The 60,948-nt window shown below is 45.4% G+C and overlaps 2 protein-coding genes across 2 annotated transcripts in view; both read right to left on the reverse strand.

The window, feature by feature from the left end:
* RhoGEF3 (Rho guanine nucleotide exchange factor 3) overlaps positions 1-24,538 on the reverse strand; it is a 435,033-nt gene extending 410,495 nt beyond the window's left edge. Inside the window, exon 1 of the mRNA XM_050186860.3 lies at positions 24,299-24,538. The gene's annotated coding sequence lies outside the window, so the exon portion shown is untranslated. The remainder of the gene's footprint in view (positions 1-24,298) is intronic.
* A 3,560-nt stretch (positions 24,539-28,098) lies between these two features.
* viaf (viral IAP-associated factor) lies at positions 28,099-57,471 on the reverse strand. The gene is made up of 6 exons (XM_055076215.1): positions 57,295-57,471; positions 56,593-56,731; positions 55,786-55,873; positions 51,006-51,149; positions 36,691-36,899; positions 28,099-32,152 (listed from the first exon to the last, which is right to left on the reverse strand). Exons 1-6 carry the CDS (start codon positions 57,298-57,300, stop codon positions 32,025-32,027), a joined length of 714 nt encoding a protein of 237 aa, XP_054932190.1. The 5' UTR covers positions 57,301-57,471; the 3' UTR covers positions 28,099-32,024.
* Between the last annotated feature and the right edge of the window lie 3,477 nt (positions 57,472-60,948).

The following is a 60,948-nucleotide window of genomic DNA, read 5'->3' on the forward strand; positions in this document are numbered from 1 at the left end:
TGCATCCATGTTTCTTTTCTGAGGTTTGGAAGTCCCGGACCTTCATTTAATGAAGAAATGAAGAGTGGAAAATACCGTGTCAATAGGCATTTAATGTCGCTTCAAAGGCCTGTACACGAGCGTTTGCTGCCTCATTCTTCCCCCATACATCTCAATGCGGCCATACATCGAACCCGCGACCTCTTGCAGGGAGAACGCCATATATCCACTAACCCATGTGCGACGAATTTCCTAGTACAGAGCGTTGCAAACGCTGCAAGCCAGAAAAGAAAATTCGGCAGCACGTTACACTCCTGTAACACGTGAAGGTTTGCTGCACACGTGGTAATGCATCAAGTTACACGATCGGAGGGGTCAGTCTTCTTGCAAGACAAAACGAATCGCAGTGCGATTTCTATGGCGCTCTAGGTCGACCTCCTCAGCGACACATGCGAGAACTGTTGCGGCTTAGAGTGGCGTTAGAGCAAGCAATCCCCCAAGCCCATTGGTGAATACGTCCGGTAGTAGGAATGAAGGAAAAAGGGTTTATCGGCTTAGTTAGACGGCTCCAGTCACGGAAGCCCACTCCATGCGGATGCCCGTTAAACGTCCGAGTTCACATCAGAACCCTCTGTCCCACTACTCGAAAAGTCTCCGCTTTTCATACCGCCGTCTTCCCTAAGGCGAGTCGACTAGGGAATCTGAAGACTGTCCAGCAGCAAGTCACAATCGTCGAATCCGTTGCGATACCACGTCCATGCTGTCGCAACCCTCCGCAGTAACCCCGCCTCCGAAGCCCGATGGTATGGGATATGCGGCAGGATATAGCAACCTGCGAATCCAAGGTCGCCGTCGTTGTTCGGTACCATTTGATGTTAGCCCCCCTCATAATTAGCTCAGGCTGTCGGGTAATGGTGGGGGTATTGGCCTTTTGTGGACCCGTCAACAGTCGATGCCCACGCTGAGTTGACGTCTGGATAGGCGCTGATGGATGGGTGGGTGTTTGCCTTGTGGCAAACTTCTAATTGACACTTTTGTGGTGTTGAGACGTAACAGCACCTAATGCAGTACCTCAAGGTTCTTTCGTTCTTTCTTTCTTTCGTTTCTTCGTTCACATTCAGTCGTTGCACCTTTGCTCGCTTACGGGGGGATTAGCCGTTAGTGATAACGATATTTCTTTGCTTCGCTGGACTAGACACCGTTTTTTTCGGTTACTGAGAATGCAATGAGTCACTTGAGGCTTTCCCCTAAATAAGCGCATGCCGGTGCGTACTTCTGTCACACCCTCCCTAAAACAGCGGAATCATTGGTCCCTCAGTTCGAGAGCTTCATTTCCAGCTTTCCTATACCGCTCAAGCTCGAATGTTTTCATAACAATTACGTCACCCCATTAAGAAACTACTGTTACACAGATGCATATTTCTTCCTTTGTTTGCATTCTCTCACGCTCAAACCCAATTCGCGCGAGTGCTCTCCACTGATTGAAGACGTCGCAAACGTATCCGTACAGCTGGCGAAATAGCGAGGAGCAGAATGAGTTACATAACCCGCCGCTATGCCGCGTCGCCAAAGCACGGTCGGTACGTCCGCAATTTTTTTTTTTTTTTCAGCTCCCCATTCTTGGTCGCAACATAGCCTTCTGTAAGCGGGGTCCAAATACGTGCTCGCCAGGTTAGCAGACATGGTCGAAGTGATGGGAAGGCTCCGCGATGTGGCGTTACGCGCTATATACGTGTTGCGTAACCACCTATAGAGCACTCATATAAGTCAAATGCTACGTCCTCATGCTCCTCCTCGAAATGCTGGTTACACTCGCGAGCGAGCGCCGCAATGGCTGGAGCATTACGCGTAGCACGTGGGCATGCGCAACTCCGCAGCTACCGCGCGAGTACCACCCACGAGCAAGATCAAACACACACACAAAAAAAAGAGAACAAAAACCATTAGCAGGACGGAGCGCATGAGCCGTGGCAAATGTAATAGGACGCGCGTCCGGCACGCCGCTCGCTTATATACCTCTACTCTATACACTCGCACGAAGGCCGTGTCGTAAGATAAATAAATCTGCGCTCGACTGAGCAGATGGGGCCGCGCGGAAGGTCACGATATATACAGTGCGTTGCATGCCGAAAACGCCACACATGCGCACACGCGCTCCCACGCAGTCTCTCAGGACGCGACCGTCTCAAACTACAGGACGACGCACGGTTGCTCCTTGCGGTATACGGTATATAGGTGCAATTACACTTACGCGTTCCGTTTCTGCATGCACTCTCTACAAAACGCACGCATACGCACGCGTACGCGCGCGCGTCAGTGATGACTCGAACACTCGTACACACACACTCTCGGGCTTTTCCTGCGCGCCGACGCCAACGCTGCGAGAGCGCAGCGGAATGCGGCGGCAGCCACCGGCCACGCGCGTGTTGGGACACTGCGTTGCAATAACCGGAAACGCGCATCTCGCGGGGCGGAGGCCAGCCCGGATCGCCGCCGGCTTCAGGCGCGCCCGAACGCCGGCTAATTCGAGGGCCATCGATCAGCGAGCGAAGGGAAGGGAACGAACGGACGGCCGCGGCGAAGCCAGTTTCTCCCTCCACGACGTGCCAGAGAAAAAAAAACGTGCACGCCGTCCCGTAGCTGAAACGCTGGTGAATCGCCGTAACACGCCACGCCACGCCGCGCACCACTTCGCGAAATTCACCTACGACGCGGGCGGCTGCTACGGCGTGCGCTGGCACGCGCCAAGAGTCACGCTCGTAATGGACTGCGCAGCTGCTGCCGCCACAGGGAGAATGCGAGCGGGCAGCTCGGGCAGCAGGACGGGGAGGAAGAGGCGGAGGAATGTGGACAGTCAGACGCTCATATCGACAGGATGGGGCGGGGAGGGGGGGGGGGGGGGAAACCCGTCGAGAATTCCATACAGCCGGGACATTTATATGCGCAGCGCAGGAACAGAACAGCCTCCACCGGCGGCGTGCAAGGCATACTGCCCGCACATGCATGCAAGTACGCACGCGAGCGCGCCGCTCGAGCCAAAGAGACGGCGGAAGGTCGCGAAAATGCTGCAGGCTGGCGCGACGGACGAGTCAATGCGCCAACAAATCTCTCCCCGCCGAGCTAATCCACGCACACGCATTTCCTCGCGCTTCCCCGAAAAGTCGTGCGGTATAGCTTCTCCGCCAAAAAAAAAAAAAAAACACTACACACACACACTACACACACACACACACACACACACACACACACACACACACACACACACACACACACACACACACACACACACACACACACACACACACACACACACACACACACAGTTTTTCTTTTCCTCCTGGGGAAAGCTACTGCCCAGTGGGCGCGACGTACGGCCTGTATGTCGACGTGCCGATGGGGTGGTCCGCCTAAGCGTCGCATTTTCCCAGCCCTTGGCCATTTCTTTTCGTCTTTATTCTGCGTGTGTGTGAGAGAAAGTGAGACTTCTTTATGTTGCCCAAGTCGGTGAGCTTTAACTTCCGATAACAGCGAGTCCATGGTGCACCGAGCGCCGCGTTTCGTGCATCTGTCACTTAGCGCCCCCCCCCCTCAACCCTCCCCGTCCTTCACCCTGTCACCTAAGCCATTGGGAAGATTTCTCCAGGTGGCGTTGGACAAAGCCAAAACAATCCAGGAATAGGAGGCCGTAAATTATATATATATATATATATATATATATATATATATATATATATATATATATATATATATATATATATATATACGCAGATCTTCGCGCTCACGTTGGGCCCGCAGTACAGGAGAAAACACAAAAGGAAAGCAACTACCGCGCCGGCAGCAGCGAAAGGAAAACCGTGTCCGTACACGAACACGTGCCGTGTTTTTCTCTCTCATTCTCATTCGTTCTTTCCCGCTACCGCGAGACAGAAACGCGAGCGTGAAACGGAGGCACTGAGCGTGTAGACACGCTGGAACTAAAGCCGGCGCAGAAAGAACGGAAAGCCGCGCGACAGGCGGTATAGGAAAGGTGCAGCAAACGGCAGCAGCAAGCAGAGAGAAACGAACTCTGGCTTCACGGCAAAGCACAGGCTTCCGGTGGCACGAACGGTCACACCTTTTTTACGGGCGAGCTCCCAGACACGGCCACACACACGAGCGGGAGCGCCGAAACGACACAGCCTGGCTGCCGACTTTTCTTTTTTTTTTTTTTTCCTTCCGGGTTTCCGCTCGGGCAGCTCGTGCACTTTACTTCAGAGAGGTGGATATCAAGACGGCGATCGAGCAGCGCACTTCACTGCGTAGACGCCACGATACGAGAGTAGTCGGTCAGTGCGTCGTATCGGTCAGCCTCTGTCGGTTCACGCTCGTTAGGCCGGATAAATTGCCCCGCCAGTATCTCGGATCGTTTATCCGCGTCCGCACCGCCAGAAATGACAGCAGCACTCCATCGTACGTCGAGCGCGTGAACGCGGGTGGGAAGTACTGGCTGTTACTTGTTTTGCTCGTACGTTCCGAAAGAACGCGGGAGAACAATCCCATCTCTATTAACTATAGCACAGCAATGGACCTGCGGCGAGGCGTCACAGCCAGGTCGACGACGACGACAAAGTCACGCCTCTGCACGCTACCCGAGCTCGAGACAGGGAGGCCACTAACTCCAAGGCTCTACATCCACGTCGACAGGCGGCACTCATTAGATTAGGGCATCTCGGCAGAAGTGCACCGGCTTATGGGTCCCAGCCCGTTCGTTCGAACGGCGGCTTAAGGAAACACGAGGGGACTAAGTTCGCCTCGCGCCTTTCCACAGACCTACGTATAGCTAGCTGCACAGCTTCCGTACAGCGCGTGCTCGGATGCGAGGCATCCAGCACTGCAGTGCTTATCATGAAGCCGTGGGTATCAACAGTGCAGCGTTCAGGAGCGCTCTGGCGAGGCGATAAGAGACCGTGCGATACTCGACCTCGACATGCATACGCGTCGAGAAACGACAACACGGAGACGCGATGCTGCTGCTGTCGGCATACGGTTGTGGGCGCGTCGTCTGCCGCGCGCCCTGTCCTTGCGGGGGTGCTTGCGACGCGAGACACAAGGTGCGACGGATGATTCAGCGCGGGCAACGCCGCGACGGCACCCAAGGTTAGATCGCTGGATTTCCTGGTGTAGAGGGAGGGCGCGTAGATGTGCGCGCTCAGAGACCGGTTGGCGGGGCGAGTTACTAAACACGAGCGAACAAGCTTGCATGCGCTACAGGTGCATACACAAGCACGGCTACCAAACAGTCCTGCGCAGAAACAGCGAGGAGGGCTCGCGTGACACAAGGAGTCCATTACTCATACCTTAGGGGGTCGTTGCAACTCCTTCAGAGAGAAAAGAGAGAGAGAGAGATACAAACAAAACCAACGAAAAAAAAAGGAGTAGGGGAATCAACGCGACATCACTACTTGGCGACAATGAGTCCTCAAATCTATAGCGTTCGTGCACGTAAATGAGGAGTGAAAAATCTCTGCGGGTCGCAAACAAGTACGCATAATGTGAGCGAATAAGAGAGAGTCGTTAAATGATTACTATTGGAGAGGTCTACCCGGCGCCACGCCTAGCACGCTACTCCGGATGAGTACGGTGAAAAATGAAGTAATATACAGGACAGATACACAACCTACACAAAGCATAACACAATTGACACTCAACAAACTAGAGCGTAACTGCGTGATGAAGACAGCAGATAACACGGGCTGTTTAAACCAGTTAGGACAGCACAGTAAAGAAAAACAAAACAAAAAATAAACACGTGTGACCCTGCAGCCTGTAATAGTTCCCTCCCCTTCCAAGAGTACGTCCAACGTTTGGACTATCTCCGACAGGCAGAACGAAAGAAGAAAAAAAAGGCGTTATCCAGACAGCGGTTATCGCGTGGTATTTATGTTCCGATAACTCGCACCTAACGGTCGCTGCACGGAAAACTGAGCGCAACGATGTCACATGACCATGGCCTTGAACAGTCAGTGGCGGCGCATACTATACGTTGGCGAAGTGCACGTAAGCACAGAACTTCCAAAGCACACGCACCACCGGCCTCATATGCGAAACAAAGAGCCATAAACATGGCGGCCCCAATGACTTCACCCTCAAGTCGCAAGGTTGCCACCGCTACATGATATAGACGCCGTCGGTTACTCACCGGTCCCGTACTGACGTCATCGACCAACAACAACCTGTCAAGAAAAACGATATGCCCCAAGCCTGCAAAAAATATAAAAACAAATAAAAAAGGAACTCTTAAGTTCTCCTCCACGTCAGCCAGACCTCCTTGTTAGACGGCCGTTACGCACGGCGGAAGCGTCCGACCGTACAACGCCAGGGTCCTATCTTTGTGTGCCATCGACTGCAGCGCCGGCAATGCCTATACGCGCTCCTCAATAAGACGTTCGATTCGCAATAAAAAGCGCACGACCAGTGAAATCCCCGTCCGCTCACCCCCATCCGGGGCACTGGGGGGGAAACGAGCAAATGAACCGTTTTCGATTGTACACCGAAAGGAGCCCAGAAACCTTCCGAGTGGTCTTATAATAGAGATACAAACGCCGGAAACGGCGCGCCAGGAATAAAAGAGAGGCGATCGGGGCATTGGAAACGCGACTCGAGAAGAAGAAGCGTGGGCACGGACGAGACAACGAAGGTTCGTTACCAACGAGGGAGGCTTTAGTTTAGACGTCGCCTCGAGAAAGTCAATGAGGATTCGCAGCAGGTCGTTGCGCGACACCGCGAAACGAGCTTAGCTTCCAACCAGATATACGGGACTGACGTGCGCGGATCGACGTAAGAGAATCTGGCAGACGTGTTATAGATTCGCGGCGAGGAGCTTTTGTTTCAGTTTGCGCAACAGAGACGACATTCGTGAGGCGCCGACCGACAGGCAGGCAGGCAGGCAGGCAGGCAGGCAGGCAGGCAGGCAGGCAGGCAGGCAGGCAGGCAATCTGACCGCAAGTCGAACGGCGTATACACAGGCTCAGAAGATGGCGTCGTCGAAACGGGAGTCAACGTCGCTCACAAAGCACGAGCCCAGAACGCCGAGTTTTGCAATGACAGGTCCTGCTCCACGAATACCTGCTCGCGGAGCATCGGTTGTAAAATTCAGCCAGAGTCTTCCTTCCTTCTTTGGAATAAAAAAAAAATGCCTAGACAAAAGTTTGTTGTCAACGTGTAGACACGCAACGTCGCAAACTGTGTGCGCGACTGGGACGCTCCGAGAACACACGTTCATCAAGTAATGACAGCGTGAAGAAGCACGCACCTTAGAAGGGACAAAGGATGGTAGACACAATACATGACTACATGATCCTGTCTTGAGCGTGCGCTTCTCAAACCGACCAGCATGCACCAACCAGCCCAGCATCACGTTCTATTCCATCGAGTGATTGATTTGTATACGTATTACGCTCTAAAACGCCGCACATAGTGACCTACGAGAGGAACCGCAGAGGAAGGGCTCTAAAATGACTTTGACCACCAGGTCTCTAAGTGCACGAGTGCTTTTGCATTATGCCTAAATATGAATCCGCACGCAGCGGTTAGGAATCGCACCCGCGACCTCGTATTCGGCAACAGGTGCGCTAAAGCAAGCGAGCCACAGCAGTGGGGGTATAACGAGAGCGAGAGAGTCGCAACCTCCAACGCCCATCAGCAGTTCGAAAGGCATTTCCTGTCGTCGGGTGCCTAGCCTGTCAGCGTGTACCTGTAATAGATGGTATCGCTGAAAAAAAAAGGCGAAAACAATGAACGCAGTACACTTCGAAGAAATCCTTCCTCGTTTAAAGAATGGCCCTGCTCCGAAAAATTGCGGCAGGCGGATGCACCGACGGCCTCGTTCCGGCATCTTTGGGATCTCCCCGAACGGCATGCCCTCCTCCTCCTCCGGCTCGTCGAGATGACGCGCGCGAAACCCGCATTCTTGAAGGCAGTGAAAAATTCCTCGCTGCCACGGACAGAATGGCCTGCGAAGCTACGCAGGGGTGAGGCCGACCAGCGCCCAGCCAGCGACCTCTCGCCACTGTTTTGTGTTCGCACGGAGCCTATCCCTCAACTCGCGACTGTAATTGCCGAGCTGCCGCTGAGACCAGCGTCGTCCACGGAGAGAGAGAAGCTCCGTCGTGCCGGAAAATATTTAATTTTTCGCGAGCGGCGGCACTTGGAGTGAACGTGGAAGCCTTGAGGCAATCTTTTCCGAGCCCCACCAACTATCAAGCGCCAAGATTTAAAAACATGCGAATGCCACGTATAGCTGGACAGAACCAAGATAACGTTGTTTGCCGTCGCTGGGAGACAAACATTTTTTTGTATTACGCCTAATTACATAATTAGTCTTATTAATTCTCAAATATTATCATTGGATTAGAAGTGTCCAGGAGAAAATTGAATCGCAACACGAAAAAACTCCCGATACAGGGTTGTGTTGCTCAATACATGCTACTTAAAAGCTTTTCCCGAGCGTGGAAGTAGCCGGCGAATACACGCAATGTGCCTCGAGCGACCAGTCGCACGGCAATTTTCACCTTCATGGCGCTATAGAAATGTACAAGGGTCATAGATCTCTTTTTAACGCGATAGCCTTTAGGAGCTCGTATCGCAGAAAAGGCGGTGTCGGCGGCGTTGGCCGTGAGCGAAAAAATCCCGGAAAGCAATTCATATTGAAGCAAATACCGAACCACGCATACCCAACCAATTTTCTACCACCAAAGTTGCACATACCTTGTCTTTCATTCTTTACAAAGTTATTCCTCGGAATTTTGGGAAGGGCAGCCCACAAACAAATTTAATGGGAAAAACATCGACAGTGCATGTCCTTTATGTTAGCTCTTCTCAGACTGAAATATGAAAAGTGCGAAACAATAACAGGAGATCGATCCACGCAAGAGGCCGCGTTTCTACCAGAAAGCTCGCCTTCGTGCATAGCGTTCGCAGCCAGCGTTTCCCGATAAACGTTACGGTTACATAACCTGCAGTTGCCGGGAAACATTAAAAGCAGTAAATGGTCTTTGAACGCTGTCGCGTTCCGCCCTCAAAGGCGAAGCTTAAGCGTCCTCCAATTTTTTTTTTCTAAACACATTCAATAAAAAAAAAAAGAATTACTCTACTGCTGCCAAGCTACTACTGCATTCCTTCTTCTCAAACCAATACAACTACTACTACCCCCGCCGATGAGACGGCTCGCGAATGCAAGCGATTCTAGAATAGCTAGTGCGCACAATCAATGCTGCTGCATCACAGCCATTATTTGGTGCTTTAAAATGAAAATGATATTTACAGTTCCAATAAAAACAAAGAAAACGCTGCAATGCGATAGCGCATGGGCGCAGTCACGTGGTTTCATTTCATATTTCGCAGGTTTTCTCTAAACGCCGAAAAATGTAACCACGCAACATGTACGTTGTCACACACACACACACACACACACACAAAAAAAAAATTGGATCGGTCGTTTCCTAATTCTCTCTACAATGCAACAAAACACACTTGGCCTTGAATATTAAATATATTGCATAATTAATCTTATAGTTAATTAACTAAAAGGTGTCCCGCATGACGGCAAATCATATGCCGTTAGTTTCATTGAGCTGCGGCTAAAAAACTTTTTTTCCTTATCCTCGGTTCAAATTATGTGAAAGAGGGTACCTTGTCCAAGGAAACGACAGCGCCGGCGACACTGTGATGCGTTCAAGCAGCAACTCATTACAAACGCTCTGTTGTACGAGCGTTAATTCAGAAATACCACGCATCCAAAAGTACAATCGCGATGATTAACCTCACAGCGTTTACGTCCGAATGTGCCACCTGAAACGCGTACTCGCCCACCGCAATTAAAGGGACACTAAAGGTTACTATGAAGTCAAGTTAAAGTGATAAAGCAATGCTCTAGAACGTCTAAGGCGTCAATATAATCGCGAACAGAGCTTTAGTAACCGAGAAATTGAGGTAAATGCATGACACGATTTGAGACCCCCCAGCGACATTCCGGTACTATAGCCCGATGACGAAAGCACTCCTCATCATAATTCATGTCACTAGTACTCAACTACTCGTATTAAAAAGTTCATTTCATTAGATTATAAGACAGAAGAAAATGCTACTTGTCTACTTCTATTCGATTCTAAGAAAAAATAACATTTTGACGTTACCCTTGAGTAGTATGGGTGATCGAAAGGTTTCGTTTTCGCTCGACTCTGCGCGCTCGACTTTGCGCCGCGCGCGCTTTGGAGTTTCAGTTGTTTCTTTATCGCGTCGTGCTGCGGTTGTCCTGCTGGCTCGCGAAACTTGCATTTGGAACAAGCAGCGAGAATGCCACGTCCATGTGATGTCGTGGGATGCGCGAACGGTCCGCGGAACTTGGCCAAGGGCAGTTGCAGCGGCGAATCGAACGTTACTTATCACTGTGTGCCAACGAGTGAACCTCTCCGTTCGAAGTGGTTAAGTGCCGGACCTCTGCCACAGCGCGCTGGCAAAGAGCCGACAAATCACGTAGTGTGCTCGCTGCACTTTCGTCCAGAGGATTACGAGTTCAACGCCGACTTACTGAAGTCGCGTGAAGTGCCTTTCAAAGCAGGCCGTCGTCGTAGCAGTACGCAACGACGCCGGCAGCGCGAGCCCTCAACAGCAGGTGACGTTCATCAGTGCTTAAATCGCTGAACTCGAGCCCAGCATCGCGAGCTAATGTGTCGTTGTCAGGGTCATCCATTGCAACGAGCGTCGAAGTTGGCGTCATAAAATAAAGAACCAGCTTATCGTCGTGCGCTTTCCCTTCCGCTAGCCACCATATAGTTCCGCTTTCGCGCTGCTGTCGGCTGTCTTGGCTCTTTCGGGCCGCGCGTTTGCGTTTCGTGCAGAAAAGCCGTAGCGCCGTCTGCGGGAGCCGTTTTACTCACCGACGGCGCAACGTCACTATGAGACCATGACGTCAATACTCCTCGATCGGAGGGCGGGTGATTTGAACTGCGCTAGAGGTACGCGGACGCTTCAGAACGCATTTTCTCCTAAAATAAGTCTCTTCGCACGAAACAAGCGTTTCGAGGTTTCTGGGATGGTATTTTAACAGTCCACGTTGACTTAATGTTAACCTTTAGTGTCCCTTTAAGATCGATCCGTATGGGCACACGGCCTGAAAACAACACCCCAAGATGTCGCTGCCACCGCTGACGTTTCCATTTGCTTCTGCCGTCTTTCTGCGTATGCCTGCGTGCTTCCGCTGTGACGAAAAGCTCCGACCTAAGCGCCGAACAAACCTCACGCAGGATTGTGCTTTGTTTCGTCATAACCGACCACTATCACGCGGGCGTGCATGCGTCCTTTAATCAGACGCGGGAGAGACGCCTCTCTTAGTGCGCGCATCCAGCACAAGCACGCAGAGGGATCCGACTCGCGTCGCAACGCGCAGCCGGTGGATGCATGCACACAGTGTTAGCTTTACGCAGCAAAACGAGCCGTTTACGAGACCGCTTTCGATGAAGGTCGCGGCAGATCTCTCTCTCTCTCCCGCGGTCTCGAAGCGACGTGCGTTATATACCGGCGGGGCGCGGCATGCCCGGTGTGGGGGTTTGTTCTCCGACGAGAGCTAATGCCTCCGCAAACACGAAAGCGAAGAGCGGCAGGAAATGTGACAAAACAATAGCCTCCTATGGCGTAAGTATTATGCGACTCGCCCCCTCTTGCCCGCTACCATCACCGCCTATGTGCTCCTCATCGTCCCACTTCGCAAGTCGCGATTGCGAAGTGAATCTTTCACGTTTCAGTGGCTGTATCCAACTGGAGGGGCAAAATATAACGCTGCGAAGAAGGTCACTCCACCACGTGCCGGCTGCTCCTTAGGCCTAACTGGTTCGCGTGATGACAACCGACAGACAAGTCGGCCGCTCACATAAGAAGCCAACAAACACTGACACCAAGGACAACATAGGGGAAATTACTTGCGCTTAATAAATGAAAGAAAGAAACGATAAGAAGAAACAACTTGCCGCAGGTGGGAACCGAACCCACAACTTTCGCATTTTGCGGGTTCGGTTCCCACCTGCAGCAATTGTTTTTTCATCCACTTTAATTCCCATTAATTTATCATTTCTTTATTTCGTTTACTAAGCATAAGTAATTTCCCCTATGTTGTCCTTGGTGTCAGTGTTTGTTGGCTTCTTATGATATGACTAATAAAAATCGGGCCCCTCGGTTAACCGCCTGTCCAGCCCTATATATTAGCGCTCTTATTGGAGTCTCCTTATATTTTGGGGAACCAAGGTGTGACAAAACTCTGTTGCACCGGCTGTGGCTGGATGTCACGTTTACCGAGTCATTGTCATTCCCGTGACACCTGCGAATGTCAGAGCAACAAATAGCTGGATTGTGGTCGCAACAGACGTGTGCTCTAAAACAGACCAGAGCACTCGCTTGCTTCCTGCGGTCTACGCGCCTGCGAGCAGAGTGATTTCTTCGTCTCAATTAGGGAACTAGGGGAGTTAGGCTATGGTGGTGACGTGTGCCGCTTCAACATTGTACGCCGACTCCCTTACTATCTCTTTAAATCCATTTTCCCTAGCGCAGGGTAGCAAATCGGATTGTTTTCAAGTTGACGTCCATGCTTTTTTCTTCCCTCCCCTTTTCTCTCTGTCTCTCCCTCTACATCTCTCTCATCTTGAAAAAAAAATGTCGCTTGTAACGAGGTAGATGTCCCAGCCCATTCACTTCGTTATAAGGAATGTTTACTTTAGTTTGAATCATTTTTCTTTTTAGTTTGAATTTCTTGTGAAGGCCGCAAACAGATCGTGCTCAATAAGCTGGTAGCGTTCACTACCCCGCGATGTTATACCCGTTTTGGTCGTTATACCAGAAAATATTATGTTCCTAACGTTTTTAATTCTTTACCCAATGAACTGTACTTTATCTCATCAAAACGGACACTCAAACTGTACCTCAAAACCAATTATTCTTCTGTTTAGTTGTCATTAGAGCCCGTCCTAAACAAACAAGGATACACACCAATCTAGACCAAACGAAACTAATGGAAACTAGTGTGTATCCTTGTTTGTTTCACTTTATCTTTTTTTAGCTGGCAATGCGTTTGCTCGTACCTCACGTTTTGTTTGTGGTACTTTGCTTTTGTGTTGTAGCCTGCTTTTTCGTTGTAGTTTGCTTTTTGTAAATTGCTTCAGTTTATAGCTTGCTAACCCTGCTTTATTATTATTATTTTTTTGAGTACTTGTCGCTGACTGCTGGGTATAGCCCGACAAGCCTTCATGGCTTGGGCGGCCGGTTTTTTGAATGTGTAATATTTTAATGAAATAAAGGATATTATTATTATTATTATTATTATTATTAAGGATATGTAGCCTTCTTCTTCCTTTCGCCGCTTCAAACATACAGAGATAACAAATAAAATAGGTACCCTGAGCAAATGGAGACATTTCTTGCACTACGCATGTTTGAGCTCAAAGCGAAATACAGTTCCACATACTAAAGCACGTACTGAACACACAAACTTTCCTACTTACTCCTTCTCGGAGTGGCAAATCAGAAAAAAAAGTTACATTATATATGTTCCTTATTTCGCAATCAAATGTGTCCACGCTGAGATCTATGTTCAATGGAGACAAAAAAAAAAAAAAATTAATACGTTATGCGCATCGTACCTATTATTTCTTTTATCTTGCCAGTTGCAGTCTTTAACAGATACTATACAGAGAGACATCAACATTGAGTAGACGAGCAAGCTATTCTTTCAAAACTCTATCAGTCATTCTGTGGCGCAGAAGGCTTGCCAATTAGCGCTGAAAATGAAAGCCACAAATTCCCGTTCTGAGCTTTGCGCGTCATCTGTGTATGGCCGATGACGTCAGTGAGTTGTTACAAAATCACATTGTATTCTCTGGTATTCCCACCGTTTTCCGACAGGAGAAACAAATGACACGCAAATATTTACTATTTGTGTATAACTTAGAAAGTAGTACAATCATTCTTCGTTTATAAGCACTAAGCGTCGATCACACGTTGTCGAAATTCCATGCATTCCATGCGGTTGCTGCTTAGGAGAACAATGCCTACCGTACCTGTAAAAAAACAGGTACGGTAGCCAATTAGCTGGTCATTGCAATAAATGCGCATGTACTCCAGCGTTCAGTGTTACAGGTTTCTAAAGAACGCAAAAATAAAAATAGAGAATTGCAGAAGCTTATTGCATTGTTAAAGCAGAAGATAAATGTGTCAACGCAGCGTCACAAACAAAGCTTGAGATAAACATTGTGGATAAGCCCTTCCTTTACTTGTAGGCAGTATGCATGCCTTCCAGCCTTTTGGTTATTGCTGGTGTGTGTGTTTTGACATCTTATAAAGCTGGTTGTTCCTACAATGAATTTTTCAGTTGGCTGTACAGCGCCTGTCCTCTTGTGTTTGCTTTCAACTTCTGTCCTAGTCTTCCAGCTACTTCAAGTTATACTCAATACGAAAACGTTTATTTGTGCTGTCCAGAGATACACCTCTTTAAGAGTAACGCCAAACTAGCTAGGTTGAGTCAGGCTCCTTTAGAATCAAATGCAGTCTTTCTTTACCGATAAACAATTACCTCAACTCGATTAGACGCTGTCAAAATTCATTAGGTCGCGGCAGAGGTGGTACGGACACATCGGGAGGAGGAGGATTCACAAACTGTATTTCGTTTTTGCGTCTTTTATTAACTTACAACGTCCCCTGTGAAGTTAGTAGCGGAAGCGCTTCGCTACTGCAGAAGCATAACTTGAAGTGCAGCCTAATTTAATACTGCGATTCCGCGGCTTTTCAGAAACCGTCAATAACGATGCGACTATGCTGGAATTGAGAGAATATATTTGATACCCGAGCACAGATAGAATGACGCTTTATTTGCAACGTTCTGTGGGTACACACAGCTCCACCACGCTCCAAACTGTCCAAAAGGCGGACTCGAGTCACGTGATAGAGGCGCGCCGGGCCGGTGATCCCGGCTGCACAAGGGGGGGGGGGGGGGGGCTTTGTGCAGCGCCGAACAGCATTTTATTTTTATTTTTTATTTCTTCTTTTTTTTTCTGCGAGAAGACCGAATAAAATAGAAATTCTGCTGTCAACCCCGCAACTGTCTCGCCGACGGCTGACACCTGAACATCAGCCAGCAGGTGGATGGTGTAAGGGTGCGAAAAGTGCACAGCGTAGTAGCAGAGAACGGAGTGTACAGCACGAAAAAGAGAAGTACAAAGGAGCGAAGTCTATAGTTATAGTCGCCAAACCATTGTGGAACGGACAGCGGAGAATAGCGCGCTACACAAAAGGACGAGAACCGAACAGCACAGACGGCTGAACTAGGAACGCATAAGCTCGTTTGCGCTAACCTAGTTCGCCCTAACTGCTTGCACAAAGCTGGGTCCCCTTGTCGCTACGTTGTGAGGACGAAGGAAGCGCGCGAGTCTACGTAAATTAGTAGGACACCGTTGCTCTAGACGTTTTTCAGAAAACTATAGGGTTTCAGAAACGCGCTGTTTTCTAAGCAACTTGTAACGATACACAGCACAGCAGTATGTATTTTGCAACGCTCAGAATGCGTGCACGAGGATCTTAACTGGAGATTACGAGGGTGTCAATAGTGTTCAAAAAGAAAAAAGACGGTGCGACACAAGGCAACTCGTTATCGTCTACTTGATAAAAAAAGAAAATCTAAAAATAGAGAGGAGGGGGGACGCGTGCAAAGATTTTATCCGTAAGACCTTGACCGGCAAATTCGCCTCGTGCAGCTAAATTATGATTCGAGTTCAGCGTTCTCAGTTTGTATTCTGTTTTCCTATTCTATTCTCTTTCTACATTAATTTTCTCCGGCGCTTTCCTTTCTTTTTCGGTTGATCGTTTTTTCGGCGTAGACAGCTTACCGTTTTCTTTTTTTTTTCCCTCTCTGAATTTCCGGTTCCGTTATTTTTTGGCGCTACAATTTGCTGCAGCACATCCTACTCTTCACTGTACAGTTGCATCCAATACACAGAATAACACATATTAAAATTAATTCTGGGGCTTTACGTGCCTAAACCACGGTCTTATTAGAATACGCCGTAGTGGCGGGATAGGAAGGGAGGGGGACTCCAGATTAATCTGAATTTTGACCGCCTGAGGTCCTTCATAAACGCGTATTTAAACACACGAGCGTTTTTCATTTCTTTTTTTTTTTTTTAGTTTCGATAATTTCGCCCACATCGAAAGCGGTCAGAGCAGTGGGGATCGAGCGCGCGACCTCGAGCACAGCAGAGGAACGCGCCATTGCCATAGGGTTATTCCGCAGCATTCGAGAAGCCGTCAATAACGATGCGACTATGCAGGAATTGAGAGAATACATTTAACATCCGAGCACAGATAGAATGCGCTTTATTCGCAACGTTCTGCAGGTACATACAGCTCCACCGCGCGACATGAACAGCGAATTTTCCCAGTTCATACACACCGCGGTTAGGCCCAGCGCGAAGACAGCAGGGACCCGGACCAACAAGCTCTCCCGACCCACTCTGCATGCGTACACATCTCCGCTCCCCGTTTTTGGTCGTAGCAACAGGCACAATATATGCAAATAAGAAAAGAGTGAAGATATACTCGGGCGACAGGCAGGTAGGTGACCTGCATAGATTTCGCCAGGCTACCATTGCACCGCAGCACGCGTAGGATCGCAACCACGCGTCGACCTTCGGCTTAGCTCTCCGGCAAATTTTCTTTCAATAACCTTTTTCGGTTCAAACTGAATCGCGAAAAGAAAAGCAATGCGGCGTATATTTTTTTCGTTTTCAAAGCGAAAACGCCGAACTATAGTTACCATACCCTGCTCAACAATGATCTTGCAGTCCGTCGAGTACTATACCGATCTGAGGCGTTCGGTAAGGCGTTTATGGCACGCATAATGAAAACTATTATCCTGCACAGGTGATATGAGCTCCTCATTTAATAAACCCGGATCACGTACACTCGTGCCGCACAGTGTTAAGTGCGCTCAGCGCAGCAGCGGAGCGAACTGATATCGCTTCGCGCTACCCAATTGTAATGGATTGCCTTGGGAGTCGCGCCAGGTTTCATGCGTCAGAGTACAATGTACTCGCACATAGTGCTGGAAAGTAACAGCCAAGCCTATGGGAGCTTTCCTGCCCATGCCACTCGGAACTGAGTGAGTAAGCTTCCGCGACAACAAAAACGATCGCAGCTTCTTTCGCGGGGAGGGACTTTTATTCGCGTGAAGCAACTTTTAAACAGCAGGCGAGGAGTAGTGCGATGTTTTAAGAGCAGCCCAATAAACCCACGTATACGCTACCGCACTGCAACACGTCGAGGTCCTCGTTGTGCACGACTCGTGAGACGCAATTCGCAAAACGATGGAGATCACGACACCGGTTCCTGACGGGGGACGAGCACGGCCTATATGCTGCTCGGCAACCTCTCTTCCGTGTTCCCGCCGCAGTGGCCTGGCTGGGCACACAGCGTCTCGCGTTTGCAAATTGCGATCGGGCCGGATCAGCAGCCATTCACGGGACGAGCCTCAAGCATTACCGCATAAGCGGCGTTCGCACCCTGTAGGGGTTGAAGGACGGACTTCGGGATGAAAAACAAACTTGGGAGGGTTTATTTTACATTATATACAGAGAGGTGAGAGTCAAGTAACAGTCGTACAGTCATTACGGGCCGGCAGCAACTCGGACGCTGCGGCCCGCCGCAAGAAGTTCGAGAGAGGTGAATCAGGGAATGCTCTGGTCTTTCTGGAATGCTTCTTTTAAACCCTTCGAGGACTGGAAGTCGCGTCATGTTCGGCCAATGGGAGAGCCCGCTCCGATGACGCCACCTTCGGCCAATGGTAGGCACCCGTGCGGTGATGTCACACCCGGCGGCTCCCCGCGGTCTTGCCTTGCTGTGGTGCAATGCTCTCTTTAAAGGCGGAGAAGGGGCACGATTGGGCTCCATTGTCCGAGGCTCACCTGCTCCCGGTGGTACGGCCCCGCTGTGGTGGCAAATGCCTTCTTCAAAGGCGACCGGTGCGACGCTGCCAGGCCTTCCCGGTACATCACAGCCGTCTTGTTTCGGGACCCACTTTCCTTGCAACAATGCCGGGCGATCCCTTCGATCCCCCGCGGCGTACGAACTTGTTGGCACGTGAACTTGTTGGCTCGAGCGATCCTCTGGAATGTGTCATCCGTGTTTCTGCATCCCTTACTTAGAAGTGGCGCGATTCGAAGTGGTCTGGGGAATTTGAAGTAGGCTCAGGAAACAGCTCCATATCTAACAACCCTTCCCGTCGCGCAGCTATGGGACAATTGCTGTAATCATCGCCTCGCGTTCGTACTTCATCCTGCCATTACCTGGCGGTGAAAGTAACCTATTACACCAAGTAAACTGCACCAGTCGCTTCTCGAGCGTACCTGACAAGGGAAGTAGTGAGGAATGTGTCCCAGCTAACGTCAGCCAAGCTGTTCAATGAAAAAAAGAGTTTAAAAAATAATATGCAAGATACAATTATAAAACCCGACGGTATTATATAGGTCGTCGGAGGTCTGACGACCAAGTACCGCAGGTCCAACAATTATAACTCGCAACGTGTTTTGTTTTTCTTCATTTTTTTCGTTGCGCATCTTTGCTAAAGTTAGCTTACATAGTATCGTCCACTTTCCTGAGCAACGCCTTCAGTATTCAAGGCATCACACTTTAAACTTTTCCTCGGCTTTATGAAGGATAAGTGGGTTATATGACGCTTACCACATATATCTGTTAATAGCTGAAAAATTAACCTGCAGGCATTCGGCTCAAATTGAAGCTGCCATGTGCAGTTGAGTAATATATAGCGGCATTATTTTCTCTCTCACAGGCATATATTTATGTCCACTTCCGGCGAAATAAAAAAAAAAGATCGCGGTCATTAACAAACCCTGATACGCATATTCCACAACGGCTTCCCACAAGGGATCCGTGCCACGCATGTGACAAATCAACGCGTTTATTCAAGGGACATTAAACAGGAACACTATATCAGTCTATATTGATAAAGTATTCGTTCAACCAAAAATATTAAAAATATCCATTTTGGTCAATTTAGCAGCAAAAGGTTGCATATTAGAAGAGAAAATGAAGGTCAAAGTTCGTTTTCTTCCCCCGTCCGAACACGAACGCCGCAGCCCATCCCCAATGTGTCGTCACAGATTTCAAAATATATTTTTCGCATTTTGACCATCGTGGCTCAGTAGAAGTTCTTGAACCTTGCCAGGTTATATCTTTGGCTCTTTCAGAACACACGGCGCTCCACAAGCTTGACCGAGAAAAGCTAAAACCATAGGCGCGAGTAGACGCCGTCAAAATTCATGACGTCACGGCGTACTGGTGCGGAAACTTCAAGGCGGCGGCGCCACCAGTCTATCGTTTTTTTTTTTCGCCTTTTTCTCTCTCCCGCCAGGCCTCCTATCACGGCAAGAGTGACTTTCCTTGCTATTGTCAGAACGGTAATTTGCTAATGCAGCTCAAACATTTTTCTTTTTTCATTGGCGTGCCTGTAACACATGTACTGCTAGCATAAGGCTAAGAGAATAGAACGCAGACAGAAAAAGAGAGACTGAAGAGCACAGAGTGCGTGCAAAGTCTTTTGGACTTCCACCCCACCCCAAGCTCTTTTCACGATTATTTTTCCTCACTTAAGCCCCATGCGGAGTAAGAAAGAAAAGAAATAAGTAAAACGGCGTCCTGCACTTTACCAAGCTTTCCTTTTTCTCGTCTCGCGTCTTCAACACAGTGCTTGTGATACTCGGGAACACTTCGGTTTCTCCAGCCGTGCTGGCAGGATGAGGAAGCTCCGGAGCGCCACGTATAACAGCCGAAGGAAGAGTTTGTTAGCTCCGCAAGCAAGCGCCAACGACAAAGACGCCCCATCGGTGTCTGCTACCTTCGCTCGCTCGTCCCACTACTTGGAGGAAAGCGGCTCTTATTGCGCGAGCCGCACTCACGTTCACGCTTCGTCTCCGAGCACACTCATTTTCCAAGCTCACTTTTTTTTTTTCCAAGCACAACTTTCTCGCTGTAGCTAGACGTCTCAGCCGGCGGAGACGAGCTCTGTTACACAAAGAAAACGAAACTAGGACAAGGCTAAGCAGCATAGCAGCAGACGATTGAAGTTGAAGCTTGCTTGTATTTCTGGTTATACACGAGAAAGATTGAACGTAATGGGGCTGGAGCGCCAGACTGGGCGCCTGTAGTGCCACGAGCACTGCGATGAACCGCAGAAGGCACAAACTGCGCGAAAATAATGAAATATATAGCATCAGAACAGTAAACACTGCAATAACATCTTCGGCGATTAAAAAAAAAAATGGAAGCGCACTACACCAAAGGAGACGACGACTACACATGTAATGAGCCTAAAGAACCTTGCGCTGAAGCTGTATCTCCCGCATACTATCAACTCGAAGGCTAATGCAAGTGCGCCTCATAGCGGCAGCAATGTCTTAAAAAAGAAAAAAAAAAAGCCACTAGAACTAAAGCCAGGCTTCCCCCCCCCCCCAAAAAAAAAGAAGAAAATCACTTTCCGGCTTTTTTCCGGACCTGCAAGCGGGCAGCTTTTCCCGGCGAACAGTCGAGTTTCCAAAACACTCTGCGAATGATAAGATTTGTTGACGGGATGCCAAGACCGGAAGAGAAACGATCACACTTTTCCTTTCCAATCTGCGGCGCTTTGAATCAACAAAAACGACATGTCTGCTCACGCGCCCCTATATAGTGGTTTCAAAACTTCATACAAGGACCCAGGATAGCACCATAGCTGCTACGACACAACCGCGAATTGCAGCTCCTGGTTGATAGACGGCCTGAAAAAAGTGACAAGCGAGGCGGTAACCCAGAGGCGTGTGTGTGTAACGCGAGGAGACGACGAAATCAACGAGACGGGCGAGAAGATTGCCTTTCCGCACGCGCTTCTGCTGCGGGCGAGTCCGGGGCCCCTCGGCGCAACCGTCACTAACAACGCAAGCGCTGTGGCAGGAGCAAGTATTGCGCATCTGGGACTAGTCAGGTCCTCGTAGCCGCGACAGTGTCGCCTTCATCTCAGTCACGGTCCGCATGCCTTGTGTAATGTCGCCGTTGATGACCCGAGTCGTTGATGACACTTGCGAGTCCCGTGCTGTGCTCTGCACGTGAAGTTCTAGAGACGACGGACCGCGACACGAACAGTTGGCAAAATGTTAGCTGAACGCTTTTAATGTGAACAAATACATCTCAAAGCGTGAGTTTCGGTTGGTAACGAATTAATCGTAACTCACGGTTACAAAATTACAGCGCCAGAAAAAGACGATGGAACACCGTAAACGACTGAACCAGCGCTGGCTTCCAGCTACATTGCTTTTTTTTCTTCTCCGAGATCGACGTTATACCAGGTGTTCCTTTTTATGCGGAACACTTTGTCATAAGAGAAACTGTCGCGCCTAGGCCCCTGCCGTTCTTGCAGATAGGCTACGTGGATTGGCGGACCTTAGCGCCAAGGAAAGCTTCAACGATAATTGTGCTAATTACGTAACTGTGCTAATTAATTATTTACTTTAGGGCACATGTAAGAAAGCAATATCGAATATATATATATATATATATATATATATATATATATATATATATATATGCGGCACGATGGTCATACAAGAAGACCGTACTGCTGTACTACTGACATAGACATGAATTCTTTGTATGAATACCAGTACATTTTTGCCTCGTTTTTGTTCCTTTTTTTATGCTTCTCATTACGCGGGATATGTAAAAAAAAAAAGGCTGTCGAATCTAAACATCAGTTCTGTTTGCACATAGGCTATAGGCGGACATTAGGAACAAGAAAATTGTGACTAATTTCGCTAATTGCCTAAAATGTGTTAATTATTTTTTCAACTGTGTACTTTAGGGCAAGTGCTATAACTGCGAAACTAGCGCCACTTTCGAGATGTGCGTCCCCAACATCTGCAAAACATTGCCTCAGTGTTCGATCCAGTTAAGATTGCCGCGAACTGTTAGGGTCACGCGTTTTGGAAACTGTACACTGGGACTGCAATGCATTTCGTATCTCGAAAGTGGCACGTCACAGGATTTCTGCTAAGCAAACATGACTTCACTGCTCTTTGGCTTCAATTTCGCTTCTTATATATATATATTACTACACACGATCATGCACGCTCTCATGAGGCCACATATGCGCTACAGTGTACTAGAATATATATACACTGTATATGCGCTGAGTCAGACATCAATGGCTTTGAGACAAGTTATGCTGAGCTTCCATAGTAGTAGTTACGAGAGTTAGACGTGACGTCAAAATGAACACGTCTGCGGAAAACACTATAACAGGTAAAGCACTACTGGAATGATTCTTGGGAAAGTGGAATGCAACCACTTATATCTGTGTACACGAACAAGACGACTTTTCCAGCCCTGATCGTCGACGTCGGGAGATGCACGCGAGCGGACCTTGAATGAACCGCCGGCTTTGTTTTCGTACTCATCTCTCTCTGGCGCTCTGCGGGTACCACGAAACCATTAAATGCACTAGGCTTTGACTTTCTTCGCCGTCTCTCTCTCTTCGCGGCACGACATGCCATTCCAACCCCAACGGTCACACATTGGTACAGGGCTGAAACAAAGTGGGTGGTCGCTCACAGAACCCACAAAGCAACAATTGCATACGGTTGACGACGCGCAAGGATGGAAACGCGAATTTCTACCGGAAGACTAAAGAAAATAAACAGCACGAGGCACGGCGCCCCGACATCAGGTGCAGTTGACTGGCCCCAAAACAAACAAAAGAGCTAGGTACGTCCGTCCATTTCGACGAAATTGTCCGAACTCCCACGGCGCCTCCACAAGATATTCTACTAAAGAGCGCCGCGAACTCGAGTCACGCCCCGCGCAGTTACTGACCGCACTTGGCAGACCCAAGGACGTGACGGGAGAATAAGCGAGCAGGCGGTTGCAGCCGCGATTCCACACAGAGCGCGCATTGTTGTCGCCGCGATCCTGGCCGATCGTGACAGGTGCACTGTATCAAAACGATGCGGTGATCCTACTGGCAGCCGACACCGCGCTGGCCGTTGGCTTGGCCGAGCGCCAGTACAGCGCGAGGGGAAGAGGAGTGCGAAAGCGAAATGCCCCCGCCTACCTCACAGACGAAAACGGCTGAAACGAAAACGTCCCGTATGAATCAGGTGGTATGCGCTTCATCCGCCGCGTTGTACACGCTTTGAGAAAGCTGCTTACGCGTTTTGCGCAAGCTGTTATCTTCTGTCATAGTATATCTTTTTCCTCGAAGACGGCTTCTTTGAGCGCGCGAGGAATGCTAATAAGTACAGAAAGGCAACGTATCGCTGGCGATGCCTTGGGAGTCGTAAAATGCTTACCTGTACAGGAAGCGAGTGAAAGGGAACACCAGAGAAGCTCGACAATTTGTTCGCGCGAGTTTTCGGAATCTGCTGATGTCACGTTCCTTTTGAAAAGGCACCGCAAGAAAAAAAAAAAATCGCCTCGGTGTAATTGATAAGTGAACAACAAGCGTGTGCCTTGTAGTGGTGCGAACTGAAATTGATGAGGATCCGGATCAACTCTCCCGTGGGTCCCGAGTCAGCTGGATTTTCAGAAGACATCTGAGGGAAATCGTGTCAATGATCACGTAAACACAGAGAAGTCCTCATCAGTTGAGCTCTGTACACAAGAACTACACTGACCTATACAACATGTACGCGTACGCCGCGCGACCCCCACAGCCACGTTCACGACTGAACATGTCAAAATATGTGCTAAAGCAGCATTGTCGTTCCGGAAGAATGTAGACAAAATAGTGCGAATGGGGCATGCTGCAGCGAATTTGAATGTCGGGTGCCACTTCATGCGCCGGTGCAGTCGGTTGAACTTGAATTCTTCGAAATTTCGTCACTCCAGGCAAGTCAGAATTCATTCATGTTTCCACGTTTCTGACCGATAGTCGTTTCGACACGTTTAAGATAATTTACTTCACACTGGAAATTAAACTTACGCGCACCGGCACAAGATCACCTTATTGAAAAGTCAAGCGAAACACGTGATCGCAAACTGGACTCGCGCTCAGCCGGGCATCCCACCAATCTTGTCGTGAAATTTCAAACATCAGCACAAGGCCGCCACTGCGGTTCCTTGCTTCCACAGAGTCCACACACCACTTTAGAAACACCTGCCAGGCAGGAGCTTCGCCTTCCCATAAACAACATTCCAATGCGCGCCCAAACAAGGATCTCCCTCGACAACAAATCCGTGATGACAACCTGCCGCCGGCTCTTACCTGGTGTGTGGGCCGGTGACCAACGCGAGATGACGGGATGACGGTGTCTTCGCCTGGTTAATAATCCTCGTCTGAGCAGTACATCCTCTGAAGGTAACTCCAACCACAATGCTTGATATACGTCGGTGGTCACATCGCAGGGATTCGCACAAGCACACGAGAAACAACACGCTCAGCACAACCTGCGAGCCAACGTCGGTGACTTCACGCACGCCTGCTCGACCAGCCAACCTTCTTTCGCTGCTGCGCGCCACTCTCTCCAAACTCGTTTTGCAAAATAGCCGCGTGGGGCGCGACCGCGCTCGAATGAAAACGAAACTGCGTTCTGGCGCGTTTCGGTTTCGAAATACTAGCGGCGATATTGAACTGCGGTAATCATTTTGTCAACACCAAGGCACAACAGCTGAGTAAAAAGTCACAGTTATTTGAAAGAAACGTTGGCCTCACAGAAGTATGCGTTGCTCATTTCATACAGATGAGAACAACATATACACCGCTGCTATGCTGCAGTTTCTGCCAAACCACCGGACTTTCTTTAAAATCCGAGTTCCTACAATTCACTGTTATTACGATATAAGGGAGCAAATTTCACTGCTGTCAGTGCACACAGGCATATCTGCCGCTTTCTTTTGCGCACTATGGCAGAGACAATATTCCAAATCATTAGGCTTGCTTCGTATCGATGACGGATTTCGCACAAAGTCGCGGTTATTGTTTTTTCAAATTTTCTTAGCAGCAGGCCTGACGAGTTCAAGCACATGGCGTGCATTGAACCCATACTCTTGAAACGCGTTACCGCCACCCGCAGTTGAGCATGATGGTAAGTTATCATAAGCTCCAGGAATGTTCTTTACGTTACAGCAAAGTTACACAGGTGGCAACGCAGTGGGCACCCGGCACCGCGCATCCCAGTTACATCGGAGGGGAAGGAGGCGACTGCCACTCATTGTGCTCCCCCTCCTCGTCATGTGATTGGTTCGTAAGTGGTAAAGAAATACACCGATAACTCGCCGTTTGCGCTCAGGACAATCAAGACGCTTCCTCCGCTCTTATTGCCACCTATGACACACACTGGAGCCCCCGATGTGCGCCCACCGCACAAAGCTTGTCAGGGCACTAAGGGGATGACATCGGGGGGATGTTTACACATCCAGAAACTAGCGTTTCATGGTGTGGGCCTGCTGTGTGACAATGAAGACGCCGTAAATCAGAAAAATGGCAGCCAAGTTCCAGGAAGATGGGCGGTGTACTCGATCAAGAAATTGCTCCTGGAAAGCAAGTATTTGGTTGCTAGTCAGTGCTCCGTCCTGTGGTTCTTTCGCTGTGTGCTGTCCTGTGCCATGCTGTTTAAAGCTGCTGTTTTGTACTAACCAGCCTAAATGAGTGTACTGTTAACAAATGCAATTAACTGTCTTTGCTGCAAACTCCACAGAAAGGCAAAATCTCCAGTGTCATCCTTTATTATCGAGTTCAGGTCATGGTCAAAGCTGAACCCTATGCTTGCTGGGTGTGAGACGTCAGAGTTATGAATGTCTTACCACAAACAGTGGATGACATTTGACGCTAACCAAAGAGCCATTCTGAAGAATTGATTAGGCCTTGCAATAAGTAAAGGAGGCTGGTAGGAAACACTGGAGAGACATACTAAGCCATCTTCTAGACAAAATATATTTCTAAAATTAACCTATCTTTTTCATGGCCACATATATATCGGTTCAAATAACATGAGTAACTTTCTGGAATCAGTGTAATTCATTTCATATTGCAACATTATTTATAAAGAACATTTCACAAAAGTAAAGCTGGCCATTCCTGAAGACGGGACTGACCTCACATTTTTCTCTGCAAACAGAAGACAAATTTATCCAACTGTTAGGTAGAGGTGGTAGGACATCACATTCTTTTATTACGAACTGAATACGAATAGTAAGTATAGACTATCATATCAAATATTGAATAGTAAAACGTAGACACATATAAGTATTTACAGCTGAGATAATTATTTCTGTGTAGTACTTTAGTTACCACGCCTGTACTGATAAGTCCAAAATAGACAGTTATCAGGGGCAAATAATAAGTTTTAGCCCTGAAATCGCTAATTATCAGTAAAAACAGCACAAATAGCCTCTCAACCTCACCTGAGCATGGTTGCAAACAAGCTTTCCAAGAATGACTGGCTACGGTATGGAACGGAAATTTAAAGAAACACTAAATAAATTATTGCCAAAACACGATCAGAAGTTCTATAAACAGAAGGACAAAAAGATGCTGAAGGACATGTGTTCTTTTTACACATGTAAAAGGGCCGATTGCAATTAAAACATGATTGGTCGTAGAGTAGAAGACAAAAATGTTACATAACTGCCAAAACACTAAATAACAATACAAGCAAACCTCACAGGTTGTAATGTAGGTCTTCCATAGAAGAAGAAGCAGCGCAGAAGAGACGAGGACGAAAAGAAGACAGGTACAACAGACGGGCCCCTGTGCGTTGTACCCGTCTTCCTTTCGTCTTTGTCTATATTGCGCTGCTTTTTCTTCAAGTATGTTACACCAACTCGCCCACATCCAGCGCCTGCCTTTAATTGCAAAACAGAAAACAAAACTTGCATTATCCATTGTGCATCTGCAATCCTATAAAACATTTTTTCATTTTACTTCTGATAATTTGCAATGCTTTGTCTAGCAGACAGAGAACAGTAACAAAACTGATATCATATATTCAGTATTACTGAATAGTTCATTTTCAAATGCGAATATAAATAGTTCACGTGTAATATCATATTCGTAATCAACACTTCGAATATTCTCCCACCCCTACTGCTACGTAAACACCTGAAAAGGGAAATGATGGCAGAGACGAAGGAGGCTAAATATTCTGGCATTTTGTTCGGCAGCGCTCCAGGCATTTCACATGTGGATTAAATGTGCGAGGTCATAAGGTACGTCAACATCAAAGATGCAAAAAGTTGTAGACAACTGATTATCAGGCTTTTTTATCATAGATGAAAAAACTGTTGGCAAGATCAGAAAATGTGTTCTAAAACAACAAACAATTGGCTGGACATCAAATTTTGTAGCAGCCAAAGCTACAATGCAGCAGTTATGGCTGGGAGCCACAATGGCACAGATGCCAGAATCAAGCAAATTAGTTCAAAAGCCTTGTTAGTACCCTGTGTCAGACATTCACTGAATCCTTGCGGTGTTTTCATTTGGAAACATCAATGTGGCATGATGTTTTCCGAAACTTGAGCTTTTCCATGCCAATAAATACGCACAAAATACACAGGGAGGCATCTGTACAGTGCGAATATGGCATCTGAAGACTCTAGAAGCAGCTATAGTCCAACAGAAAACTTCAATTTGTTATGTTTGTGTGTAAATGGCTGATAAACACTGTCATGCAAGAACAATGATCTTTAGTTTGCTCAGACTGTTCTTGTGTTCAGATATATGCATTATCATCATCAGCAGCAACAGCAGCTTATTTCATGTGCACATCCCTGTCCTGTCTATCTCCAATTTATGCATGGAGGTATTATAGTACAATTGGTCGCTGGTATAAATGATCACATTTGGATAAACACTTAGCACTTAACAGCAAGCTCAGTTTAGTACATAAAGCGATATGAAAATTTCGAGCCATTAATGCATCAGATGCAACATTCATGTACACATTTCAAGCCAGAGCTATCATGATGAATGACAACATGACAGACAGATTTTCCAGTATATCGACACAAAGAGAATGACCAGCATTTTTTGTGCTTTCTAAATACAAAACAAAGCAAGGCAACACCAAATCTTTATGTAATTTTTATTCAACTTCCCCGTGCAATAAATAGAACAATGAAATATGCATCCAACAGTCTCCGGAAATATGACACGCAGCCAACGATATGCCGAAAGACAGAACCTTGCAACATAATTTCACTAGACGTCTCTTGGAGTAAGTGCCGTGTGATGAATATGGTATATTACCCGACACAACACAACAGTACAGGGCTAGCATTAAGCATGAACCAGAGAGCACAGAGTGCAATGCTGGAGGACAATACTGTGAGCAAGTTCAACTACTGTGTGAAATACATATCCAAGGCACTCACATTACAAAAAAATATGACTACTCCATAATACTAAAAGATGTTAAAAGAAAACTGCTGGATCTTTTGGCATGCATACTTAAAAATTGAAGGAGCTTTCTGAGGTTGAAAGATTACAATGAAATTTGAATCATTTGATCTTGCTGACATCACAGATTTATGAGTCAGACAGGAAGACTGGGAGTTGCACAAATCTTATGCAAATACAATTCAAGGATTAATATCTGCACCCTTGATCGTTGTCTTCAGATAGATTATTTATGCTCACCACCAAGAACTTACTTATGTCAAATTGTATGGAGCAGATGAAGCAGGCACGAGCAACTTGGTACAAGCAGTGGCATCGGCAAGTACTTATAGTTTCATGATGACAATTATCATAACTTGTCAGTCAATTTTTCTCCAATTTTTATGAGTCCAGCTCCTGCCTACTTATGCTGGCATTACTCTATGATGTTATACGTGTTCTGAGCACAGTTACGCCTTGTCCACTGCTTTCTTGTTTGTGCCACTTGGGGACATTAGAAGGCTTACATGCATACCTCAAATCACCAGATGTGTTACACATACAAACACTCCCAATTGCATCATGCACTATAGTTCAAATTTGGTTAAAATCAGCCTTCAGCTTGTATGTGAACTGAACGAACTCACAAATGCTTTGCAATACAAAATAACTATTAATCTGATATGAAATAAAAAAAGGTGAAGCTACTGTCTACATGTAAATAGTGGTTAAAGGAGCCAAGATTGATTCTGAAGGTTTGTTTTATGAGTTGATTTTGCCATTGAGCCAAATTTGATTACAGCATTGACTATGAATGAAATACTGGTTTCGAGTGGTATACATATCCTCATTACTTAGCTTCTACTGCAGGATCATGTTGAAATATTTATAATACTTTGAAATTTTAGCACAGTCATTGCCAACATGGCGAGCAACAGCAGCATTGTCAACTTGTGCAGCCCTCACATGCAAGAGAGAATTATTATTAATTTTGGATTTCTTGTCCCAAAGCACCAACTGGGCACGAGGTACGTGGTAATGAGAGATGTAAATTAATTTTGTTTTCATGGGGTTTTTCAATGTGTACATAAATCAAGAACAACGAAGAACGAAGTCTTTGCAATCAAGCCACATTGGTGCATGTCCCTAATCAGCAAACTGACTTGCTACTTTGTACTCAGAAGCAGCATGCCATGTATTATCAGTGTGACAAAAATCCAACTATCTCTGCATTCTTGGCACCCAGCCTTGTATTCAGATTTACAGTCTAAACTTGTATGAGGAAAAAGAACATACCACTGTATGGTTTAACTGGCTGCAGGAACAAACACTTGGGAAAATAAACTTTATCATGGAACCCACGTCCCATAAACTTTTGGAGCTGGCTTTACACCAGGTATCATGGGCCCATGTGTATAGAAAAGCATTTTTCTTCCTATACGGGCAATTAGTAGTCAATATCACTTACATTCCCTAAGCATAAGAAGCCAAAAAACACTGACACCAACAACATAGGGGAAATAATTTGTGCTTAATAAATGAAATAAAGAAACAATAAATTAATGGAAATGAAAGTGGATGAAAAAACAACTGGCCGCAGGTGGGGAACGATCCCACAACCTTCGCATTTCGCGTGCGATGCTCCACCAATTGGGCTACTGCGGCGCCGTTTCCACATCCACTTCCTTGGATATTTATGTTTTCTAGTAGAACCCTGCGAGCGTTAGCCAGCGCCACCACTCACAAACCTTGGCAGCGGATGTGGAATATCCTTTCTGCCACAGGCGTTACGAGAATGTGATCGTTTTGGGTGAAGGCAATCGGTCAATAAACCCACACATGCTACCTGAAGGCATCAATGTTGCCGGATTCGAGACCCTTGTTATGTACTAAACGAGAAGAAAGGGGGTTAACTGAGGGGCCCAATTTTATTAGTCACAGCATAAGAAGCCAACAAACACTGACACCAAGGACAACATAGGGGAAATTATTAGTGGTTAATAAATGAAATAAAGAAACGATAAATTAATGGAAATGAAAGCGGATGAAAAAACAACTTGCCGCAGGTGGGGAATGATCCCACAATTGCCTTCAACCAAAAAGATTACGTTCTCGCAACACCTGCGGCAGAAAGTATGTCCCATATCTGCCACCAAGGTTTATGAGTGGTGGCGCTGGCTAACGCTCCCGAGTTCAACTAGGAAAGGAATCGGCGCCTCAGTAGCTCAATCGGTAGAGCATAGCATACGTAGTGCAAAGGTTGTGGGATCGTTCCCCAACTGCGGCAACTTGTTTTTTCATCCACTTTTATTTCCATTAATTTATCGTTTCTTTATTTAATCTATTAAGCACAAATAACTTCCCATATGTTGTCCTTGGTGTCAGTGTTTGTTGGCTTCTTATGCTATGCCTAATAAAATCGGGCCTCTCGGTTAAGCCCCTTACATTCCCTAAGTAAGTAATGTTACAGATTTATTGCCGACATGTGATGCTGGAACAGCACAGACGATACTTTGCATTTCAATACTTTAGATTTCATTCCTCAGTGAAATATCACAAGGGAGCTGTTACTGCACTGTCTAGTGACTTCAGTCAAATTCTTTCACTCGGCATACTGTGCATAACCTTGTGCACTCCTGTGCTCGCGATTGCATCTCGTAGCCACAGCGTCACAGACTAAGCACTTTAGCTACACATTCCAATGAGTTCCTTGATTATCTGCCCAAGACCTCCTCACACTGCACACAATGACACACATTCATTGTCATTCTCTTGCTCCTTTCTCCTGCACTGCTGCTTACTGGAACCTATCTGCGAAAATCAATTTTCTTCTCTTTCATTTCCCTCTCTCACCCTTGTGTAGCCTCTTTCCTCCTGCTCACCTGAAGGGTAGCAATCAGAAAGTTATTCTGGTTAACCTCTCTGGCTCCCTCTCCTCCTCTCCATCTCTCACTCATCCTTAACATCTTTGTGAAGAGGGGCAGAAGAAAACAACATATACCTTGATACATGAGAAAATGACGCAATTGTCAAAGGCACCACTTGAAAGTTTCCCACACCAGCTCAGTGGGTCTACATAGGTTTTTACAATGTCTGGTCGAGACTATCCTTTGTAGTGCACTGCATTACAAAGGACCGCATTGCGTTATGAAATAAGATCGCTGAACAAGAGTAAGCAATAATGCTACGACATCTGTGGCACTGCAACATTATCATTGGTATGGGCGCATGATTCAGGACTGGATGCTTGTTTGCCACTATCTCCATTATTAAGTAACTTTCCTATGCAGAACAAATGCAAAATCAGGGTTACAAAATTTAATCACCTGTGCTTTGCAATGGCTGATACATGTTTGCAGTCTCCACTCAGCTGATAGAACATTGCACAGTAAAGGCCATTCTGTCGCTACATTAAAAAGGTGCAGAGAACAGGCACACACTGCATTTCTAACACAAAGCACAGGTTGCTTTGGCCACAAATGAACAATGTAGAAAGGCTGTGTCGATCTTTACAGTTCAGATAGATGTCCACATCACCCCATGATTAAGGTAAGGCCGCAAAAGACCAAAATGTCCCGAGATAAAAATGTTTCAGAGCCTGGGAGAGTGGCCTGCTTCACCAGTCATTAGCGTCATCATAGTTTGCCTTCAGGGTGCTTAAGAGAACATCCCTTGTCTTTGGCCTGGGATCCTCTTCCAAGTCAGTTTCGACTGCCCCAACTTCTGCAAGCATCCACTCCAGCTCTGGAAAATGGGGACAGAAGATACAAAGCAACTCATATGCTAGAGAACATATTAAAGCTGGGCTAAGTGGGGTAGGAACACATTTTTAAAAACTTTGTACACGTCCAACTCATGTTGGAAGCGACTTATGCTAAGCATTTGGCTTCGCGTTTCCAGACAAGGACGCACTGTTCCCAAGCTCGTTTCCTCGTGGCATACGTACATCCCAGCTGCTTGGCATGCCACTTTTGTTGCATCTCCTTCTCCGCAACCACAAGCTCCCACCATACGGCCATTGGAGAAAACTGACACATATGCAGCTGCTCTCATTTCTATCAGCAAACTGTTACCATGCGACATGACGCACTCACCAATTGTCTCAAAGTGCCAAAGGAAAGGATAGTGGTAAGGTTGACAATCGTTCCCTCACTACATGGCCGCATCTGTGGCCTAATGGGCAGAGCATGCGGCTATCGTACTCAGAAATTCTGGTTCAGATACGAGTGCCAGACACATTTTCTGTTTTTGAGAGGGCCTCAAATGAGGCGAGACGAGAGCCTGCCTCGAGCAAAGTGCCTGGCAAGAGTCAAAGAATGGGTCGAGTTAATACAGCAGAAAGGCAGCATTTAATAAACCAGAAGACCGGAGGAGGGCAGCTGGCCACAATGAAGAGGGAGGCTACAGCAAATTAAAAGTGAATACCATTGACCAATTCTTGCTTGCCTAACTCCCCTTCTGCTTTTTCAATGTGCCCAAGTACCCGAAGCATCCAAAAAGCCAAAGCAGTATGTTGCAGATACTTGTTAAGGTGTTGCGTTAGCCTTGCTATCATCGTGTGCATGTTGTGTTCTGTACTCGTGCACCAGGGATGGTGACACTACATCAAACATGAAGACCTGCCAACCAGAAAATTTTAGAAATACTAACTTCGAAGCAAAAAATACTAAAAATTTGGGCAAGATACTAAAGATTACATAAGATTTATAAAATAATCTGCAGGCTTTGTTCTGTAGAGATGCTGTGAACGGGCAGCACTCTTTACAGTCTCAGCTAAAGTGATCTGTGCCATAGACAAAAGACACTATTCATGAAATATTCATGTACTGATAGCCAAACATTCAGTTGCCATTATACAATGGCTTCACAGAGTGTGTGGTGGTGCTGCAGGTATGTCCCAACAATTGAGTAGGTAAAAAATATCAGTCTCTGAAAATTTGCCAGTGACTGCAGTTGTATCTTTTAAAGATAACTTTTGCCCTAAGCACGATACAAACAAACAATAGTAATATTATTGGTGTCTATATGACAATCGCAAGCAAGCTGCAAAAATCGGGCATCAGTAAAGTCATAAAAGTGGGTAGGTATGCACATGCGTTAAGAAGCTAGTAATTGCAGTCGTAAATAGAAGTTAGTCTAGGTTCCAGACAAACTTCGATCTCGAACTACAGGCACTAATCAACGTCGACACCAGCTCCCCAGCACACATGATCCCAATGCTGCTGCAGTAGTGCACAAGCACAGAACATGATACACATACGGCAACATCAAAACTAGTGAACTGGTTCAGTGGGATCTTTGTGACACTGCCTTCCAAGCTTCAGGTAGTTAGTCAAGGACGAGGCAGGCAGAAAAAATGACATTCAAGAATGTATTTCAAGCATTTACCTTTAAAGGCCAACTGCAACAGTACATCACTTTGGCTAAATTAGCTATGGATGAGTAGTATATACTACTGAAGCAAACTTGGCAAAGCTGCGAGGCTGGTAATTGTCTAATTTTCTTATTATAAGTCTTTAAATAGCAACTAAGCACATGATGCATGCACCTGGTGGTTAGCTCATATGATGCAAGTCCAAGCCTGTTGCCACTGAGGTTTTTCAGCGTGCTGCAGGGAGCTACATCAACTTTGGAAGTCATGCTCAGGGGCCACGTGTTCTAGGTCATGCTTTGCTTTCGGTGAATGGTAATGGCAGTGTTTTTTTCCATTTAGGTATTATAAACAGCTATTTTTACAAGCTTCTTGCGATCCATCAACTCTTACTTCAAAATCAAAATTTTGCATGTATATATATTTACACTATCTGAAATTAGGCTTCTTACACAATCAACAATTTCATTGCAGTTGGCCTTTAACCTGCGCTATAAAGTCCTTTCTGAACACTGAACACTCCCTTCCTGAACACTGAAAGCTCTGATTCCTTCTGTCCTTCTCTCTCAGCCAAGTTCCTGCAGAACTTTAAGGGATGTGTACACAAGGCTTTCTATTTGACCTCCTCTTGTCTGGAGTCTTGATCATAAGAGAGAGAGTGTACAGTAGCAATATGTTAGCACATGCAGCAGTGTGAGAAAAACGAGAAAATTCTGCCCTTTACTACCCCCACTTGCCCAAAAGACCCTGTGCTGTGATCTTGATGTCTCACTGTCTCTAGCATACCAATAAATGTGTATTTTCTCAGAAAAATCCACTCAATGTAAAATAAGATGGGCTAAGCATTAGCACAAATTAGCTTTTTTTTTTTAATTATTTGGAAGCCTGCCTTTACGCACGTTCATTAATACAAACAAATATATTAAAAGAGCCAGCAATGCAGCCTGTGTTGGAGTCCTGAAGTGGCTGTATGACTAGGGCATTGGCAAGAATGCACAGTCCGACACCAGCGTCCATGACGAGCTATCACCAAGAACAGCCAGCAGCGCAGCCCTACAAGACTGTCAGAATGTGCTGCCAGACACCGGCATCGTTAGAGCTGGTGCAGTATGCAGGAACATGCGTCATATATAACGGAGAGTGCATATAGAAGTAAGAAGTTTGGATATAGTGAAGCATATGCAAAGGCACGGGTATAGCAAAGGAATTGCACCAGATATAGCAAAGTGTTCACCAAGTTTTGGGCACATTTTGGGCAGTGGCAAATCAGATCCCAAGCACTTCTGCAGGGCGTGAAAACTTCCTTACACAGTTGACTTCCCTTAACTATACCCTGACAGGACCAGTGAAAGAGAATGACCCATCCAGCGGGTTGAATTAATCAAGATGTAGAAAAACAGCAAAACACACCGCTGTTTGACTTGGCACTATTTTCCCGACTCTAACATGCCCCTGAATCTAGCGCGCGCCCGCTTTCTGTGTCGAAAGTAGAAAAATAAAGAAGAAATAACATTAAAGCTCCTAAACAAAGTAGAAATCTAATGCACATTCGATTTTTCAGCAAGAACAATGGGCAACAGTCTAATACGTGCAATGGCAGCCAGTTTTCTAAAGTCAGCTTTGCCACAATACATGTATGTTACGCAGTAGCTCACACGAACACAGCAAAGGTGGTTTAGGTATCTTGTCTGATTTCACCGGGCAGGCAATTTTCTATCCAATTTTGCTGAACAAAGAAAGAAGAACTGTTTGTGCTAGAATTGGATAAATACCATAATCAGACATTATGCGCTATAATTATTGCTGGAAAATCTTCCTAAGGCAGGCCAAAAATAGGAGTTTTCGACAGGAGATGATGTGTCTTCAATGTATTCACTGTCCCCTGAGCTCTGCCGAGACAGACGCTGCTACTAAAGCAGTCACTGCTGTGGTAACCATAGAGGTCAGGCGCGTGCGTGCTGACTGGTCAAATTCGAAGTGTCCAGCAAAGGCCAATTTTAGGATCAATATAATGACAGTTTGGGCACGTAGAAATGCCTGGGCGCTGGTCAGGACCTTTGGCCAGGATTGAATTAACTGAAAAAGCGAATCAACCAGAGTCAAAGTGATAAAAGTCTACTGTACAACTTCACGGCCTTTGGTGTTTGAGTTGCTCGAATTGGCGTACACCTGTGGACACATTTTTTTTACTGCATCTTTTGGGCCAGATTTCAAAAAGAAAGAAAGAGATAGAAGAAGACAACGAATAAAGAATATAGTCACTTGTGGCATTTTGTAAACAACGACGCAAGAGCAGCACCACCACTTTACAATTGTTACCTGAGAATCACGTATGAGGTGCACAGATAGGACTGCGTATAAAGGCATACCCCCTTGACTGCCAAGTTTTTCTTTACAAGTGCTACAAAGACCCTACCAGGTATTTTCACATGTTGGTTCTGTGAACATTTCATGCTACATAAAAACCTGTTTTTTCGACATCTGTTTTTTCAATTCATAATTTATCAAGTATTCATAAATCTCTTCGCCTGTAAAAGTGTGGACAGACCTTCCACACTGGTTCGCCATGGCTGCCCTGCTGTGACAGAGCAACAGAGCACCGAGGTATTTGCTTTACCTGCAGTCAAAAGTTTAGCTTACAAGTTTATTGTGTGTTTATATGATTTCTCCATAGATGGCACAACAGGCACTCAATGTTGTTTTTTGCACAAGTTGCTTCTGGAGAGGCAGTGAGTATGCTGAAAACACAAAACGAGTACACTTGGGATTGGCAACAGCTGCGCAAAGGTGGGTGCCCGAGTATCTTGGGAGAGGAAGTCAGAGCAATATTACGCAAACACTACTCTGAAGGCACTGCATGGTGTGGTGTCTGAGTAAAAGCAATTACTCCTACTAGTATTACTTGACGTACCGTCTACTTTCAACTTCATGCCTCCGAACACATTGGGTCCGACGAACTGCTTCTTCAGTTGGCCATCGCGATACACGAATATGGTCGGCAGGTTGTGGTCTGGGTAGTTTGGGATGCAATTGGACGACACACTCCTTAGGAACTTGGTCATCCTGAACTTTGGCGCCAGTTGGTTGAGATGCTGATTGATCAGTGTGCAGTATGGAATGCTGCACGAAAGGAAGGGTTCCAGTGAGAAGAGATGCAAGAAAAGACAAGGCAAGTGTTCATCACAGAAGCAACACAGCAGCTTTAAAAGCCCTTATAACTTTAGCAAACATATCCTTTTTTTTTGGTGGCCTTGGTACTGTTCAGTTGTACAGACATAATTTCCCCTCAGAGGAACTTCTGGCTATTTAGCTGAGATATGCATAATCAACAGCTGGTTTTCCGAGTTAGTATAGCATCTGAGAAAAGTCTTGAAGTAATTGAATGAGTGGTGACAGGTGTTGCCTGGCATTGTGGCAGGGCTCAAACATCTTAGAAAAATTATTCTTCCCAATCCCTGGACCGTTATGACAATAAGAGTTCTTTTTACACAGGGAACAGGCATGCAGCCTGGTGATAGCTTCAGTGCTTTCGGAACTTTTGGTGAAAGATGTGCATGTGTCACCGTATGAAATATGAAATAATTGAATCTTTCATTCTTTCTGCTTTCCTGCAGGAGTATGCATTTCAGCTGTGTTGAGAAATGTTCAGAGAGATGCAATCAGTATAACAAGCTACATCTCATCTGCCTTGACGGATAGATAAGCAAAAAAAAATTTATTTAGGCCCACTGAGAATCGAACTAAACCTTCCAAGTCTGCACTCCATGAGCCTGCGAACAAAGTGAGCTACCGATTCTCTGGTACCAGGAAAACAATTGGATGAAGCTAGTCATTTGGGTCTAAAAGGAAGCCTTTGCTGGCCGACGAAAATTTTAGCAACTGCTGTATCTGCACTATATAAAGTGCATTTTGTTTTCTTTAAGAAGTTACAGTATGTGAAAGCATCTGAAGTTTTATTTAGGACCATGATCCTTACATAAAGTAAGATTCTTTTTTTCTATCTTGTGCTCCAAAATTCAATAAGCTCTGCCACTAGGCAACTAAGCTTCGCAAGAAAGCCAACCTCTAATGAGTCTATAAATAGTCAGGATCTCAGTGCAATGATGAATAATAGAAGCAATGACAGAAAGGTAAGATGAGAACAACAGAAATTGCAGTAGGTGAGGTCCTCTTGGGACTTTTGGTTTACTGGCCTGATCCAATACAGCAATGCGCATCTGTGCAGGCTAACTATGCAATAGCAGCAGCCCCAGTGCATGCATTATGCATGATCCAGCCAGATGTTTTTGTGTAGCACGATGGACTATCCTTTACCACGATGTGTGCGAGTTGAGATTTCAATGCAATCATAGATGGTCTTATACTGGCATGCTGACAGGAAAGAGTCTCACCATGGCACTACACTGGAAAGCTTTATTCGATGTCCACAAGTACAGCTAGGTTACATCTCTTGAGTTCACAATTTAATCATGCTATTTCATATTATATATTTTGTTTTCAAAGACGTCAAACATGCCCGTGGCTTTATATGCGTTGCTGTTTTTATTTGTAAAGATAAGGAATTTACAGATGCTGCAAAAATGCGCAGTCTTTGCAAGGTGCACTCTCGTGACAACTATCAGAAGCATTGCACGCCGCATTTATAGAAATCTACTATGGCTTGTTTAAGTGACCCATGATGAGGTAGGAAGAATAGATTTGAAATGTTGGGTTTTATTAATAAGACTAGTTGGCTATGTTCATGTCATTATTCTACGTTCACCAAACGTGTGAGACATATAATATGAAGCGATGAAAAAAAAAAGCATGTGGATCCCACATGCTCTGGGAATCAGTTTAATGAAAGCTTTTGTTGGTGTCTACAAAAAACACTGTTCTTGTTTAGTGGCCATCTGCAAGTATAGAACACATAACCAAGTTGGGCATGTTTTCAACGGCAAATGTCTTGCTCAAGATAAGCCTGCTGCACTCACATATGTGGATCTGACATATAATGACGAAGAAATGATGCTGTGAAGATGATGGCATGATGACAATGCAACACTCAGGATGGCATCACGATGACACAATGATGATGACAACATGATAACGCCAATGAAATGATCACAATGGTACGACAATGGCTGTATGATGATTACGCAATGACAATGGTGGGATGACAACAGTGAGGTGATCATGACGGCACAATGGCAATGGGAGGACTATAATATGACAATGAGCTCGTCATGCCACCTGCATGACAATAAAGGGATGACAACGACTGCATGACGACAACTACATGACGATGCATTGACGATGATAGCATAACAACAGAATAATGAGAGCATGATTACGATGAATGATGATTACACAATGACATAATGATAATAGAGTGTTGACTATAGAATGATGGTAACTGCATGACAACAGCAGCATAATAACTAGAGACTGGAACTTTAGGCACAATGCCTATTTTTTCCCTTATGCTTTATCATGCCTATTTAACATATAACCACGAGATGTTGGTCTAGAAACATTTTAGTGGCACCTTTATTGTGTCTATAAACACCTACTTTGATGCTTGTACCTCTACTGGATTTTCAGAGCCTTAAAACATGTTTTTCCTTGTTTCGAACCTTATTTTGTTTATAATCTTATCACCCGCTGGGATCCTTTGCTGAAGGGTGCCCATTATTACCACAAAAGCTTTGCAGGCATAAAGGTTGTTATGGTCGACCCAGTTGTCATCTTCTGTGTTAGCTTTCTGTTCAATTTATACAAGGTTTGTGTGTTACTTTACAACAGTTTATATTACTGCGCAAAACAACAAAGACAATTTCTTTGTATCTATGTAACCCCACCTCCATGGTCTTTTTGACTGCAGTATTCTACAGATGTTGCAGATAGCCGAGCTGAAGGCCAGACTCGGACTGGCACTGATAACCAAACCCCTTACTACCAGCGCATGCGTCGTACCTTTCCCCCTTCTTCTTGCTTCTTCGCTCCCTCTTTTTTCCCTGGCCTATATATTCTCAAGCTGAGAATAAACGGACGCTTATTTGCTGAGCAACGCTGTCTCTTGTGGTTACTGCCAATGGCGTGGCCGCTGGCCACGAACGCAACAGTGGTAACGAGTACGGACCTCAAGCAAGAAGATTCTGGGCAGGACAGCGGCAACAATACGAGCCCGACTGCAGTCATGAGCCTCAAGCTAGCAGATTTCGATGAGGAGAAAGTGGCAAGCTTACCTTGTCAAAGTTGAAGCGTACTTTGAGGCAAACAGTATCACTGAAGATAAACAGAAAAGGGCCTTGCTCATAGCCTCCCTGGGCACAAAGACAGTCGCAGTGCTATGTGGGAAAGTAGCACCATTGAAGCCCAATTCCTTGAGCTACGAGGATGTAGTGAATATGCTAAACAACTACTACGATCCAACGCCCAACGAAATTTCAGGGAGTTATAAGTTTTTCAACCACAATCAAAATGAAGACGAGGAAGTTCAGGCCTTTATTGTGTCTATAAGACAAATAGCGCAAAGCTGCAATTTGTCGTCAATGTTGGATAGAATGACCAGAGACCGCATTGTATGTGGTGTCAGGTCAAAAAAGTTGCAAAAGCAGCTCCTGGCGAAGAAAGACCTTACATTAAAAGAAGCAGAGGCCCTCGCATTAGCTGCAGAAAGTACGGAATGTGACGCCCAAGGCATGATGGAAAACCCAGTAGAACCAAACGTGTACACGATAGCTCACCGCAACCAGTCTACTACAAGAAACCCGACGTTTTGCGTACAGAAACAGTGCCGGTATTATGGCAACTACGACCACAAGACCACAGCTTGTCACCTGAACAAGCCCCAATGTTTTCCTTGCGGGCAACAAAACAAGGTCACCCAGCAAAAATGTGGCCTCCAAAAGGCAGCGGTAACAGAGCTATGGCAGTAAAGGCGCAAAACATCGACGACCCCGAAGACAGCAATAGCAGCACATCACAGATTTGGTCCTTGAGCACAACGCAATCGCTTGTACCGCCCATTAAGATCTTTGCATGGAACGGTGTCAACGTAAAGATGAATATTGATACTGGTTCCCCAGTTTGTGTGATTTCAAAAACCATCTATGAAAAGCACTGGCAGCAATAAAATTGTCCTGCTACCACAAAACGCTGCCAGTACTTGGTGTGCTTCCTATGGAAGTTTTTTATCAGGCTGAGATAGTGAAGTGCAACTTGATGGTGTTGGACTGCAAAGGCCCTAACCTTTGTGGGCAAGATTTATTGCACAAACTGGATGACAAAGGAAGTACAGTATTGCACGTCATGACACAACTTGACCCAACAAGCGCGGCCCCACAAGCAGTCTCGCCAACTGCCTCGCCACTGCTACAGCAGCACGTAGACCTGTTCACAGACGGTACCGGAATCGTCCAAGGCTTGCCAGCATGGATACATCTTCGAAGTGGAGCAATTCCCAAATTTTGCAAGGCAAGAAAATTCCCTTTTGCACTTCATGAAAAAAATGTCACAGGAACTGGACAAGCTGGAAGCAGCTAATATAATATCCCCAGTACCCTACTCTGAGTGGGCTACACCCATTGTTCCGGTTTTGAAGAAGGATGGCTCAGTGTGCATTTGAGGAGATATTAAAGTTACACTGAACCCAATGTGCGAGATCGAACAGTATCCGCTGCCAGTCATTGACGACTCGATTGCTAACCTACCTGGAAGAGAGCAGTTCAGTATTTTAGACCTTCGGGATGCTTATAACCAAGTCACGTTGGACGAGGACTCCCGAGTGTTGACAGTGATGAACACTCACAAGAGACTTTTTTGTTACAATCAGTTACCTTCTGGCATCGTGTCAGCATCAGCCATATTTCAGCAAAAGATTGGATCTGTGCTGCTAGGGTTGATGGGGGTTCAAGCATATCTGGATAACGTGCTGATAGTGGGCATCAAGCTGCACGCCAACAAATGCCGCTTCAGTGAGCAAGTGGTACAGTATCTCGGTCGCCGCATTGATGCCGGCAGATTGCACCCAGTGGAAAAGAATATTGATGCAGTTACATTGGCACGTTCACCTCAAAACATCATGGAGTTGCAAGCTTTCCTGGGCATAATTACCTTCTACAACAAGTTTCTGTCGAACATGTCCCTGTTACTTGCACCCCTGTACAAGCTATTGGTAAAAAGCGCGAAGTGGTTATGGGGTGCAAAAGAAGAAGTAGCGTTTCAATGCGCCAAAAGCTCTTTGTGCACAGCACCTGTGCTGACTCGTTTCGATACGCAGCAAGAATTGCTGCCGGGATGTGACGCGTCACCACAGGGTATTGGCGCTGTACTTTTTCATCACAGAGACGGTGAAAATAGACCGACTGGATTTTGGCCTAGAGTACTGACTGTGACCGAAAGCAGGCACTAGCAGGTTGAGCATGAAGCTTTAGCCTTGGTGTTTAGTCTTGGCAGAGAATTCACTTTGGTAACCGACCATTGGCCCCTGCTTGGCCTCCTGATACAGGATCGCCAAACACCTATAATGGTCACTGCATGGATACAAAGATGGGCTCTTCTGCTGGGAGCTACAAATACAAGCTGCTGTGTAGGCCTGGTAAAATGATGCTAATCTCAGATGCACTAAGCCAGTTACCTCAATAATTGCAGCAAACGGAAACCAAGCCTGAAGAAGTCGTGGAATTTGTCCTGGCCATCGACCAGTGGGACAAGCCTGCGATTTCTCTGAAAGAACTACAGATGCTGACAGCAGAGGACGAGGTGTTGTCCAGTGTCTGCAGGTATGTCCTTGAGGGTTGGCCTGCACCCACTTGCGTGGAAGGCCCAGAAATGAACCATTACTACAGAAACCGTCTAGAACTGTCTGTCGAGGAAGGAATGCTGCCATGGGGTCATCGAGTAGCGGACCCCAAAAGGGCACGCGGCAGACTCTTGAAGCTACTACATGAGGCCCACCAAGGTACCGCAACTATGAAGATGGTTGTCAGGTTGAAATCTAGTGGCCAGATATCGACCTAGACATCTATCAAGTTGCATCAGAATGTCAGAACTGTGTTCAGGCTTTGCCAATGCCCTCTGCATGAGAGCCAAGAAGCTGGCGCACTACTGAGGAGAGATGGTCACGACAGCACGTCGACTTCGCCGGACCAATTAAGGACAAAATGTTATTGATCGTTGTTGATGCACACAGCAAATGGATTGAAGCTATTGCCCTCTCCCATGCCACATCCAGTCACATGGTAGAGGCCTTGCGTATTTTGTTCAGTCAGTTTGGGATACCTCATACCATCGTTTCAGATAACAGCACGCCATTCACAAACTCAGAATTTTCCACATTCATGCAAAGAAACAGCACTGTGCATATTCAAACGCCACTCTACCACCCCCAAAGTAGCGGACTTGCAGAATGCGCGGTGAGGACGATAAAAAATGGCTGAAAGAAGATGCCTGGAGGAATCCGGTGCAGATATAGAAATGTGCTGCAACAGTCGGGGCTGTCCCCTTCAGAAGTACTTTTGGGGTACTGGCTTCGCACGAGGCATGATATGTCTTTACCACCCGCGAAACCGCTGTCCTAGAGCGCACGATCAGCAGACGACGATGATGTCTGGAGTTTCGCCCCTGGAGATGCTGTTTTCTTTAGCAGCTATGGCCTGGCTGACAAATTGACACCAGGCAAGGTGAAATTCACGACAGGAGCACGGCTGGTGACTGTTGAGACGGACGACGTCAGGTGGTTCGTCGTCATGTGGACCAAGTACACAAACATTACGTGGATGAAACGATTGCGCCAACGGCCAAAGCTGCTGAGCACTGATCTGGCCCAGACAAAGCCGTGCTCAAGTCGTAAGTTGCAGGTGGTGGAATAAACCTGGAGCCGGTGCTGCACCGGTCCACCCGTGAGAAGAAACCAGTGATGCCTTACGGCTACTATGGGAAGGAATGCTACAGATGCTGCATATAGCCAAGCTGAAAACCAGACTCGGATCTGGCACTGATAACCAAGGCCCTGACTACCGGCGCATGCGTCATACCTTTCCCCTTCCTCTTGCTTCTTCGCTCCTTCTCTCTTCCCTAGCCTATATATATTCTCAAGCTGAGAATAAACGGACGCTTATTTGCCAGGCGACGCTGTCTCCTGTGGTTACTGCCAACAGCATGACTGCTGGCCACGAACACAACACAGTATAGCCTAAGTAAATAAATAAACAAATAAATACCTTTGCAACAGATGGGAGCATTGTTGCGAAAAGGCTCAACCTGCTCTAAGCAACAATACACTTGAAGCTGATTTAGCTTACTTGTGCACTCACTTCATGTTTTTAGCCGACCTCATTGAGAAACATGAATGCTCCAGCATAACTTCAATCTAGAATGTGGAGCTCATTTTGGACGTTCAGAAAATGTTTGCCACTATCTCCAATGGACCCGTTGCTGATAGTTATTTCAAAACCTCAATCTGCCCCTATAAACAAAAAATTTGGGTTTTTGATACTGAAAGAACTGTCAAACACCAGTGAACATTCTAGAATTCCAGAGGGCATTGGATCCAAAGTACAAATATGTGCTTCTAACTTTGGTGGCGGTTGGGCATTCCTTTTCTGCAGACAAACCAATGCTCAGTGAAAAAAGGCACAACATAGAACCAGAAAATTTTGAAATGGTGCTTGTTTGTTACTTCTCCATGGTGTCTGGTCACACTACATTTCAGATAAATCTTATGCTACTTATGCTACTTTCCTTATTCCATTTCATCGTGGAAATAAAGTGAATTTCAGAAAGCAGCCGTTTAGTGGGTTGTGTAACTTAGAAAATTATAATTTGTCCTCACATGCGCAATGGAAGTTCCAATTAATTGAGCCTATACCTTAAGAGCACCCTTTGGTGCCTATTATACGCCTCAAATGACAGATTTAGTGTCTGTTAAAGATGCCTAAAACAGCATTGTTTAGTGCCAAAACATCCTGTCTCTAGTAATGACAATGAAAAATGACAACGCAATGATGATGACAGAGTGAGCACGGCAGTATTATGACAACAGTATGACAATGAAGGAATTCACAAAGGAACGAAGGCGTTGAAACAATGATGATGGAATGGCAATGACAGCGTCTACGTTACATAATTTGGAGTTCACACCTGCGTTTATGTGCATCCCTTGCCACCCCAGGCTGCCTCAGTTTGCACTATACCCAGTGCTTGTTTGCAATATGTCTGGTACCGGCCAATTGTAAAAGACAGCAGCCAAAAGGAAATGGCTGAAAAGTGAGGGAATGTGGAAAAGAAAGCTGCCCCTTAAAGTGAGCTGTCCTGCCACGTGCTTCACAATTCAGGATAAAGTACATGCTTTAAAACACCTGCTGTTCACAGTCGTGCATCAATTACTTTCTATAACTATACGATCCAACAGACAATGAAGCCAAGAACAGCATAGGGGAAATTAGCTGTAGTTGAAATTTAAATGTAGAAAATAATAAAGAAAGGGAAATGAAAGTGGACGAAAAGACAATGCGTCGCTGGTGGCAGCCAAACCCACAACCTCCACGTTACATGTGCGTTGCACTACCAATTGCGCTACGGTGATGGCTATCAAACCGTCTACTAACTTGGGTATTTATGTTTACTAGATCTATCCCTAGGAGTGCTAGCCAGCGCCACTCAGAGCCAAGGTGAGCAGATGTGAAACATCCTTTTTTGAAGCATAACTGCGAGTCGGCCTAGTTGGAACAGATTCATTATTACAAAACTTTTTGTGCGCAAACAAACAGGGACAAAGAATGTGTTGCTCCTCTTCTTTGTGCCTGTTTGCTTGCGCACAAAAAGTTTTGTAATAATGAATCCTTTCATGCCCGATGGTGTCACCTAACACGTGATCTTAGGAGAGTGGGCACTTGGCTAACAACCCCTCGCATGCTACCTGATGACATCAACAGTGACGGAAGTTGCACTTGGTCTTTTAGAGCAGTTTTGGTAGCAAGAAAAATGGCAGTTTGAAGCAGAAACATATATGCTTTGAGCAGAAGATTTTGCTGTTTGGAGTAAGAATGTTTCCGAGTAGTAACCTACTGCTCTGGTGCAAAGAGGAAACTCTGTATAAGTCGATATTTCTTGACACGCATTGGATATGTGTTATACTAAGATGTATTCTTTCTTCAACTTGCTGTTCCATTTTACTGTTATTTTCTAAGAAGATCAACATAAGCACAAGCTTAATCATAATTGACAGTTAATTCTGCATTTCAACAAAAAGTTACCCCACCACCCGCCCCAAGCTGTCCTTGACTTCGTTAGTCATATTATCTGGTAAACATTTTATCTCTTAGAGCACTTAATCCACTAAAACAAGTTAAACTACCTCCAGGGCTATGCACAAATATGCACACCTGCCAGATTCTTTATTAATATGGTGCGAGCGCTGTATCCTGGTAGATTAATAATAGTGCATAAGGATAAGCTCATGTGCTTAAACATGCCAGCTACAGCGCATGGTCTTCTAGGCTGTTTCAAGCAAGCCACTGGCACACCATCTGTTCAACACTCACGCAATGTCAACAGAGAATTCGGTGGCTCTACTATATCGACATTATACATCACTACAATTGAAATTACCAGCTGAGCTAGTTGGCAGTTGATCAGAAACGCGACTAAGCAGCACAAACCCAGATGGAACAGAAACGATGTTACTATTTTAATGGTACTCGGAGGTATAGGTTTAATAGTGTCTGTGTTGTGCGACTTGTGTGTCTGTGATACTTGACTACTTCCTTTGTCCCTTTTTCAAACTTTTTGTCCATGCCGGGGCTGCCTAGTCGTAATAAAATGTGTCTTAAACATTTGTCGATATACCACTAAGCGACTGTGAGCGAGGCGTGTCATGCAGCTGTGGCCTCATAATCGTGCATCACCATAATTGGATTATTATTATTGCGATAGCCAATATATGGACACTCCATGTTATGTCCCAAGCATGATGAGATGGCGGCCGCACGCCGTATACATGCTATAGATGCAACGGAAAGCGTGCGAGGGTAAGTGGTTAAGGATGGTTGCCTGATGCGTGGCGCCTTCTCGCGTGCACAATACATTCCAAATTCAGAACATGCAGGTGCATTTCGGCACAGGCCTGGCACAATATATGAGATAAATGACAATTTGTCGCACCATGTAGCAGGATTTCCTTCACAGCACATTGTGGCGCAATTGGCCGAGCACTTCCATCACTGCATCAAGACTGCCAGATTCGAGACCCTTGCAATGAATAAAACAGAGAAGATGGAGAACCAAGGGTATCAATTTTGTTAATCATGGCCATATAAAGCCAACAGACGATGAAGTGGAGGAAAGCATCGAGGAAATTAGCCGTAGTTGAAATTGAAATGTAGAAAAGAATAAAGAAGGGAGAATGAAAGTGGATGAAAAAGATAATGTGTTATCCGTTGGGAACTGAACCTTTCTATGCATTACAACAATGGCAAGCTCTGCCTAGCAGTAATGCCAAGCACAGATTTTAGACTTTTCTGGAAACCACAACCCCCAGCACCAGTTTCTTTTAAAGCTGCGTTAATGTTAAATAAAGCTCTCATTTTATCCACTTGAGTATTTATGATGTGGTTAATTCAAAACTAAAAGATAGGCCTGTGCAAGTAACCTTAGGTAGCAGCCAATTGCCCTTGATGTTGTACCGTTTCAACACTATGGAAGACACAATCATTACATGAGTGTACATGTGTATGTTCTTGAGTGAAGGTAAGATTGCTCCAGATACAATGACAACTAATTTCAATGTAACACATGGGTTTTTAACTTGAATAACTAGGGCAGTCCACAACAGCATCTAATGATACATATGACTAATCACTTTCGAGCAATTCAGAGAACTCTAGTTGCATGCTTTACATTGAGCTGGTCAAAATGAAGCACTCAAAGCCCATTTGGCTTGACATGATAGTTCTGCGGAAACCCGCAAGGTGGAGAGGAGTAATTATTAAATGGAAAATGAGACATCCACCCAAACTTAGCTAAGTGCTAAAAAGGAAGCCCACATGGGTTCCTCGAAAGGAAAGCTTTGCAGTTGATGAAAAATTTGTCCTGGTCTGGGACTCGAACTCGGGACCACCGCATTCTGGAACAACTGCTCTACCATCTGAGCTAACCAGGCGGCTAGCAGATGGCCGGTGAAGTCGAATTTATCAAGAACTCGGAAGCAAAGGCAAGAGTTTGAGGTAATAGTTCTGCGGAAACCCGCAAGGTGGAGAGAAGTAATTATTAAAGAGAAAATGAGACATCCACCCAAATGTAGCTAAGTGCTACAAAGGAAACCCACACGGGTTCCTCGAAAAGAAAGCTTCGCAATTGAAGAAGAATTCGTCCTGCTTCACACCCAAGCAGAGAATGTGTTCAGCACAGCCCATGTAACACACTCTGCTACGAAAACAAGAAATTTCAACAGCTCTGTTTATGCTGAGACTATTCCACAGCATTTGATCACAATTCATGGACACAAAAGACACTTGAGCGTGCAGACATACAATTGATAGCCCCCAAGAGAAGCTTTAGTAATGACAGCATTGTGCATCATGGAGGAGATAGCACAATTCGAGAACATTAAGGGGTCCTGAACCACCCCTCAGGCTTGATGAAAAAACCTAGTCCGTGGATAGCATATGCAGCTGTGAACTTCTCAGCCAAGTTTTGCAGTCGTGAGCGGCGCGTTGAGCTCGCAAGCATAACGCGAAATCACCTTTCTCTTAAACACTCTCTTTTCAACAGAAGCCTGTTCCTCACTCTTTCCTGGATGCTTTTCGTAATATATCAGATTCTCATATGTGGCTGCTATTGGCCAATAGCTGATGTCAATCAAGAAGGGTGTTTGGATCAGTGCACTTGTTCGTACTATTACTGTGTATATTTATTGATGAAGTTTAATAAACAGGCTGAAATAAGCGCCAATGTACTTTTGAATTTCAGTGATAATTATGCACTGCCAGAAGAAGCCGACTGTTGTCTACTCACGCTCAACCACTGCTGCCCGCGTAGTTTTGAACGTTCAACTAGCACCGAACCGTGCGGAACTTAAGGTCCAACCATACCCATGTTGCCGGCGCGCTGACTCCTGGCCACTCCTGGTTAGATGCTGGGCAGACTTATTGACAGTGCTTCAAAAATGCACAAGTTCGATGTAGCACTAGCCGTCAGTCAAACTGGGGAAGGATGAAGCCAGTCTGCACCACGTAGCACGGTCAGACTGGAGCATATGAGTGCAAGCATGCAATGAAGCCCTGTCCTGCACAAAGCAAACACTGCGTATACACACTACAGTTGCTTGCAGCTGCAGTCTGCTACGTAGCGTAGATACCGCAGCCCCCGCGGTTGCCATAACGAGTCCATTGGGCAAGCATACTGTGACTCGCAGAAGACAAGCACGTTTGGCTTATGTTTGGCACATTGTAGGTGCCAAAATCGGAAGTAGTGGCACCTACGTTAACATCCAAAATCAAATTTGAACTGCATGCCATGGTGACGTTCAGTAGGCGGAGTGTTGCGGGCATGCCCCGCTCCGTGGTAGTCTTGGCAGTGCAAGGCATTGAAGAAGGAGCGGAAGCATCGCAAAGCACGTGTTTGACTGCCAATAACGCAGCTTCTGCTAAATGCACTGAAGTACTCTTTGCGGAAAAGTATTTATGAAATAGTTTATTTTAATTTCTAATGCCTCTCTCCACTTCAATAAAAAGTGGTTCAGTACCCCTTTAAGCAGTCAACTGACTCATGATTATAAGTCACAAATTAAGGCCATTAATTTTCCTTTTTGATGCAAATAGCATAAATACTATCTTTAAAAGTATAATTAAGCAATGATAACACTTCTCAGTGTTTTTGCTCCTAGTGAAGGCATAATTAGTACCACCATTTAAAAATGCAGCCAACAGTCACAGTGTTTCATGCACTGTCATAATAAGCATGGAAGGTGGCAGGCATTTTAGTAAGTTGCAAGAAAGGTAGCCAAGTCCTTTGAGCAAAACTGTATGCACCATGCTGCATCTAAAAGAACAAGGTTCGGCTTTAAAGTTTTCATGACGGCATTGTCTGGCCACTGCAAAAGTTCATTTACTGTGTTAGGAAAGTGTTGAATGGTGTCTTTAATGTTATGAGTGACCTGAAATGTATTTCATGGCTATTTTCTGGCGCACCATGTGTAAAACAGCATTTTTCAAGGCACACATTTGCAACATATGGCACACACACTTAAACACATTACAGGACGAATAAGACATTACTGAATCTAATACATTCTCACTGCCACATTAGGTGCAGCCTGAAGGTAAGTAAACTTTTTGAGAACAGTGTAAAAGCTTATTCAAAATAAGCTGCCACCAACAAAAGAAGAAGACATAGCTCAGAAACTCAGACAAGGGACAAGAATAACTGTGTGTGGGTAGCATACCGCTAACACCTAATACCGTCGAATGCATCTACAGGGAATGCCTCAATGACAAAATGACCTGCATAACGAAGGATTTGTACGTCCCGGCTGAACTCCTATTTTCATATGTATTGTGAACGCTTCTAGAGCGGAGACCAGTACAACGAATTTGCCTGTAGAAAGAAGAAATTTAGATGTCTCCAACGGTTGGTTCCCTGATGTCCCCATCCTCGACAGCATACTGTGTGAGCTTCACGATGAACGCACATAATGGCGTTGCCACTACTCTTCATAGCTGCCACTGTGTTGCAGTGTGAATAGGAAGCGCCAGTTGACACAACAAAGAGTGCAGAGAAAAGTACACTGCCGTATTGATCTGCTCAGAACTGATGACCGATGTTACTGTCGAAGCCATCCAGGACGGGAAGAAAGCAAATGCTGATGAAGACAGCAGTAAAGCGCCTGCAGATGAATGGAGTCAATGGCAGCATTCAACATTCTGCAGCTGTACCTTGTGTCACTCTGGGTTTCACTGTGAACCATGCAATTAAGCTCAACACCATCAGGTTGGCTGTAGTTACACACTCCAGAGTATAAAATGTACAGAAGAAAATTTGCAAATTTTTTCAATAAGCATCTCTAGAATTCATAATTTTTTTTTTGCTGAATGTGCTAGCCTACTCTGTTGGGAGTGGTATGATGCACGGTCACTACAACGAAGTAATCCGTATAACAAAGGATTTTGAAGGTCCCAAGTGCTTCACTGAAAGTGAAGCGCTTGGGGCCTTCATATTCTTATACTGTGTGTGCAAAGCACTTACCCAGGTTTGTAGAGATGGAGAACGACCCAAACTCCTTCGCCAGCCTTGTTCACCTGTTCCACATAGTCGTCTGCAGAGATGTCCCGAACGTCACCATATCGAGACTTTTGCATTGTAGCCTGTATCTCCGCAAGACGCTTCTGCCTGGAAGAGAGTGAAACATATATTTCTGATGAGGAAGTTGTGTGAATTAATTAAAAATGCACTATGCATAACATTACAGTGGCCTGATTAAGAAAATGTCAGGCTTTCATAATGTGAAGGCATACCTTTTGCCTGAGTAAAATGCACAAGTACGTATATGTGAGCACTTGCTTGTAATTATTTTATCTTTACAGTCCATTAGAATTGGCCGTGAGTATTTGCTATGTCAGCAAATGGCAATCACCCACCATGGTGACTCAATGGCTTTAGCATTATGCTGCTGAGCATGAGATCATAGGATACATTCCTGGCCATCACGGCTGCACTTCCAACGAAAGTGGAATGCGGAAATGCCTGCATACCAAGCAGCGAGTGCTAATGACAAAAGGTAGGCAAAATTAAGGTGGGGTTTTCTGCTACAATGTCTATTATAGCCCCTGTGTTCCTCAGGGACGTTAAACTGCCTAACTCAATCAATCAGAAAATGACTGTAATCAGAAATGACGTTGAAAATTACTTTAACCAATTTGCTGCCCAATGCGGCACATCACTGGGCACATCTGCCGTGGCAATATTACTGAAGCTGGCAAATCGCAGGGCAGCCGCATATTGTGTTTCTCGAAGCTTAGTGATATATGTTTGAATATCATTAGATAGGTTACTATTAGATGGCAATAGTTACCTGTGTTGCTTGAAAGCACTTTTGTATGTTTTTGGTTGTTTTTTCATCATTTAGAGTGGCCGAAGATATGGCAGCATCTGGTGGCCGGCGGGCTCTCTCTGACTAAAGGTGGTTGAGCACAGGTAAACACGACGATAAAATAAGTCACATTGAACGCACAGTGCCTGCGCATTCAATGTGCCTTCTTCTGTCCTCGTGTTTCCCTGTGCTCAACCACCTTAAGTCAAGATCTATGAACAAGCCCACATCACCACCCTCGTCGGCTCTTTCCAAGCATGAAATACTGGATTTTCGCTTCAATAGTGACAGCGATTACAAGCCTTGCGATGACAGTATTTTCTCTTAGCCTTCTTCTGAAGAAGAAAGTGAATCTGATGGTAGGTGTGACTCGGATTCACCAGATGAAGACGGCACATGCCCGAGTGTTTTAAAATTTTTCACACAATAAGATGCCTGTGACATCAAAAACTACACAGAGTAAAATCTGAATGAGTCCCACATGTAAATAAATTAACCTTTCATAATTTTCCCACCAAATATTTCACCTAGGTGCTCACAGCACTAAGAAAGATGAGCGTATAGCATACTGCTGCTTTTGATAAAAAACACTGTACATAAGGCCCACGTGTCCACATGCTGCAGGTGGCAGCAAATGGGCTAAGTAGTGGTCTACTGAATATTGAACCCTTCATTTCCCTTTCTCTTGTTCATTGCACAGCGAGAGTCTCAACTTTGGCAGCATTGATGCCTTCAGGTAGCATACAAGTGTTTATGGGCCAGTTCGTATGCTCTTAGTTCTCACACTATGTGACGCCCGTGGTTACAAGAACATTCTACTTCAGATGTCATGCGCATGGATGACGCTGGGTAACCTTTACAGGGTCAGATCATTTACCCATGCATAAGTACCCAAGAAAGTGGCAGATAACAGCTGTTGCTTTAACTCAATTTGTGGGTCACCTCATACATGAGGCAGAAAATGCGGGTTTGGCTCCCACCAGCAGCAAGTTGTTTTTTCGTCCACTTTCATTTTCCTGTATCTTACCATTTCCACATTTTAATTAAAGCAACAAGTAATTTCCCCTATGCATTGGTTTCATTGTCTGTCAGCTTTATGTGGCTGTATGTACCAAAAATGTAACCGCTCGATTCTCCTTCTCGCTAAAGTAGGGGCACTTGCTTGATCAGTATGTTGCAGTATGTATAAAAGTACACTCTAGCTTGCTATTAAGGATGTGCCAAGAGTTTTGATACTAAAGAATAAAGAAGAGATCACCCTTGTCATTTTTTGTGACAGATTCAATAAGCTTCTCAAATAAGTGAAAAAATAAAGTGCGTGCTTCCTTGCAAACTGTAACGGCAAAAGCAGTGAACCAGGATGTTTTGACCACTCAATGCTATCACAGGAGCACATTTAGCGCTCTACCATTGCTGCTAGTGCTCTGCAACTGAAAATGTTACATCAAGTTACACCAACACAGGGACGATCTAGCTTTAAAGGGCTCCTCACCAGGTGTGGCCATTTTGAGCTGACAAGCGCCGTCCATACAATACACACTAATGATCCTGTCTTCTAAGCATTACATTGCTATGCGGCACAGAAAGAGCTGAAATTTCAAACCAAACGCTGTTTGCCGTTCTCCTCGCGGGCGCCACACTCCCAGCTGGAAAGTCTATGCCTATCGCACAAGCGCGCCTACGTACATGGCAGTGCTGTCACGTCACTCAGTGGCATGTGATTTGGACAATTATTCAAGGCAACATCTGTTATTTGTGCAATACATTGCTTCAATAGATGAAATAAAGTTTAGAGATATAACAAAACACACAAACCGAATGTCTGCATGTTTTTGTTTTACTTTGCCCCGCGGCAAGAGAGATGTACTTCTGTTTCATCTGCTTGTTCCCATGTCATGTAGTCATGCGCGATCATGCTCTGTGATCTGCTTGTGTCTACCTCAGTATTCATGTAGCACTGACTTATACCGCTAGTCAGAAGTTTGCGTGGACAGCGCGCACAATCGAGCACTGCGCGAAATGAGTGAAACACAACAGCTCACACACGACGCCGTCAGCGGAAGTGTGCTGCGCAGCAAAAAAGCAATGGAAAAAGAATGAAGGCGGGGCCTGTGACGTATACATCATGCGATCCTCGAGGTTCGGCATGGGAGAACGCAGGGAAGGAATTTCGCTTGAGGAGGCTAGACGGTGCAAGTGGAGAGAGTGTTTCTCTTGGAGGTGGCCTCACCTCCTGAAATAATGGGTTTGCGGCACTGAAATATTTCTATCTCGGCTGTTAGTGAACCAATTTGAAGAATTTTTACGGCAGAACACTTCCTAGAAGGCGTGTAACAACTTCCAGCATATAACCGAAATTTGCTATGTGGCCTGGTGAGAGGCCCTTTAACTTACAGCAGAAATGTATAAAATTGCAAATATTGTGCACGTACATTATGTTACAGCATCTAACATGCTGTAACATAATACTACTGTTCATAATACATGCTGTTCATAATACATGTTGTTCCAACAAGCACAATATGGAAAGCCTGTTGGCAGCTGCTGGCAACAATGTCAAGATGCTTCCCATGAAACCACAGTCTTGCTGTAAGGTCCAGGCTTATGGCTTCAGTTTACACATTTCTAAGCACGGCTTATGAGCTCTGAATACAGCATTGTTCGAAAGAAAAATAAATAATTTTCTAGCAAAAGAAGCGATAGATGCACATTTGATGACTGAAGGTGAGGGAGCAAATTAACCTCTTTAATGAGGATTTGTTTGCTCAATAACGACTACCCTTGGCGGCGTGCATTTTTTGAAATTTTGTTTCAAGCAAAAAAAAAAAGCTTTTTTTACAAGGATTGATATGCAACCAATAATTATAGTTATTTAACAATGCATTTTGTTCCTTTTCACTTAAGAAGCTTGTGTGAGAAATTTGAAGTACAGCGCAGCACACAAGGCAATAAGTATCACAGTTCATCCCAGAACTTTCTTGAAGAACAAACCAAGTTCTTGTGGCTTCAGTGCCATGCCATTCTTTGGAATTCACGTGACTGGCTCCTCCAAGTCGTTCTTGTCTACTCTGTAGCTACTTTCGCTGTGAAAGTCACTGTCGAGCTCCATTACGTATTCGTTGTCAGCCGTCACTCAGCTCCAGCAACACCAAAATTTTGCTGTCTGTCAAAGCTTTCTGCCTCTTCGCAGAGTCTGTGTTTTGAAGTCTGGCACAATTCACACCAAAATCAAGTTCGCAAACACAGAAAGTTGTGGGTCTACAGACGCGCTCCCTACCTACGCGCTCCCTTCAACTTTGATGGCTACAAAAGCAAAGTGGCGCCATCTGGAAAACAAACATTTCACCACCACTCACAACTTCTTTTTTACACATGGTAGCCCGTATTCTGCTTGAATAGAAATATGCTTCTTTTGAATAACACTTTTCAATGCAGTAAGAGAGTCGTGCATCTGTAGAGGCACTCCCCAGTTAAGGACTTAATAACATGAAATGTTTAAGACAAATTAAGCAGCCAGTTCTAATTTTGCTAGCATTGTTTGCACTTCCATCTCTATTTTTCTACCATGGGCAGCCTTAAAGATCAGGCCATTCATGCATATGATGGCCCTCAACTAAAAGGAGTAAGCATTTTGAAAGTCCACATAGATGTATTGGTGCCAAGGGTAACCACAAATGAAAAGGCAGAATGAGTGAGAAATGGTTGCTACCATATAGAGGAGCAAAACACTTGCATGCTCTTAAGCTGTCTCCTTTTTCTATACACATGTTCAGAAACACACATTATACGGGTGGCTTCCTGGGCGCTCAAACACCTAAAAATCAACAGCTCAGTCTTAAGCATATTTCATAATGCCCACAGATGCAATTGTCTGCAGCCTCTACAGCATGTTACAAGAGCACTAAATGCTCCAAAGGTTAGGTCAGGACATGATACCTGTATTCCAGAAGCACTCTCTCATCTTCTTCATCCTCAAGTTCTTCAAGTTCTTCCAGGGTCATGTCTTCCATTGCCTTTTCGGCACCTGCATACAGCAAAGTCAATGAGAAACCAGAAGTGTGAGATTTTGGTGAGAACCTTTAAAAGTGAAAAGTTTCAAGTAGATAAGAAATTATACGAGGAATAATACTTCAAAAATGTTGAATTAATTTGGATAAGCTGCAAATGCAGCATGCAACTCCCTGTTGCCAAATGTGCACTCTTATTACCTGTAACTACTCAGTCAAATGTAACGGATATGCTGGCACTCACTTTTTCTTTAGCAGCTTGTGAAATGTTGAACAGGAGTAATAATTTACAACAATTCCACTCTTACTTCGGCATTCCTTCCTTCCGAAAAAATAACTTTGGAATGTTTTAGGTAGTAGGTAACTATCAAAATATAAGACAACAACGAAAAACGCCGTGAGGAACAAGCTGATTAAGATTATTTGGTGTATTATTGCACTGATAAGGTGACACATGAAGCATGAAATGAATGCAGGCCTTCCACCTTTCTCGTCTTTACGTGACAGTGTCTCTGTGTGTAGCTATGATATCTGTGTGTGCCTTCTTATCACAGCGTTCCCTTAGCAGCGCAAGCATACACCATACACTCATGCTGTACCCCCCAGCCCTGTCAAAGTACTTCTGAGAGCTCAGGAAGGCGCCACTTCATGGTACTTCAAGAACCACCAAGCTGCTCAACAACTGTGTGCCACCACTGCTGTTAGCATTCACTCCCATGTACAGCTAGACTTTCACCATTGAGTTTTTCTCTAACTGTTGATTCTACGATGTTCACTATTTCGTCCTCAGTAAAAGCCTTCTCCGCTTCTTCCTTGGGCGGCAGGATCCCCTTTTGCCTAAGAACGTCGTTCCACTGCGTGTCTTCATTGGGGTTCTGTAAAAAGAAGTGAAACAGAAGACTGTTTAACTACAGGGTATATCAAATCATTCTCCTCGTCGAAGTGAGAAACGCGCGAACGGTATTTGTACACAACACAGGTGAAGCATATCGACCCAGATAGTTTCTCTGTCTCTCTCTCTCTCTCTTTTCCTACGCGGAGCACACTTTTTTGAGGAGCCGGACTCTGTTTACTTAGTGTCAGATCGCGACCATAGAGGAGATAGTTTCCACGACACACAACAAGAGGAAACAAGATAGTGAGGCGATCGTGAGATTATCGCTTTTCTGGTTTCAGCTTCGTGATACGTTGCAAGGAGCCCAATAATGAGTAAGCCGCGAAAATCGCTGGTCGACTTATAAAGAGACTGCTTCGCAAGCGATTCCAAAGAGGTAATAAGCACAGAAATTAGTGACCTCTCCGATCACATGCGTCCGCAAACCTGTGTCAGCAGCGGACACGCACATGACGCTCCCAAGACAACTCCCAATTTGGACATGCAACGAGTAGCCGACAGGGCAGTAGCAAGCGCTATTTGAGAAACTTTTTGCAGTCATACCGCCATGGTAAAAACTCGACGCAGGTGTAGCTGAAGTAGTTCCCTTCTCTTTCACAAGCAAAAGGCAAGGAGTTAGCGTCGAGGATCACTGCTGGCCCGAAACTTCACTGTGAACCTGTGAACCGTGGATCAGCACGCGGAACCGTAACTAGTCCGGTATGAGTCCGGTCCAGTCACACCTCATCGACATCACTAGTATGTGTCATCGTCGACGTAACTCGAATAAAAAACCTCTTATTTGTCAACTTACCTTTGACAAAATATTAATAATTTGTTTACTCTTCATTGTAGTAAACTAAAAAAACAATTATGACAATTTTTGAGAAAAAAAAGTGGCGCTGCTGCTGCGAGCGATGAGAAGCAGAGAGAAGCAGACGCTCGCGGCAGCTCACGACGCGAAAATCCTGCTATAGCCACCGCACCTGCGCTGTATTTGTAGTTCACTAACACTAGGCTTGCTAGCGAGTCGCGACATGTATTGAAGTTAGGCGTTCTCTTCCCAGTGCCGACTTTTTACGTATACCTTCTTTTAAATTTTAAATGTTATTCTTACTCAAAAAGATTGTTCAGGTTTAGGCTGCAAAACATTCTATGTCAAGACTTATTATTGCTCGGTTAAACTATTTCTAAAGACATAGTTCTCAAGATGTAAAACATTATAACAGAAGAAAGCCTGCTAGTACCATCGACACAGTAGTTCAGGAGGACACGCTCACCTATGCAACCTTAAAAGCCCACCAAGCATTCAACCTCATAAAATTCACACACGAGGTTGAATTACTTACCTCACATAATTGCCGCCACTGATCCTTCACTCTGTTAATGCGACGCCAGGCTTTGTTTTGTGTATGTCGTGAAAGACAAATATCTAAAATAGTTTGCGTGCTGATACCTTCTCACTTTTCAATTCTAACCGCTGTATATATAACAGCCGCTAGCGTTTGTTTCCACCCTTTCTAAACTAGATATTCGCGTTCAATAACCCCAAAACTGTAGAATGCCGCAGGGAACTCATTTTTTTCGAAAAGTGTTTCAGCTTCCCTTTAATTCAGTGCACCGTGGTTCAGTGTCAGTTAGTCGAGAAGTTGCAGAAACTCCTCGTTCGTGACGTCCTGAGCGTCCACTCGGTACCAGTAATTTATCAATAAATAATGATTATATTGCATTCCGAAGGCACAAAAGGCGTTTTGCAAACTGTTTTGTTTTCTGAACTAAATCGGGCCAAACACACCAATATATTTGGCGCTAAATTAAACAGGAGGAACTGCCCTTCAGTTTGTCGCTTTGCTAATAACCGACCCTTCTCCGACGGGCAAATGCGAATTGAGTCTCGAAGAAAATGAAAAGTGAAAAGGGTTTCACCAGAATAAATCAAATTAGCGTTGCTCTTCAGCGTACCTTTGAACTTTGTTCGGCTGACTTGCAACATTTATACAGGTCAAAATGTGGTCAATTCGGCGAGTCTATAGCCTACCAAGACTCCTTGTAGAATATATTGTACATTGCATTCAATCTCTTTTTTTAATTTCACTCGGAATGGACTACACAAAATATTCATCCTGCATATGAAATACTATGCATGTGGAACCATACGAAAGTGGTTTGCTCGTGTACTTGAAATCCACTCTCAACAATCTTGTCTCTAAATTGATCTAATCTTTCGTGTTGTCACAGATGGCGGAAAGCAATCTCAAAGTGTGTATCGAATTCTTTGAGACTGCTTGAAAATCCAGGATGCAGCAGGAACATGGCAGTGTACTACACGTAGTTCCATCTTCACCTCCTCGTTTAGGCAATGAAACCCAGTTTTTCCCATAGCAAACATGAGGAATGTGGATTCTTCTTCCACGTACATGGAGGTGCAGCTTTTGGCATCTAACCGTGATTCTTAAATAATTTTTTTAATGAAAGTGAAAGTGAAAGTTTATTTCTTTTCAACGGAAAGATGGCGCCAATACAAAAGGTAAGAGCCTGACAAGGTATGTTCGTAACATACCAGCCAGATACAATAAAAAGCAGCATGAATAGCGATTATGTGCCATAGCTGTCTTCGGGTCCCCAGGATATGTCTTCGCAATTAACCCTTGAAGCATATAGGCACTGATGGATGGGAGGGGGGGAGGAGGGTTGCCTCGTGGCAAACCACCAGCATTGGATGGGGGCCCCCTTTCATCCTTAGCTCAGGCTGCCAGGTAATGGCGGGGCTGTGGCCTTTTTTTGGACCCGTCAAGAGTCGGTGTCCACACTGCGTGGACGTCTGGATATCGCTGATGGATGAAAAAGTTACCTGCAGAAGAGAAAGCACACAGAATACATTTCAGGCTCTTCCTCCGCTACTAAAACAACTAACCAAGGGGTGCCTCAAAGCTCATATTACTTGGTCCATTACTTTTTTTTTTTTACTTTACATCAATAACCTTCCTGACAGTATAAACGTGGTTCAATGCGTGTTATATGTTGACGATAAGGCTATGTCCTTTGCTTATACATATATTAACACTGTCACTACCAAATTAAATACTGTTCTCTGTAGCGTGTCTAAGCGGTGTTCCGAAAATTATTTACTTATTTATCCAAATAAATCTAACTTTGTGGTTTTTAAATCACCTCAACGTAAGTTACCCTCATTACAACGCATCACAACTGACTCGCATTTGATTTGTGTCAGTTATAGTGTATCTTTCCTTGGCGTTCACCTCGATACTAACCTTAAGTTCTTTAACCATATTGCGCATATTAGAAAGAATGGCAAAATTCGGCATTCGTGCATTGCTTAAAGCACGCTCATATTTTTCTCATCTGACCCTTCTTTGTCTTTACTTCGCCTTCATTCATACTCATATCAGTTATGGCATCGTATCATAGGGAAGTACTTATCAGTACGATCTTTCATCCCTTAAGCACTTACAAAATCGAGCTATTCGGATTATTTTTCACTGTGCTCGCGACGGCAGCGCCTCTGCTCTTCTTCGTTACAACAGCATCCTTACTATAGATAACTTGTTTCGGTTTAATCGAATTTTGTTGTTGCCATAACCAAATAACAAATAAACTTTCTATCAATTTTATTGATTCTGAGCTATTAGTAAATACCAAATGTACCAGATTTGCTGTTAAGAATAATTTTTTGCTACCATAAGTGTCAGCTAATTGCGGTAAATCATCGTACGACGCCACCTATATCCTACGACGCCTCCTATGGGTGTACAACTTTGACAGCGCTGCAGAATGCTCCCTCCAATGCATACTTCAACTACAGTGAGCTTGACTGTATACATCAACGATGTCATTTAAGTACCGCACGTTCGGGAACGGTGGACGTTTTAGTCCCGCAGCGTCGAGAGCTACACAACACGAATTTAATAATTTGTAAATGCGTAAGCATTTCTATGATTACCCAACGAGAAAAACCGTCAGCCCGTCTGTCCGTCCCGTATGACGATCGCTTTCAAGATAGGGCCCGCAGCAGCGCGAATTCACCTTCGCACTGCGTCTCCCTTCAACGCGAACTGAGCGGCGAGAACACAGCGCTTACGAAGCTATCAATACTCGCCGCACTCTCTGCTCCCCTGTCTCCATCGCGGATCGCTTTCAGGATAGGACCCGTGCGGCGGTACCATTCGCAGCCGGTTGATCACGGTTCATAATTGTCCG

Source organism: Dermacentor andersoni, chromosome 2 (genome assembly GCF_023375885.2).
Source record: "Dermacentor andersoni chromosome 2, qqDerAnde1_hic_scaffold, whole genome shotgun sequence".
Classification (NCBI taxonomy): Eukaryota; Metazoa; Arthropoda; class Arachnida; order Ixodida; family Ixodidae; genus Dermacentor; species Dermacentor andersoni.

Excerpts from the sequence above, each read along its gene's own strand:
- viaf (XM_055076215.1), bottom strand. Across the intron at positions 51,150-55,785 it reads AGAGTGCTTCTGGAATACAG|GCAGAAGCGTCTTGCGGAGA; the intron begins GTATCATGTCCT and ends ACTCTCTTCCAG. Across the intron at positions 36,900-51,005 it reads CTCCATCTCTACAAACCTGG|CATTCCATACTGCACACTGA; the intron begins GTAAGTGCTTTG and ends CCTTTCGTGCAG.